Here is a 60,948-nt window from a genome sequence, read left to right on the forward strand (position 1 = left end):
TAGTATTGAGATTCACAAAGATATGTTCCAGTATCTGTTTTTGGCTGAATAATTTTTCTAATATTCAGATTTTTTTATCACCATAAGCTAAGTTAACAATACATATACAAACTGTTGGATAAATGTAGAGATTCTAAAATATTGTTCGGATAATATACTTTTTCTTTAAATAGTACGTGGTGCATGAAAGTAAAATAAAATGCGAAAGAATTGTTTGCTTTAAGTCAAATTAAATCTCTCTTGATTAAAGGTCTTGGGGAAAATTAGATAGCGATTGTGTTATATGGGGGGGGGGGGGGGGGGGGGGGGGGGTCACACAGCCGTATTTATGAGAATTGCCTTGATTAGGGACTTCATTATTTTCAAAAGAGGTTATTGTCGACCAAACTCTCCTTGAACTTAACATTTTCTCCTACATGTGATAAAAATCAACGTTGCAAAGATCTAGTTACAATAATCAAGTAAATGTATTTCCTGGTTCATTTCCACTGCTGGAAGCCCCACGTGGTTCAGAAAATGAATACACGCTTACTTAAGCCCCGGGTCAGAATAACTGGAAGTCAGCAACACTTCTTTGTCAATCCATATATAGGCCCGTTATATTATTAACAATAATTCAACATAAAGCTTCACTGAAGATTTATAATCTTTAGTTACTTATTATTCAATACAGGAAAATGGTGCTCAAAATAAAGTGTGAAAATTACATTTTGTAAAAATTATATTTAGGTACAGCTTCCTTAGATTTGAATTAAACAAAGTATTGTACATTTATCTAAAATAAAATGAATTAAACGAAACAATAGTATCATTTCTCTTTTCACATGCATGCATTACAAAATGAATCAGTTCTAGAAGCATCTTATGAATAACTTTCGTGACTTTTTTTGAAATTTGAGCAAATATTGATGTTATCAATCCATAAGCAGGAACATTGTGAATACAGTTTTGTTTAACGAAACCACTGTGAACGTTTTTTTTATGTTTTTGACTTTGTGCTACACATGTTTGGTGTCCAACCCCTTTCAATTTCAATGTCGACGAATTCATGTTTGAAATATGTATGAATAGATTTTGTTAGAAATTCCATGTTCTGAATTTTGACACTTATATTCTGAATTTTGACACCCAGATTCTTTCTAACAAAGATGGCAAATTACTAAAGGCAGCCTACCAGTACCTGCTAAAATCTTAAAATATTTCTTTCTGATATTCAAAGCAAACATTTACGCCATAGTATACCAAAAGTAGAACAATACAGCATATGGGCCACAATACGCATTAGACGTTACTTCAGAATTCCATTCCACATGCAATATCCCAAATATGTTACATGATATTTTTGATGATTTTTTTTTTGCTGTGCTTGATTTCCTTACAATAAAATAAAATGTTTTAAGATTTTTTAAGATTGCGACAGTTCGTATACAAAGAATTAATCCTGATATTGGCTTTCAGACTGATATGAGTTTCAGGCTGACACTGAGTTTCAGACAAACAACTTTTTAAAGTTTTTTCCTATATAAATCTATGTAATATTTGGGAAGCCCGGGGCGGGGCCTCCTCAGGGTCACAATTTGAACAATTTTCATACAGGACCATTAGGTAATTTTACATGCCAAATACTAAGGCTCTGTGCCTTTGGACAAGAAGAATTTTAAAGTTTTTCCTTTCGGATTGCCATTGCAACCAGAGGTCTGCGTGGAATTCAATTCTTTGAATAATTTTGAAAGGGGGCCATCCAGGGATCATTCCTGTGAAGTTTGGTAAAATTCTGCTCAACGGCTTTTAAGAAGATTCTTTTTAAGAAAATGTTGACGGACGACATACGACGGACATTGAGCGGTCACAAAAGCTCACTATGAGCCTTTGGCTCAGGGCTTTGATGATACGTCTTACCTGGTTGTGTAAAGGAAGTTTTACTTCAAATTGTTGGCGGGTGGTGGTCAGTAACCAAAAGTGAGCATACATAGAAAGTAAAAATAAAAATGATGACGTGACGTTATGAATTATTATAAACATCCCATAATTTAAGGTAGCATACAAGTGACATCGAGGTCTCACACTACTGCATGCGTTACATCTATGACACTTTTGCTCCACTGTACATTACGGACCTTGTTAAATAAATGTTTTTTTTATAATTTCATATGAACACATATCAAGATCAATGCCAAGAATATAATTCGTTTAATTTGAAAAATTAAAAATGCAATAGCATTGATACTGCTATCCAAATTCAAATCTCCGGATGCACAGTTTCATACAACTATAATAGTTCACGTCTCTGAACGTATTCTTTAAGAAATACCCTTGAATCAGAAACTAAACGGTATTTGAACAAAGTCAAACCCAGTGATCTTAAAGCGACTAACCCACACACACATCGTAGTGTCAGATTTTAAAACATCAAACGTTTGCTTTATTTACCTATATGCTGCATAATAGATGTTCTTACAATGTATTTTTCATCAAATTCTGTTGAAAATCGTTGTTTTCCTAATACATTTAAAATAAAAACATTCGTCTACAATTTCTGATAAGGGTTTCCCGGTTTATAAAAAATAACGGAATTCCCGGCAGCAAACATCACGTGATTTTCAAAAGAGCGCACACGTTTAGGTATCGCACACTGTTGTGACGTTTTGAAATAAAAAACATAAAATGAAGTTAGTATACTTAGTACGTTAGCAATGCAGTCAGTGATTTTTTTTCGTTGGCCTAGAGCGGTTACGGCATTCATATTATACTTGTTCGTCGTGAGTTCGATTCCTAGACCCGTTAAATTTTGCCTTTATTTTTTCTTCACTACAATTCAAAGAAGACACAACGAATTAGTAAATCTAGTTCTAACATGTTCACAAAATTATATGTTACAACGGACACGTAATTATGCCTAAATACACTCCATCTTTAATATGATCTAATGATTTTTAATCTTTCCTGTGATATTTTCAAACCTGTACGGGTTAGTTTTATAACAATCTTACACTTCACATTAATACAAGCATTGCCTGGCCATGATTTTAGGATTTATTTATTTATAGATACATCCAATTTTATACGAAAATAAGAAAAAAAAAAACACAATAAATTAGATACCAGAGAAAAACAAACTAACACAAGGTATGTAATGCAAACTGGAAAAAATTGGGGATCAAACTTCCGACGAAAAGGTATAACAGAAATACTGTAACCGCTCGACCAACGAGGAATCACTAACTAAATCGTAAACTTTGTGTTTTGACTTAATTTTATGATACTGTTTTGTTTTCACTTCTAAACGACATAATACTTGCGATACAGCTCGTTTAAATGGGTCAAGCGTGTTGTTGTACTTATAAAATAGACTGGCCCGGTTTATAGATTGGTCAGGGCTACGATATGTATTGAATTTTGTCATCGAAATGCTTCTATAAAATGCTTCTTCCCCTTCCATCGATCTGGATCCGTCCATGTTTATTCTTGCATAAAAACTACTTTTTTCACTGGATCCGCCCATGTATAAACGGGAGAAAAATCGTGTACAAACAAGGCAATTCACGTACTGTTAATACATGATTTTTATTTTTGAAATGCTTTGCCAGGGACGTATGTATGTATTTCTGCGCAGACTGATATTTGGCATCTGCATCTTGTTTCTTCCATAATAACCTCTTCTTGTAGCATTATAGATACAATGTAATCCATAGTATGTTTAGCTGTATCAGTTTCCAACCCCAAACGTACTGCCCCCATCAATGTACGCACTAGCTTCTCTTAGAGTTTACTCCCTTTACAAAGCGTCTGTTCAGTTATTGTAAATAACTGTGAATAAATAAGTATCGCGTGTTACTTGTGCTATTGCCCGTTTTTATACGCCCGTTTGAAAAACGGGACGTATTATGGGAACGCCCCTGGCGGGCGGGCGGGCGGGCGGCGTCCACAGACCTTGTCCGGAGCATATCTTCTACATGCATGGAGGGGTTTTGATGAAACTTGGCAAAGTTGTTCACCTTCATGAGACGGGGTGTCATACGCAAGAACCAGGTCCCTAGGTCTAAGGTCAAGGTCACACTTAGAGGTCAAAGGTCAAATTCAAGTATGACATTGTCCGGAGCATATCTTCTTCATGCATAGAGGGATTTTGATGAAATGTTGGCACAATTGTTTATCATCATGAGACGGAGTGTCATGCGCAAGAACCAGGTCCCTAGGTCTATGGTCAAGGTCACACTTAGAGGTCAAAGGATACAAGAATGAAAACTTTGTCCGGAGCATATCTTCTTCATGCATAGAGGGATTTTGATGAAAGTTGGCACAATTGTTCATCATCATGAGACGGAGTGTCGTGCGCAAGAACCAGGTCCCTATGTCTAGGGTCAAGGTCACACTTAGAGGTCAAAGGATACAAGAATGAAAACTTTGTCCGGAGCATTTCTTCTTCATGCATGGAGGGATTTTGATATAACTTGGCACAAATGTTCACCACCACAAGACGTAGTGTCATGCGCAAGAACCAGGTCCCTAGGTCTAAGGTCAAGGTCACACTTAGAGGCCAAAGGTCAGATACAAGAATGACTGTCCGAAGCATTTCTTCTTCATGCATAGAGGGATTTTGATGTAACTTGGCACAATTATACACCATCATGAGACGAAGTGTCATGCGCAGTTCCCTTCTTTAGAATTACTTCCCTTTGTTGTTACTATAAATAGCTTATATTGTAACTTTTCATTACTAGACGTAGGGAAAAATCGAGACCACTTTTCTGTAGTACAACATGCATGTTACATCCAATTTTGAGGTGATTTTTGACCAATCTCTACCTGGTAAGGATTTTTGTGTGGATTAAAAAAAAATGTTTTTTCTTTTTTTTTTCTTTTTAAAGATTAACTTCCCTTAGTTGTTACTATAAATAACTTATATTGTAACTTTTTTATAATTGACCGTAGGGAAAAACCAAGACCACTTTTCTGTGGTACAACATAGTTGTTACTTTCTAATTTTAGGTGTATTTTAAGGTATCTCTACCTGGTAAGGAGTTTTTTTTGTGGACTTAGAAAAACAATAGAATTACAATGATTACTAAACAACCACATAATTAAAATTACATCTGCAAATACAGGTGCTAGAGTAAATAAATTTGCTGTGACGGGCGTATATTGTGACATTCTGGCACTCTTGTTAGGTATTATATTAATGACTTTTGTTAGTATCAGTCGGTTTGTTTTTACCTGATTGCTCGCAGAATTCATAAAATAAACCTCGAAAGCTAGTCACTAGCTTCGTACTCATCCGTACTCTGTTTGTTCGTACTCAAAATAATTCGAATGTAAAGTTGTTATTCTTAAAATAATTGTGTTCCTGTTTATCAAATCTTTAAGTTATATGCAAAATTATGTGTAATGTAACGTTTGTAATAACTAAAAATAAAAATAACATGCTCAAAAACCTTCAAATCACGCTTTAAGTAGTGTTGTTGTTATGTGTGCCCCGGTTATGGATATTTAAAAAAATGTTTACCGTTTCCAAGAACGAATGGTAAATAAAAAATGTACCGGAATCGTCAAGTCATCACATATGAAAACAATGCATTTAGTCGTCGTGTAATGTTTTTTATGCAAGAATAGCGACACGTTTGGTTTGTGTATTAACGCCTGCAGAAGCCCTTGGGATATGTTTGTGACCGAGACCGAAGGTCGAGGTCACAAACAATCCCGCGGGCTTCTACAGACGTTAATACACAAAAAAAACGTGTATTATCCCTACATAAACACGTTCATTTATTTTATGGACTGTACCTATGGTTCGGTGTTGTGGCGAGCGATGTTTTACATGTACTTTTAATAATGGAACGGTCCGTTTTTTAGGTAGTGTTATTCGGTACGATTCAGTGGTTCTTAACTAAATAAGGCAAAGTAAATCATGCTGGCATCCCTAATCGGTAGACGAATATATAAATTGACCCATCAAACTACATGCGCTAATTTGAAATAAACAGAAATTTTTGATATCCTTCGAGCAACAAAATGAAAGCCAAATGATACTGATTTTTTTTCTGTGCATGCGTACGTGCGATATTTTGACGATGAAGTCTTTGGTGAGGTACGCAGACAAATTATTAATAAAAAGTGTGTGTGGCCTATAGGCAGATTCACTTATGGACGAATTTATTTCCTAACTTAAAAGCTAACGGCTCAGTGTGTAATTTATAAGCATTTATTGTGATAGAGATCTCAAGATTCATACATAAAACATGTGACGCGTTTATTAAATACAATACACATGAGGCGAACATCGCTTATCAAACATTAATCTGTGTTCTTTTTTCCTTTAAAGAGTAGTTTTATCTGAATGTTATAATGGAAACCAAAACTGACACTTTTAGCCAGTACTTTAGCAACTGGCTATAGCTCTAAATCAGCTACAATGTTTCAACTTCGCGTCGTTCGAGTGTTCCTTCTATTTCTATGTGACCGCATCATGCAAATATTCTTGACGCGTAAAAGGGTAGTCCCATATTTATTTTCATAACCTTGGTATTTTGTGAGTATGTGAGCAACTGAGGACTACTGTTTTAAACAACAATATCAAGCAGCAATGGATTCTAGAATAATTATGAACTTTGATTGCAAATTCGAAATATTCGAAGCACTAGGGATAAAGTTAGGGTAAGGGTTTAGCGTTAGGGTGAGGACTGAAATTGGTCCCATCCTGGTCAACCCTTGATGGACACAGAGTTGTATATGGAAAACCTTTAAAAATGCTCTAGTCTTGAACCACAATGCAGAGCTTAGATATCTGGCATGTAGCATTGTGTAGTGGTCATCTACCAACATTGTCCAACATTGTTCAAATCATGACCGGTGTATGCACAATGAAATGTTGATTGTTCAGGTGTATGAGTTGAAATACCACTCAATAAGCACTGTCTATCAGTCCTTTTAGAACTTTGATTAAAAGTAAAACTATTATGGTAATCAATACCGTGTTTTGCAATTCCCCCTAAAAATTGTCTTAAACTATGTCGTTGCTTCTTTAGAATCAATTGTTGTGATAAAGTAAAAATTAATACTGTTTTAGGAATGTCAGTCGAGTAATTGTGTTGTTAAAAGTCTTATAATGATAATGCATTGTGTTTCAATTTCTTTAGAAACAAAAGTCTTTTTTATTTTGCAGACATATCAACTGAAGATATAGTTTAACAAAACTTGAACATCATAGAACTTCTTGATTTTTTTAAATAGACTATTATTGGACGAGGTAAATGTTAATAACTATTTGAAATAGTCTATAGCTAGGCAGTTATTTGAGCAAATGTTTTGACAGCAGCTCTGAAGCAAATTAAATGTGAGCCAACTAAGACCAAAATGTTTACTAGAGCAAGTATGGTACAGACCATTTCTAAAATTAAGCCGATGGATTCCAGAAAGTGTCTGATAACGATAACTAATACGAATTTGTTTTAAAACAATGCAAGGTTTACATTTTATTTCACATGCCAGCTTTCGTTAGAGAGTTCGTTAGAATATAAACATTGAATAATTTTTAAAAAAATGGTTGAAGGAACATCTGTGTGATATTATGTAAAAACATGATCAATAGTTTCTAAATAAAAGATTATAAGCATGTATGCAATCTGAAAATGTTTTCTATGTCCACCTATAGAAGAGTGTGTGTATGTGTGTGTGTGTGTGTATTCGGGTTTAACGTCTTTCTCAACAATTTTTCAGTCATATGAACGACGATGTCTACTTGTAGCAGTGAGCACAATGCCCAACTTTATAGTGCTGCCTCACTGGAATATCACGCCGTAGACACATGACATGATACCCCACCCAGTCACATGATACTGACACCGGGCTGACCAATCCTAGTAATATCCTCTTAATGCTGAGCGCCAAACGAGGAAGCTACTAGTACCATTTTTACGTCTTTGGTATGACGCGGCCAGGGATCGAATCCACGACCTCTCGCACTCGAAGCGGACGCTCTACACCAGGCTACCGAGGCGGTACCTATAGAAGACACGAGATATATTTTGAACATACGGTTTGTTTATTGATATCGTTTGTTATTGATATATAATAGAATACAGTCCGTGTCTGATAACTTCGGAGTGACTATTTGGACGAGTCCAAGTCAGGAGGGTAATCGATAATTATCATAATCTAAGTACACACTTTTATATTATACTACTAACTAAAACGCTTACTTTGAAGTAGAAGATTAGTACCGGCCGTAGAGCGTTAGCCTTACAAGTACGGTTCTTTTTATTTCCATTGTCGCGTTGGTTCGAATCCCACCGTGATTTATACTTTTTTAAATCTTTGTTTCTTATTTATGTTTTAATTACATTTTTTCTTTTTTTTCTTTTTCTCTTTTCATTTATATATTTCTTTTTTTTTATATCATACAAATGTATCAAACAAATACAAAAATATCATAACAGTACATTTTAAGCACAAGAGGTTTATTCGCATTCGGACGCAGTGTGTGTCTCGGAATAATATTCACATTCTGATACAGTTTCGGTGCCTTCATCACTAGACGTAACTTCTATCAAAAGTCTCTCCATTTCTGTCTCAATTGCTATGTCAGTAGCCCAGTAGTTTTTCTCAACTTTCCTCAACATGCCCGCCAGTCTCTGCAGATACTGATGCAATGGCTTCCCTGGTAAGCTGCAACACATCTTGTTTGTTGAAGGACAGATTGCGGCGCGCTATGTATCCTTTGATCCTTGCCCAAATCAACTCTATAGCGTTCAAGGAAGTCTGAGACAATCATTTCCATGTTGCTGTAACCTCGTGTCCATTAAGAAGGTCGGAAGTGGTTTTTGTTGTTTGAATCGTGGCAATAACTCGGGCTTCAACATTGCTTCTGTGTAGTGAATTTTGTGCCTTTGCATCCATGCCTTTATTTCAGCCGTCCTTGTTGACTATGTGGGACACTTATCAGCTTGTATGTTGTGGTAAGGTGCATTATCCACGACGAGAACAGATCTTGCTGGCAGGTTTAGAATTAGCTTGTCGTCTAGCCACTTCATAAAATTATTGGAGTTCATCTCATCATGATAATCTCCACTGGACGATTTCGCCTGGTAAAGAAGTTCTGCACCGGGAACAAATCCAGTTTCTGATCCTGCGTGGACAATTATCAGACGGCTTCCCTTATTGAATGGAACCTTGAGCGAGACGTCCTTCGACTGCCATGTTTTCGGTACTTAGTGTGGGAAGAATGCACAAATGTTTCATCAATGTAAATAATCGGACGCCCCTTTTCCAGGTACTTTTTATGCGGCGTAGGAATTTCGCACGAGCAGCAACGATGTCCGTTCTCTCCATCAGTACGTCTCTGTTACTATGTGTTTTCTTCCATGTGAAGCCTAAATCTTTCAATGTTCGTCTCTAATGTCTTTCTCCTCCTTTGTAATGAATCTTTTCTTGAAGACTTTGGCGTATGTTCTTTACCGTTGGAATTCGCTTTTGGTAGACAAGTATTTCCTGCACAGTGCGTGTAACAACATCTCTGTCGAAACTATCAAGTGACACCCTATCTGAACGCCTCTTTCGCTGTACAACATTCTCAACCTTCTGCTCCTTCTGGTAATTGTAAAGTGTAGATTCGCTGGCACATGTGTAGTATGCGGCTCGTTCAACTGAAGAAGTGATGGGGACATGAAGCTTTCCGGCCTGCTTTTCTTCTTTACACACCTGAAATAAAAGAATTGAATTCATTCAATTTAATGGTTACAAAACAATTGATTGGTGATGCTTGAAATAACCTTCAGAACATTTTGTAGTATGCATTAAGCATCATTCTTATACTGAACAATGTTTCTCTTTGCAACAACAAACGTGGACGCCCCGGACATGTTGACTACACTAATACTGGCAATATACCAGAGAGGAATTTAACCTGCACGAAATTTCCGAGTGTTTTCGTGGCTATGCATTCATAATACGATGTGTTTGCACAGAGCTGATGGTTGATCACATTTAAACAGAAATTAATTTAATAATATTTCTATCTAAATAAATTAATATATTCCAGGAAAAATGAATGATTATGGTGGTTACCCTGAAAGAGAAACTCTAAAAAAAAAACGCACACAAAAAAAAAAAAAACAACACTTACCTGGATTTGAACCTACGACCCGCAAAATTCGACATTTCAAACATCAATGCTAACCACTGAGCTACCGGGACTGACAAACGTGTTTCAGTAGAATATACCCAATATTATTGTTTATGTAAGCTGCTTTACCTATTTTGTTAGTTTTATAAGTCCAGAAAACATAAACAAACGTGACGTCACTGTTAAGTTATCAGAATTGTTTTCGTACAAGCTCTGTATATCTTAGTAAAATTAATTTGAATGAGTAGCCACGTTCGTTTCTATAAGCACTGAAAACTGTCCTGTAATACCCGTATATATATAATGGGCCCCTATATAAATTCTATATAAAACTTTGACCCATCAATCAGTTATAATCAAAGAAACCCACTTATCGCTTCCTAGCACATTAGGCTAGCTGCATAGGGTAAACCTCCTCCCCCCCCCCCCCCCCCCCCCCCTCTCCTCCCCCACGCCGACCATTGTAGAAGTGGTAAAAAACAGTTAGGTGCCAAAAGACCCACTTTTCCACTTCGCGGCCAGACAGTCGACTTCGGACCCAACTGCTGACTTTCATATTAAATCAGACCCTATAATTAACCAGGTTTAAAACTATATATATTATATACACGTATATATTGTATGCATCAGGAAAAGTTTCCTTGAACATCTTTTCAATTATAAGATAAGGTGTTTAGAATATTTAAGTAAGCCTTGTTTTATTTTTATATAAGCTACGGTTATACGAGGCAATAAACAAAAACAGGCGGAAACAACAGGAACGACTCTAGGCTAATACGAACGTATATTATATTTATGTAATTGCACTCTGTAAGATAAACTAACTTGATTTGTAACACAGTTACGATAGCCTTTGTTCTTTTATGATGCGACACGATTATTCAAATCAATTTAACTTAAAATTTGTTGTATATTTTGGTAAAGCGAAAGTTATACATTCGCATTTCTATTTCATACCAAGAACAGCAAGTCATGTTTTGAGTACTTTCATTATCTGAACTGCGGCGAGTATACGACCCTTAAATAAAACACATTCTTGATTCATATTACCTTTCCATCATGCCACGTTTGCCTCGATTTGTACAGCAGATAACACGCGTCCTCAGAGCAGGTTGTGCCATTTACTTCTGAATAAACAAATAAACAAATTAATGACATTTTTCATGAGGTTTGCAATATTAAATGACCAAACGTGATTGAGTATAAAGTAATTAACTTTCAATATTACCATTATGACTGAAGAGTATAAAACCGTCTGCACATGCTTTGCACAAAAATAAACACTATATGAGCCGCGCTATGAGAAAACCAACAATAGTGGCTTTGCGACCAGGGTCAGGATCCATGTTGTTCGCTTTAAAAGCCTATAGCAATTAGAGAAACCGTTAGCGAACAGCATGGATCCTGACAAGACTGTGCGGATGCAGAGGCTGGTCTGGATCCATGCTGGTCGCAAAGCCACTATGTTGGTTTTCTCATGGCGTGGCTCATATCTATAATATCATGGAAAAGATATCTGGACTTTGTTTGGCCTTTTCTTTTAAAACGGAAAAAAATGTTTTCTGCGTTTCCTCAAACTTAAAAATCAAAATTAGAAACACATGTGTACAATTAAAGAATGCAATTTTGTTTTGATTTTGTGTTTACTTGTGAAATACCCTTTTGACAATTAGAGATATTACTGTGTTAATAATTAGCATCGAAAAGATTGTACAAAAAGTGCTGGGAAAAATAGTAAGTAAAACTGTATTGTATTTAAGTAAGTATAACAGTTTTGGCAGGCGCATATTTAAACTAGCCAAAAGACGTTACCCCCAGTCATTATTTTGGCTGAAAGAGTGAAGGACTGCGCATAACAATGTGCAATGTTAGGAATAGGTGGGTTACTTGTTCCGATTATTACATATTTTACAATGAGAAATTAGATCATATGTGGAAACCGATATATCATATAATTGCAAAGAATGTAGACTGTTGCTGTGTTGTTGTTGTACATCAGACGCTTGAATCCTTGTTTTAATACTTTCATATCACTTCTAAACATTCATATGTTTAGCGTTAGCAATTGCTTCTGTTGAAGTCACGTTAACCGTAAGCAGGAAAGTTAACATTATATTAAGATTAGTATCATTTCTGGTTATTGTATTCTTACTTGGTTCACACTTGATAGCTGTGGAACTCCAGATACCAGAACTTTGGCATATCACTATGCCAGTGCCTCCAGACACATCAGTGTATCCTTCTTGACATTCGTACTTGATTTTGTCACCAATTGAAAACATGTTTCCTTGAACGACTGTAAACGGTTTATTGTCCGGCGGACCACATCCTACAGAAATATCAAGTTGGATTATTCGGATTAAAAGACAATATTGTGTGACACAATTTGTTATACATTGTTTACATACAAAATGTCATGTGTCAAGCTTCTAAGTTGTAATATATCTTTCGCCTAAAATATGCAATGCGTTCTTATATTAACAGGGAACAGAAGCAATTGATTTTTTATTGTATTAAATACCTACTTATGGTGAAATATTAAAACATGTATTAAGTTATTCAACTGAACACTTTAACATTATACACAGTTCGCAGAAAAAACGCCATTTCTCAAGGGAAACACTGTGGAAAAACAACGACGAAGATGGTATTATAATATCATCAGAGTTATGCAGAACAACAATATATGTAAATGATATAACTCTGGCATGATCTATTTCGTGAGGACGATTGTGCTGTTCGGAGTTTTCTTGACGAACCTTCTCGAAAGAAGTAAATTAACCCGAGTGAAGCGAATCGTATAACGTATTGCCTATTTTCACTTTATTATGCCCCCACCCCCTAAGAAGAAGGTGGGGTATAATTTGTTTTGCAGACGTCGGTCGGTCGGTCCGTAGACCATTCAGTTCCGGATGATAACTCAAGAATACTTGGGCCTAGGTACATAAAAGTTGATATGGAGCTTGGTCATAACCAGCAGATGGCCCATATTGATTTTGAGGTCAGTAGGTCAAAGGTCAAGGACACAGTGACCCGATACAGTTTAACCGTTTCCGGACGATAACTTGAGAACGCTTGGGCTTAGGATCACGAAACTTGATAGTGAAGTTTATCATGACCAGCAAATGTCTCTTATTGATTTTGAGGTCAGTAGGTGAAAGATCAAGGTCACATTGACCTGAAACAATTAAATCGTTTCCGGACGATAACTTGAGAACCCTGGAGCCCAGGATCATGAAAGTTGATAGGAAGGTTGGTCATGACAAGCAGATGACTCCTATTGATTTTGAAGTCAGTAGGTCAAAGGTCAAGGTCACAGTGACCCATAACAATTAAATCGTTTCTGGATGATAACTTGAGAGCCCTTGTGCCTAGGGTCATAAAACTTCAGGTGGTTGATTATGACCAGCAGTTGACCCTTATCGATTTTGAGGCCATTAGGTCAGAGGTCAAGGTCACAGTGAGCAGATGACCCCTACTGATTTTGAGGTCAGTAGGTCAAAGGTCAAAGTCTCAGTGACCTGAACCATTTAAACCGTTTCTGCAAGATAACTTGTTTACCTGAGTTTTGACATGCCGTGTATTTGTTTTCAGGTTGTTCATCTCCTTCGCACGTACTATAAGTTTGACAGTTGAACTTGTCTGTAGGTGGTTTGTCTTGCTTGCATACACCGTACGGCTGACATTCGCTGCAGATGTTGTATGTTTTCTGAAATAGAATACTTTGTCTTAAGACCATATTGAAAGAACTCAAAACCACCAGGAACTAAAGTGTAAAGATTAAGTAGAGCCTAGATATTGAAAAAAGACCTTGTACACCCATTTCAAATGAATATGCTTTAACACTTCATTTTTATTTTGTTACAAATAACTTATGAAACAAATTTGAGTTGGCAACTTACCTACACATGATTTATTGAAACGAAATGGTAACATATCTTTTGGATACTTAAACTTTTGCCATTGTCAATAAACACCGTATCGAAAAATTATATGTCCGAAAGCACAGCTGTACAGGATTACGTTTTAGAATATCTAACAATACTAACTAGCCTCTCTGCAAAGTAATTTGTTCGCTTTTTGATGACACTAACTACTAAGTCAAGATATGTTCCAAAGTATCTAAAGTACACGATCTTTCTAAATGATTAGTCCACTGAGAAGTTTTCTATTTTAATTTAGAGAGTTCCGTTTTCCAATTACAAATAGAGTTAGGTTTGTTTATGTTACATTCTGTGGTCTCCCAAGTATTCAAAAAGAGACATACAGAGTTGCCGTGTTTCAGTCGGTATGTCTTTTCGTCCTTCATTCTTACTTTTCAGGACGATTTTTTAACCATTGAAGATCAAAAATGAGTTTAAAGTTTCAGAACATCAGGAAAGGGCTGGTAACGGAGAACGAACAACAATTTCATTCTCATCCATCAGAGAGTTCGGCAGGGCCCCGAGATAAACTATCAAAGAATTAAGGTAGACTTTTGGTGCGCGAAAATGACTAAACTCTGCCTTTATTAATGCCACTTGCTCTAGAAATAATAAAAAGCGATTTCTATGGAACGTAACTTTTAAAATGCGAAATTTGGTCAAATTATTAAAACATATTTCATTCTGCACTATATACACTTTATCAGTATATAGTTACATCCTAACTTAATAATATATGACCTACGAACATGCATATGTTGCAACTGTGACCATCTTTCGTAAAGTTATTAGCCTTTATTGTTGAGTAAATATCACGTGAAGAAATTTTATATTACGAATTCCGCTTTCTTAAAAACTGGAAACGTTTTCGAACTTACCTGTAAGTTATGAGTCATTCTTCCCCACTGTGGTGACTGTTAAGGTTATAACACACTAACTAGATATTGTTCTTTATTCTATATAAAATTGACCTATTTCCAATGGCCGCAGCACACATCAGGACCCATTTTAAATGTCTGTAACCTACAGTTTCTTGAAGAGTTTTGTCAATGCTAAATCAAAATCAAAAGAAAAGTGGGGGTCATGTTTGATGCAAGAAAAATAATTTCAGTCAAACACACAAACTGCAAAATCAGCTAAAAAATGAGACCCCAAATAACACTGGTGGTGTATGATCTAAGTTTCCATGAAAAATTTTGTCATGTTGTTATTTCATTATTAAGATGCTACCTACATGTCAAGCAGAGATCTGTCATGTGATTTTAGCAAAAACATTGCAAAGAAAATAAGGAAAATAGCTCTACAGAGCAAAAAAAAACTGAGAACTATTTGTATCCGCCATTATGCGACTACCATTTTTTTCGCGCCATTTTTCTATTTAGTGTCTGTATGCCTATATAGGTTATAACACACTAAATAGTTATTGTTCTTTATTCTATATAAAATTGACCTATTTCCAATGGCCGCAGCACACATCAGGACCCATTTTAAATGTCTGTAACCTACATTTTCTTGAAGAGTTTTGTCAATGCTAAATAAAAATCAAAAGAAAAGTGGGGGTCATATTTGATGCAAGAAAAATAATTTCAGTCAAACATACAAACTGCAAAATCAGCTAAAAAATGAGACCCCAAATAATACTGGTTGTGTATGATCTAAGTTTCCATGAAAAATTTTGTCATGTTGTTATTTCATAATGAAAATGCTACCTACATGTCAAGCATAGATCTGTCATGTGATTTTAGCAAAAAAAAAATGCAAAGAAAATAAGGAAAATAGCTCTGCAGAGCAAAAGAACTGAGAACTATTTGTATCCGCCATTATGCGACTACCTTTTTTTCGCGCCATTTTTCTATTTAGTGTCTGTATGCCTTAACTAAACTAGAGTTTGAAAATTACCAATACCATTGATTTATAACATATTTAACCTAATCCCGCCCTTCATATAACATCATATCTGAACTGCTTTGCAAAATTAGAATATGGACATTTAATTCGTTAAAGAATTAGAGCTAAGCGGCTTGCATACATGACTATTAATTAAATGCATTTAACAATTTTACAATAAATGAGCTATGAACTAATTGATGAAATATGAAATTTGCATATAAATAATAGTCCGAATATTGCAAAGTGACAATGAATGATGCATATTTTATACATACTTTCCACCAAAATACTCAAATGATAACGTTCTTCCGACATAAATGCCTGAAAGCAAATATTAGCATCGAATTGCGTAGGTACCTGAACAAAATCTTTCCTGCAACACATAATTTTAGAGATATCTGCCAACCTCTGGTTTAGTTTTAAATGATAATTAGACTCGGAAAATAATGATTCACAATCGTTTTGTTTAAAAAGTTAATATTTAACTACCAAGAGAATTTTATACTTTGAGTGAAAAAAAGCAGTTTTTATATCAAGCAGTTTTACAAAGTGCTTACGCTTCTGTACTTTTTTATTATGAAAACTATTTTTCAGTAAAACAAAAAAACTTATTTTTAATTTGAGACAGTTTATAATGGGGTACAAGCTACTCCCTGTCAAACTAATGACTTTGGTTAGGAAATGTATGTAAAATATTTTCCCATCATGAGATGTATATATAATATATATTCAACAGCAACTCTTGCAATACATTTGTAGATAAGTGTTAGGCCACTAGCATATTTAGTAGTAAGATTTCTGGATGACAAAAATTAATTGATGTCCATAAATCTTGTTTATTTTAAAATAATCTTGACTTGTAATGCATTATTAAAACATGATAATTGCTAAAGTCATTTCAAGATTTTATCTATATACCGACAATTGAAATACAAAAAAAAAATGTAGATGAGCGAATATTTGGTCCTCTAAAGAAGCACTATCTTTACATACAGTATCAACTGGTTAAAAGCTGTGTTATTTTTCTATACTCTCTTGTCTACTGACCATATTATCTTGTCAAATTCACATGATATTAAGTTTACATAGAGTATTAACTTGTTTAAAGCTGTGTTATTTTGTCTGTTTGTTGTACTGTTTGGTCTACTGATCAAATTGTCTTGTCAAACGGATATGCCATTATCATGTTCACTTACAGTATTGACTTGTTTAAAGTTGTGTTATTTTGTCTGCTTGCTTTACTGTCTTGTCTACTGACTATATTATCTTGTCAAACGGACATTTCCTTAAGTTTACATACAGTATTAACTTGTTTAAAGCTGTGTTATATTGTCTGTTTGTTGTACTGTTTTGTCTACTGACCACATTATCTTGTCAAACGTACATGCAATTATGTTAACATATAGAACTGACTTGTTTAAAGCTGTGTTATTTTGTCCGTTTGCTATTCTGACTTGTCTACTGACCATATTATCTTATCAAACGGGCATACCATTATGTTTACAGACAGTACTAACTTTTTATAAAAGTTGTGTTGTTTTGTCTGTTTTCTATTCTGTCTTGTCTACCTACCATATTAAATCATGTCAGTTTGACGAAATATTATGTTAACATACAGCATTAACTTGTTCAATATCATAGTCAATTGTTCAACACAATGTTGTTGTTGTTGACACAATACGGTATGTTGCAGCTATCGTCATCAGTCCGTCTCTGTGATGGGTAAGGATAGAGTGCTAAATGGACTCCACGTCTTCGAAATGGCTGTTATTACTTGAATTATGGCTTTAATATCAATGAAATTTGTAATTTCTTAAATAAATATGATAGATAAGAGTTAAACCCAAATGCTTGTTATTTTCAATAATATATTTATCCGATTTATTACGGAAATTTTACGATTTATTAAGACCGCATCCTACGAAATGGACATTTTCTTGCAAGAACTTCTAAGAAATGGACTTTTATTTTTTAACTGCGGCATTAATTTCAAACTTAAATATAAGATATATTTTAAAATAGATCAACCTACATGTTATCTAATTTATAACCGAAATGCTACGGTTTATAAGACAGCGTCCAACGAAATGGACATTTTTGCCCAACTTCTACGAATTGGACTTTTATTTTCTGAATTACTACTTTAATGTCAATGATATCGATATTTACTTAAATAGATATGATAGATATTGTGTTAATCCTACATGTTGGTCCCTTTTGATAACTCATTTATCTAATTTATAATAGGAATATCACAATTTATTGCAACAGCATCCCACGAAATGGGCCTTTCCTTGTCAAACTTGTAAGAAATGGACATTTTTTTCTTAATTGTGACTTTAATTTCAATGATATCGCTGTTTTCTTGGACAGATATGATATAGGTAAGATATACACCTATATGTTGATTATTTTTAATCATATATCTATCCAGTATATATCACAGATATAACGATTGTTGTGAAAGCGACCAACGAAATAGACATTTTATCGACAAAACCTCAGCGGAGTAGAATTTCAATATGTAAATTTTGGTTATAATTTCAATTATATCGATATATATATATATATCTAAATATGGTACATCCAAAATATCACAATTATTTATTGCCGTGCCATTATACTTGGACATATATAATACCAGATTTTTATAGCACCCTTTTCATGATAAACGCATTCAAAGGCGCTTTACATATAGCAAACGCAGCCATGCGGGGCGCTAAATTCATCATCAACTAGTACAGACACAGAGCGATCTGACCAGATGAGATAAAGCCACCAGAACAGATAGAAAGAAATCCCTTTTAGATACAGACCTGACCTGGCATTCATTTTAAAAACTCTTGTACGAAAGTAGTTTTATTATTGTTTCGGATTTTTTTTTCAGTATTACAGTGTTACCATATTTTATATTGAAAAAAAATTAAGACTAGAAATAGGTTGGTGTTACTATCAAAATGGTCAAATATATATCCAAGATATAACAATTTATTGAGACCACAACCTTAGAAATACAGATAACTTTGCAATTAAAGTCACAATTAAGAAAATAAAAGTCTACTTCGCAGATGAAAAGTCCATTTCGCGTAATGGTGTCCATTTCGCGCTCTATCCCTACTTACCGCAACGACTGTTATATTAGACATTATATAGCTGCACCATACCTTACTGTGTCAACAACAACAACATTGCGTTGAACAAGTTAATATGGTATAGAATAAGATAACGCTGTATGTTAACATAACGGTACGTCAAATTTACAAGATAATATGGTCTGTAGACAAGATAAAATAGCAAATGGACAAAAAAAAAAACAGAATAAAACAAGTGAATATCAAATGTTAACATAATGACATGTCGTTTGACAAGATAATACGGTCGGTAGACAAGACAGAATAGCAAATGGACAAAATAACACAGCTTTAAACAAGTAAATACTGTATGTAAACATAATGACATATCCGTTTGACAAGATAATATGATTAGTAGAGAAGACAGTAAAGAAAACGGACATAATAACACAGCTTTAAACAAATTAATACTGTAAGCTAAGGTAATGACTTGTCCGTTTGACAAGATAATATGGTCAGTAGACAAGACAGTATAGTAAAAAGACAAAATAACATATCTTTTAACAAAATACTATATGTAAACATAATGGCATGTCCGTTTGACAAGATAACATGGTCAGTAGACAAGACAGTATAGCAAACGGACAAAATAACACAGCTTTAAACAAGTTAATACTGCATGTAAACATAATGGCATGTCCGTTTGACAAGATAACATGGTCAGTAGACAAGACAGTATAGCAAACGGACAAAATAATACAGCTTTAAACTAGTTAATACTGTTTGTAAACACAATGGCATGTCTGTTTGACAAGATAATGTGATCAGTAGACAAGACAGTATAGCAAACAGACAAAATAACACAACTAGATAAGACAGTATAACAACCGGACAAAATAACACAGACTTAAACAAGTTAATACTGTATGTTAACATAATGACAATGTCCGTTTGACAAGATAATATGGTGTTTAGACAATACAGTGTAGCAAACTGACAAAAATTACAAAGCTTTAAACAAGTAAATACTTATTTAAACACAATGAAACTATAGCTGTTCACATCAGACAGTTCCGGCGTTCAATAGGGTAGCATGTTTTTGTGTTGTTGTTGAGAAATATGTTTAAAGAATGATAATTAGAAATAAGATTTTGAAGAATATTTCTTCATTCCTAAACACCAAAACATTACAAATAGACTAAGAGTCAATGTATGATTTTTATTCAAACAAGGACTATTAGCCGAGCATTGAACAATCTGCTTACATATTGAATAAGGCCGTATATATGACTATGACCTGAGTGAAATAAGTCATCATGAAATAATATATGAGCAGCCAGTCAGTGAAGAGACACAATGTTACTGTCAAAGACAGGTGGCTGTTCATAAGTCAGGTTAAGTTAGAACAAAATATCAATTCACGAATTTACCTGGCTGGCTGCTTAAGGCACATTGATACTTTATACAGGTGGCCTCTAAGGCAAGTTGAACTACAAGTCTGGTTAATATTCTTTTTTAACACCGAGTATTAAGCAACAAAGATCAATACAATTAATGATAATTTTACCGAATTCCAGTCCTGCTTCTTTCCGAGTAAATATCCCTTTTTCGTCTCTATTCTGTCATTAAGGCTGTAATCTAGAGATTCTGGAATACTGTTAACGCCGACAAGAAAGCAAGCATCGGACTCAACATTAAAGTTAATGTAGTCACACATTTTCTTTGCCTTGCAATTTTCTATGCAATGGTTAAGTCCTTTGCCTAGAAGTGTTTCAAAAATGTACACTTTCCAAGGATAATCGAAGTCGGTTTTTATCCATTTTGAGAAGTACGTCTTGTCCGCCAAACATCCATTTCTAACAAAGAAAAGGAAAACTATAATACTTTTATAAACATACATATTTATAAGTTGATTACACAGTAGGACTTCTCGCTTTCATCCCCTTTCTGAAATTTCAATGAACTATTTTCGGTCAGTCTTTATAAATTAGATAATGTTACTTAAACCAAATTTTTCTGTGTTTCAATTTCTCCTTCAAGATTCAGCTTAAGTGATTTTCCCTTTACGTACAAAGAAGAAGTGTATCGGATATATAGATTTTCAAAGAAGACAAATGTCAAAAGTAACGAGATAGTTCCCAAGTATTAAGAAATCATGTATTCACTATACACAGATGAGAGTCAAAATTTGAAATGAATATGGTGAGTGGTTATCTCGCATGAACTAAAATTCCATTATCGATAATGTGCAACAGTAAAAGCAAGTGCTGATAAATATTATTACTAAATAAGGCCAAACAAATTTACACAGATACAGCATCACAATTGTATCAGAAAGCAACGGTAGACTTCAATTGTAATGACCAAAACAGACATAAAACCTTCGCCATATGATAAAAAACTGAAGTGTTTTCGGTTTACTTTTGTCGACGTGGTGCTATTTTTGAAGTAACAGCATGATTTATAAAACAGGTGGTGGACTTCATGATAGGAAGTTCTTAAAGCCTATTTGGATACAGTGTTGCTTTGATTTTTGTCTTTTGTCCTGTTTCGTTGGCCCTTAACAACGTATCTCTGTCTTTTGCGAAGACACTGAGCACATGTCGATATGGTTCTTGTCTTTTCTTTATACAAGTATATTCGTGCTTAACGTACTATGTGTGTAAGGCATTCGCCTGCCTGAAACATCTTTGATTAACTCCGCCTTGTAGCTTGGGAGAAGAACAAGGGCTTATGCACAACTGACTGGTTCAAACTTCAAACTTGTATTTTTCCACTGACCGCTCTAAGGCGATATCCTACCGTGTTTGTATTATTGTTCGTTTCGTCTTCGTATGGTTTTCATTGTCTGCGTATGTTTTTCATGTACAAATCTATACACACACATCTTTGCAATTTTTGTTTAAGAAGGTTGCGTTCTCTGAACTAGACTTTTCCTGTTGCATGTTATCCCTGTGTTATTGTTTCTTGTACGTGTTTGTGTGTGTGTGTTTTTATCATAAATATATCCGTACAAATATTCCTGTAAGGTTACAGTTTAAGGGTAATGCGTTCTTTCCCTATTGAAAATTTACCGTTCCCTAACTCGCGATGTTTAGTAACAGTTACAAATATATTGTAATTGGCGACTTGTTTGAAATTATCGAGTAGTGATGCGTTAAATTATAAGCTAATAGCAAACTGTCGCTTGGGTCGTCACTTGGACCGAGGGAGTAACCGCTAAATACGGGAATGATTAGAAAGGTAATATGCGGCTTGTTTGAATATCCGCACGAAGAATTGAAATTGGAAATTGGAAATCCTTCGGAAGGTGCTGTTATTATAATACCGGTATATGGGTCAACATATATGGCCGAAATCGACAGTACAATAAAACGAAACTTTTCATTGGTTCCTGTATTTTTGCGCTATGCTACTGCTACAGTGATACAGTGGCCTTGAAAGTAACATGAAGACTTTACAAAATAAGAAACACTGAGCATCATCATCATCATTATCGTTTCTGTCCATTCTCTCTTCTCAGACTGCAATTCTACAAGGGCTGTTATAAATAACGTAGACTTTTGTTTTCAAATGTCGAATATTCTGTAAATAGTATTATTAAATACATCGTTGTAATCCGCAGTCTTTCTGTAATTTGGTCATACATTTATGTAACATTTTTACTGATATGCAAAGGGCACCGAACGTTTTCATTACAATAGCTACGCATAACCGGCGCAGTAGCTTTTCGATCTGTCGTGATTTGAATTCAATCGCTAATGTTCGCACTAATAGTATACTTGTTTGCCCAGAATACGTCAAAGTTGAGCAACACGTTAGGGCGGCATGGACCTAGAGGATGCCGTCATTCCGACGCGGGAGGCGGAAGAAAACAATGTTTAAACTAAGGGATTATTACTATTTAATATTTATAATGCATGTAATGTCGTCATCGACTCGCATAGATAATAAGACAGTTGCTAAGTCATGGAGAAATTTTGGCGAACAGCTACTGAAATTCATAAACTATTGAAGCAGACGCCACAACAGTGTCTTTATCTTCAAGTGGTACAAACGATTCTCAAATGGTCCAACATTGCTTAAAAACAGCGAAGATGGTGGATGAAAACGGGAACTCTGCACTGAAATGGACGTTAACCCCAATGTATGACGCCGTAGATAAAGACCAAGTACTCACGTTGAGATGCGTCAGAGATGTGTGACATAAGTGTTCATACAGGTTTAGTATTCTAACCTAACAACTTAATACGATTTAAGAATTGCTCATGAAAAACTATAAAATAAATTTACAAAAATGAATTAATACAAACTTAATGAAAGCATCACAATGAAGACACGGCGTCGTTTACGTCGTTGAAATATGCTCGCCGTGCGCCGGGTCCGTGTAAGTGACTTTTCAAGGAGGCATAACTCCTGATTGCTTGGTCACAATCACGTCAAATTTGCAGTGAAGTTAGTAGAAATATTGCAAATCATGATGGTATATTTCTTTTTTTGCTTCATTAAAGTATATAAAAGCTAGAGAAAAAAAGTTTATGTTATTTTTGAAGAGCCCTAGTATACCCACCAGTTATCGTAACTTGACTATATTGGCTGAAACAACGCCAAGTGGTTTTTACGAAAGACCCGTGGTGACATTTCAACTTCATTATTCCACGCCTTCTGCTTCATGATTTCACGATTTCCACTTCATGAATTCACGAATTCCCGATTTCTGCTTCCTGATTTTACGATTTCCACTTCACGAGTTCACGATTTCACGAATTCACGATTTCACGATTTTTTTTCACGATTTCTTGATTTCACGATTTCTTGATTTCACGATTTCCGCTTCATGAATTCACGATTTCACGATTTCTGCATCCTGATTTCACGATTTCCACTTCACGAATTCACGATTTCATGAATTCAAGATTTCACGAAAAAAATTCACGATTTCTTGATTTCACGATTTCATGATTTCTTGATTTCACGATTTCTTGATTTAACGATTTCCACTTCATGAATTCACGGTTTCACCATTAAACTTCACGATTTCATGATTTCTTGATTTAACTTGTTCCATTTGGCCAATCCATTCCGTTACTCTCTATTCAATGAAGTGTAAACGTAATGAATGGTCTGGGTTACAGAGGATGAGTTTATACTCCTGCATACGTCTGTGTGGAGGTTGGGGAGGGATATTTGTGCCTGTACCAACACAGTATTGGGTACTTTCAAGACTAAAACATGTATGAACAAAATAAGATGCCCAAGTAGCTTTACTGTTTTAGACAATTCCAAAATATATAAGTATGTTTATTATGCCCACGCCATTTATGGCGACGGAGCATTAAGCCTTGCAGTTGTCCGTCCGTCATTCCGTTATTTTGGAATCCGTCTTTCCGTCCATAGACACATTGGTTTCCGTTCATTTAAAAGAGAATGCTTGCATGGATTGAATTTATATTTTGTATGTATATTCTTTCCACGCCTGTAACGCAGTAAAACGTCTAAGCCGCTTTTTTACGTTTTAAACGGCCCTCGTGGTAAGGCCGTGCTCTTGATCAACTCAGTTTGCATACCATTTACACAGCAGGTGGCAATAACTTACATGTGAATAAGATGCATCGCTTTTGATTTCATAGCACAAAGATGGGGAGCTTACTAAAACCGAAAAAAGGGACTGGAACAATTTCACATTTTAAGCAATAATGCATTCTAAAAATATTGTTTGTAAGTCTATTTCCTCATCAGTTCAGGCATTTTCGGCCAGTTTTCACTTTCAGTACCAAAACCTGGTTGTACAATTATATAACACGCCATCTTACATGTAGCGAATATCACCCGCGGTTTTCTACGTCATACATTAGTCATGTGACTAATAAAATCGCGAAAAGTTGAAATTGTACTATAATTATGAAATCGTGAAATCGAGAAATCGTGAATTCTTGAAGTGGAAATCGTGAATTCGTGAAATCGTGAAATTTATTGGTGAAATCGTGAATTTTTGAAATCAAGAAATCGTGAAGTTTAATGGTGAAATCGTGAATTCATGAACAGGAAATTGTGAAATCGTGAATTCGTGAAGTGGAAATCGTGAAATCGCGAAACCGTGAAGTTTCATCGTGAAATCGTGAATTCGTGAATTCATGAAGTGGAAATCGTGAAATCATGAAGCAGAAATCGTGAATTCGTGAATTCATGAAGTGGAAATCGTGAAATCATGAAGCAGAAAGCGTGAAATAATGAAGTTGAAATGTCCCCACGGGTCTTTCGCAGGTTTTGTTCCAGTGGCTGCTACAACAGGAGGAGGTATGTGCCTAGTTGACAGACCCTTTTCATTCACCACATTTTAAATTCTTTCTGGGTTTTCTGTGAGATTTTATTTAGTTAGGATGTTGTATATTTCAGTGCAATATTTATCATCACTATCCTTTGATGTTGCTTTGACTCTCTATAGTTCCAAGCCCCTTGGGGCAAACACTTTCAGTTTCGGCCTGCGTGGATTCAAGTGGACAAACCATCCAATGGAAAGTGTTTGTCATTTCTATCTGTGCCGAAGACTGACATCACTATATTCAGAGGTCATGTTGATTGATAACCTCTCTTCTGGAAATAAGTAGAAAAATATGAATACAAAATTTAGACGGTTTCAAAGTAAATTAAATATAACAAGTTCCGTAAGTGATAATCAGATGCTAATATAACTGCTATAGCTATAACCAACTGAACTCTGCACTTCAGGAGCTCCAACAATATGGCCTCCTGCTTCGCACCGGCTGTGGACCTGACCGCACTGCTCCAGGATTTACTCTACCACTTACTGTACTTGATTTTTATACTATGTTGTACATTTTACCTGGGAATCTCTTACTCGCCACATTCTTGACACGGATGACAGAAGCGGTATATTTACAAACAATATCCAATACAATGACGGAATGGGGTTTTCTGTTGTTTTTACGAACGTACCTGATATACTTTGATTTATAAATCGAACACGATTTCACACTGGTAAATGTATATACTTAAAAGGTCTAGTTTCTTTCTACAGATTTTATGTGTAGTAAGCTACAAGCATGTATGGTTTCATGAGATTTGAGCTTACAATTTATATCTGGCTGCGAATCACTACTGATTACTCCAGTTTTCTGACGTGACTGAATTGGACGTAATATCTGAAAATGTGGGACTAAGTGATTCCTAGCAAAATATTGAAATATTTGCCTTTTCGTTATAAATCATCTCTGTGTTAATAACTAGAGTAACAGACTGTGGCTAGTGAACACCCTACATGTCCAAAACACCAGCTCAAAAAGATATTGACTTCATGGTCCCAAAAAGTCAGAAATGATAACAACACCGTGTCCAAACCCTGTGCAATATTGCACGGGCGGCACCGAGCACTTTTGTTGTAAAATAAATATGCGAGATACTTGGAAAGCATAGAACTAATTAAGTAACAGTAATAGCAGAATTAGTCTGATTCAGTCTGTTTATGCAGGGAAATGTGCACCACTTTACACGCCCCAAGCATTGGCTGAAGTGGAATGTTATTATACAATAAGTAGGCATAGGAAAAAGAGATCAATATAATTGCACCTTTACTAATCCTACCAGGTGTTCTGTATACAAAAGTGTTTCTATTGTGACACTTCGATACAAGCAAAACTGTATTATCTGCACTATGAAATACTTACTGGTATTTCATTTTATTACTGGCTTGTTAAAAGTTAATTTTTACCGTAAGTAAGTTGACAAAATCATAGGAACCAGTGGTTCAGGGGTAAATCAAACACATATTAATAAATCCTAAACGATTTTGTTGTGTAAAAATGTATAATATTGTGTCTTAAACCGTTTTCGTTTTCTACTCTATTGTGTAATTGCAAGGGAAGTAAACTAATAGATATCTCTGCTTTAAAGTACTAGCCCAAGGCAAGAGTTAACATTCTTTGCGTATCACAACTTTGAATTAAATCTTAAAATTTCTGTTATTGATATTAGCAAAATTATCATACATTGCACATTTGTGAAATCATTTTTGTTAATTTCAAGGACTTGGAAATCAATTTCTATACTTTATTTAACGTATTTCTATCAATGAAAATGTTAGGGTCTATCTCTACAATAAGCATTGAATGGAATGCACGTACAAAAACAATCATAACTAGAAATACATTCTGCATGCCCACGGGCAGAATGTTGAGCCCGCCAGCTCATCTAGCTTCTAAGTGTGACCTTGACCTTGGACCTAGGGACCTGATTCTTGCGCATGACACTCCGTCTCATAATGTTGAACATTCATGTCAATTTACATCAAAATCCCACCATGCATGAAGAAGAAATGCTCCAGATAACTTCAATTTGACCTTTGACCTCTAAGTGTGACCTTGACCTTAGACCTAGGGACCTGGTTCTTGCGCATGACACTCAGTCTTATAATGGTGATCATTTATGCCAAGTTACATCAAAATCCCACCATGCATGAACGGACAAACTTCAATTTGACCTTTGACTTCTAAGTGTGACCTTGATCTTAGACCTAGGGACCTGGTTCTTGCGCATGACACTCCGTCTCAAAATGGTGAGCATTCAAGTTACATCAAAATCCCACCGTGCACGAAGAAGAAATGCCCCGGACAAACTTCAATTTGACATTTGACCTCCAACTGTGACCTTGACCTTTGAGATAGGAACATGGGTTTGCGCATGACACTCCTTCTCATTGAGGTAAATATTTATGCCAAATATAAACAAGATTGGTCCATGCCTTTTAAAGTTATGGTCCGGACAAAATCGGACGGACGGACGGACGCACGCACGCACGCACATACGCCTACCTACCAAAAGTGACGACTATATCGGGCTCACCGCAAGCAGGCTCGATAAAAATTATACAAAGTACTAATCCCCAATGATAACGTGATTCCCGCCGAAACGCGAGGACGAGTCTAATTCATGATAACTGATGAAATAACCATTCATAATGCTTGCACATTACTTGACAAGCAAATATTAGTATTTCTTTCATTTCAAATATCCAGTAAAAGTATATGGCAACATAGCTCAGTGGGATAAAATGCAGACAATGATTGGGTGTAAGCGGATCGTTTTGTGGGTTCGAATCCTCACGAGGGTTTGTTTTGTTGTTTTTTTTTTCAGATTTTTGTTTTTGTTTTTCCTATTCGTTTTCATTTTTGCTTCCGTATTTTTGTTTCTTTCTTTGATGGTTTATCAAGCACGCTTGCGGTGAGCTCGATATAGTCGCCACTTTCTGTGTATGTGCGTGCGTGCGTCTGTCCGATTTTGTCCGGACCATAACTTTGACATGCATGGACCAATCTTGTTTAGAGTTCGCAATAATATGTAACTCAATGAGAAGGCGTGTCATGCGCAAACTCCATGTTCCTATCTCAAAGGTCAAATTGAAGTTTGTCCGGAGCATTTCTCCTTCAGGCATGGTAGGATTTTGATGTAACTTGGCATGAATGTTCACCATTATAAGACGGAGTGTCATGCGTAAGAAGCAGGTCCTTAGGTCAAAGGTCAAGGTCGCACTTAGAGGTCAAATGTGCTGGTGGGCTCGACATTCTGCCCGTGGGCATACTTGTATTTGTATATATGTCTTTATATAACACACTAGTATGTTCATTATTTGCATTGGCTACGTGCATGCATTTAATCAATATCATCTTTGTTGTGTAATAAACTCAAAAACTATTCTCATCTGCAATATCGCCTTTCGATACCTCTCTGTCGTGTTGTCACAGAGCTCATGAAGGAATCTTAATTTTTATGCAAAAGTGAAATAAAATTTAAAAAGAAATAAATGTTGATGCTGAGTTTCGAACCCACACGGCAAAAGATCTGTTCAATATGGACTGTATGCTTTACCACTGAGCTAATTCGTAACTGGTACAAAACCTGGAAATATTTAGATTGTAACATTTTAGATAAATGTTGAATTCCCTATGTTCCATTTTATTCTATTTATAGTCATGTTTGTAAATATCAAGTTATCGTTGGGGCATAGTACGGGGTGTCTTTTACTTTTTGTGATTGTGTGTATCAGCTGAATAAGTATGAACGTGCAAACTATCCAAACATATTGCATATACTTGTATATAATTATATTCCTTTGGTTTTGTATTATGTTTAGGATCAGAGTAAGCGAGCTATAGCCTATTATAACAGGGGAATTGAAGATTTTTTCTCCGTTTTGTTATTTTTGTAGCAGTTTTGACTTTTATTTATCATATGATAATTCTTGTATACTGTTCTAAATTAAGACTATTTAAATTACTTCCCTTGTTTTTATCCAAAACTGTATAATGCTCATTTTTTCTTTTTATTAGACTATAAAATGTTTCAGACTTTGTATTTTCATGTCTTTTTATAAGTTGTTTTATCAGATATAAACTGTGAACTTTTTGTTAAAATTTGCTAACCCATTTAGATTGTTGTTGCCGACTTATTCATAATTTCTTTATTCTGTTCTGTTCTAAGGGGCTAGTTCCCGTCCTTACAATTGTACGGTGTCAATTCACGGTCTTAAAGGCGTTTAACAGTTCTGGCAGCACTATTCTGTCCAGCGCATTGCATATGTGAAACTTTCACTTTTCTCTATATAGCTGATCGTATTTTATAACCTGATTAGCATTTACAAAGAGGCAAACAGACGGCCAAATCCCGATCTGTGCCACTAGGGAAGATTCCCGAAACTTTTGATAAGTGTTCTTTATTGATAATACTTATGTAGAATCGCTTATCTAAAGGTGTTTGATTATTACTTTTGTAGGTTCTGATTTCCTACGTATATGTTAATAATATAGGGTGACATTTTCTACTTATTTTTAAGGGAAATATTTTGATTGGTTATGTATTTTGTGTTTTAAGAGATAAGCTTTCAAGTAACCGCCCCTATATATCACAGTAAATCGTATTGCCAGGGTCAGGCAAAGTCTGAACCCCAGTGAGATAAGGTTCACATACCGAGCACAGGTTGAACTCGAGAGATAGAATCATTCTGCTGGATTGGCTGGTGCGAGGTCATATACCAATTCGGCCTTGAATGGTGTGTCCTACCGACCATACAAGCACTTGCTTGACCTTTGACAATTTAAAGAACTGCAAAACTTTTACACTTTGTGCTACAAGAAAAGAGTTTGATGGCTTAAGTAGGACGTAAACTAGGGCAAGCTGATTTTGGAATATATGGCCGAAATCGATCCCAATAAAATTCAATAAAGATATTTAAAAGAGGGAAAATAAGTTAATAGAAAATTAAAATACATTCTTAACTTTCTGTAAATGACAAAGTTTAGGCATTAAAACATTTATATGCCCATCTACCCAAAACAAATCTATTAAACCCAACCCTAATCCCACATTGTCCCAATTATTGCTACTTATGTTTTAAATAATTTGTTTTAAAGTGGTTTATTACCCTTTATGAAATTTTATTTGCTAAAGTTTTCATAGTTTTGTGTTCTTTTTATATTGTATTTCAAACGTATATAAACATTTTGAACACAGAATTCTATAAAGATTAAAAAACTCTCCTGCGTTCCCATGATGATAATAATGACATGTGATTTGAATGGGAAAATAACGAGTATCTAGTTACAAACTGACAGTGATATGTATTAGGCCGAGGCAATATGCTTAAAGTGAAGACGTTTAAATAAAGTAAATACACTTGGTGTATTTAAATACGTGTAGATCACATTTTGCTTCTACAGTGTAAACGTTATTTATCTAAGATCTTTAACTGTACTGAAAAAAAAATGATTTACAGAATACGTCTGCAGATGAAGTTGTGAAAACACATTAATTCAAGGTTCAATTTTGTATTTTACCTGTATTATCAGAGGGAATTTTACGAAGTTTATATGTGGGTAAAAGTAGGCAGGTCTTTAAATAGACAGAACAAAAGTGATCATAGATTTTGTTGTTTCATCTAAAATGAATACAATTTCTTTCTCATCATTGATTTCTGATCAAGGCCCACAATCAGGAGTGTCCCTCTGTACTAAAACGTTTGCTGCGTGTACATAGTATTCACTGTTCGACCGTTTGATGGAACAGTATTACAGTTCAAATTAAACTGTATGCAATGTATGTGCTGTGGCAGAAGGGGGCACGATAAAAAATGTAAGGTCGTAAAATTGGAAAGAAATCTAAAACGACTTCTTCAAGCCTTTGATATTGTACAAAAGCCAGTAAAACACGAAGTGGCCCTAAGCTGTAAGCATCGCTCTAAAATTGACGATATCCGGTAATTAAAAATGTGAGGGTCTTTCAATAAAGAATGCAAATGTCTAAAAATCTTTGAAACTAAATATAGTGCTTCATCCAAAAAACATGGAACAAGTATAGATAAGTATTTCACACGGACTTTCTTTCAGTAGTCACACATCCTCGATTATCTCACATCTAAACATCTAAAGAGAAATTAAGGATAACCATATTTCCATATTTTGAAAACTATCTGCAAGTGACATGCTAATTTCTGTATTTGTTTGATAACATTGTGACTGTCTACGCCTGCAATATATAGTCCAAAAGCTGCTTGTTGATATATACCCTACATGTATATCTTTTTGTAGTCAAAAGTTGCATGAACAGTTTTATATTATCTTTTTTCGCGAAAGTTTGATAAAAGACATTGTGTCTGAAATCATTCGCACTCCACCTCTGATTCATGTGAGAATGTTCGCAGTTACTTGCAGAGAACAGTTTACTTTATAAATAAGATACAAACTTTTAAAAGATTTAAGCGAAAAAAATATAATGTGTTTTATACCGTCTTAAATTTAAGTGAATAATTCTTTGTTTTCACAAGTTATTGCCCTAAAAATTGAATATTCATCTTTTTGTTTAAAAAAAACTAAGCCATGTCTGAAACCAATAGTGAAATTGTTTCAGATATATATTTTCGTGAGTATTTTCTTTTATTCTTTAGTTGCATAACTTGTCTTCTTTTCCTTGAGCCTCTGTGATTTTGTTTGGGATGGCACTGATCAACAATTCAATTCTGGAATGAAAACTTCCCTTTGTATTATATTTTGATAGCGAAGTTATGTCGTATAAAATTAACAATCATAATTCAATTCACTTTATTTCATAACACTGCCTTCATTTAATATTTATGACCATTGTCTAGACTGTATAAATACCTAGAGAATAACGAATATATTGGCAGAAAACTAACGGGAGCAGATTTAGCCACGGGTTTCGGAAAGTGAATGAACATGAAAAGTATTTTGCTGGAATCGGTGGCAAAATGTGTGTTTTTAGATGTATTTTGATTTTCATGTTCCTAATTTGGAACGGGTGTTTGGCGGATAAGACGCATTTCTCAAAATGGATAAAAACTGACTCTGATTATTCTGCGAAAACATTCATTTTTGAAACAATTCTAAGCCAGGGGATTGGTCACTGTGTAGAAAGTTGCAAGGCAAAGAAAATGTGTGAATACATCAACTTTAATGTTGATGCTGATGCATGCTTTCTTATTGGTGTAAGGAATAGTCAAGAATCTTCCGAGTCGAGTCCTGATGACAGAATAGAGAAGAAAAAAGGTTACATACTTGGAAAGAAGAAGGACTGGAATTTGGTATGAATTAATAGTTACGAATTTTGTTTTTACTCCTGCAGACAAGGCTTCAATTAAGAAATAATAAATCTGTTCCTTTATTTTATCAGTTAATAAAATATGGTCAGGAGTTAGGATGCGTAATAATTAGGCTAAATCACGAGTGCGCAGCACGAGTGATTTAATTATTCGCATCCGAACGACTGCCCATATCTTATTTAAAAAATAATATATCTCATCCAGTGATTTGTCGTTCAGATGCTAAGGAATTATATCATGAGGGCGCAGTACTACATTTTCAGCGTAATACGTCATTCGGGTCATATGCTGTTACAATTTACCCCCAAGGTTAGGAAGTGTTGCATAGCCAATGGAACGTATAGATATATGTTTCTTTTTTATCAGAATTTTGAGAAGTATTTATAAATTAGTAATTCAACAGCTCGCAGACTATTTATGAACAGAATCATCAAATTATGTTAGTTGACCCTGAGATACGAGTTACGAGCTTAACTTTTTATGACGTCACATCATTATGACGTCAAAGTTTATGTCATACATTTTTGACGTCACCGCCGAATTATAATTGAGCTAATTGAATTCGCTCGTAGAGATCAAAACGCGTTATAAGTCAGTATGACTTTTATTCAGAATTATATTTTTGAAATGTTGTTTTCAACCGTTTGGCCCTAAAATAATTTGTATGTAATAGAACAGAAGTAGAATATCTTATGTCACAATCGTAAGGGAGTGAAATGTACCAGCCAACCATATTTTATCGTAGATTCATGTATAGGCGATTTCGCTATATGTTTATATAGCAGTTGCTGCGGGTCGTGTTAGAATGATTATTATACGACGCATTTACTTCTCAAAAATATTACAAAATGAACTGAAACATTCGAGAAGTTATTATCAGTTTTAGCTATAAGATGAGAACAATATTGTACAATGTCATGTAGATCAATGTATAAATTGAACAGATGAAGCTCCCTACTCTTTATTGGATCCCTAAACTACACAAAACTCCATATAAAGTTCAATTCGTTGCAAATTCAACCTTCTGCACTAAAAAAATATTTCTCTACTTTTAACTTCTTGTCTGACTGCAATACAAGACCACATGCAGACGTATTGCTCCAAGGTATATGAGAACTCGAGGGTTAATCTCGTTTGGTCCATCAAGAAAGAGATGTTATCAAAAAGTTGATAAACAAACACTTCAAATATTCGAATATAAGTACGTTCGACTTTTCTTCTCTTCTCTTATTTATCGCATAATCTTATTTAAAACAAACTGGTAGCTTTAATTGAGAAAACATTTGCAAGAGAAAACTCAGATCTCAATCAAACCGAGTCTGGAATTTTCACTGTTTGCTTTGTTCTCTATGCTTCCGAGGGATCTACTTTTATTTGTTATATTTTTTATCCTTTGATTATCAAGGAGTTCTTTAACGGTATCAATTTTTAAGAATTCCGCTTGGACCGGGTCCTTTGGCATGTGTTGTGTTATACATTTGATTTTATCTCATAAAAGGAATTAATTTTGCTTTGTAGCGTTTGCAATGTTTCAAAATAAGATTCTTTTAGATTTTATTTGAAATTTCTTTTTTAGAGATGCATGCTGCTGATTGATCTCTCGAAAAAATATCTTTTGTATTCATTCGCTTAATATCAGTGAAAACAAGAAAATAGTTCGAGCAGTAAAAGAAACATCAAGAACAGAGTCTTTAGAAATAATTGCAATCTAAAAAAGCACGCAAAATATTTGAAGAAAGTAAAATATATAAAAAACGCAAATAAAACACAACACGCATTTTGGGAAAAACAAGCCTTTAAACAGCCAGTGGCCAAAGCATCACTTGGGAGTTTGAACCGGTTATCGGCGCAAATACCCAATCCATTCATCAAAATGTATGAAATAACTGTTTCACCAGCTTTCAAGTTACGATTTTCAAACTACAAGTTTAAAAATGAATTCAGTAGGTAAACACGTGGTTTGCTTTCTAGTTTAAAATTTAATCTCAACTTGGACAAATAATTTTCAGAAGGTGACTATTCTAATATATTCCATGATAATTTGAAGTTCTCAGTTTTACCGCGAAATAATTTTATACATATTTTCATACCAATGTCGTACACAATGCTGTTTCCCATAGGCAATAACATTTGACCAGGATTTTTCTGAATCCCGTAAGACAATGTCTGTCATTAACAATATTTATTCGTCTTAGTAGAGTGTGAAATTGTTACATATCACTGAAAGTATATTTGCGAAACAATTTTATTTTATTACTCAAAATAAAAACCAATTATCTCATACAACACTCTTTATTCATCAAGAATATGCATTGATACTTACAACGATAGTTAAACATAGGCATAATACATTTTGTAATAATTTAATTAAATTCAGTAAAAGTATATTGACAATATTGGGAGTTGATCGGCCGCTCATGACTCAACAAGGGTCTCACCGTGTAGAGTCGTTAAAAGCACAGCAAAATCCGTCGACCGAGAGGAGAACAGACGCACCAACCCAAGGCTTGCAAAAACAACGCAACTGCGCAATCCATCGAACTTCGAATTGTGAATCCAACCCAGCCCGGGTGTCACCGGATGCGGTCAAATGCACAACCCTAGCCAATGTAAAGCGAGGCAATATAACACAACGGACCACAAGCAAAGCAATGCAAGACACTTTGTACTTTGTAACGGGTATCACTCAAACAACGCAAATTAACGCAAGACACTTGTACTTTGTAACTAGGTGTCACTCAAAGGAAAAGCAACCAAGACACTTTGCACTTTATAACAGGTATCACTCAAATGCAAACACACAACAATTTCAATTGAACGTCGAGCTACCATTCCACCCATTTCGGGTTTCACCGAGAATGAGCGAAACCGCAACACGAGTCAATGAAAGGCAAGGCAAGGCAAGGCAAAGTGACACCACTGAGAGCAACGCAACATACGCAACATACGCAACACACACAACACTAGGAATTGCCAAGTACTAGGGCAAACCCTTTTACTATCCAGTTAACACAAACTGGTAAACATATGATACCTCAAAGTACGCAACTTGAATACAAACATACAGACACCGTATCCGCTCACCACACGGCCGACAGAACTTTACCGCCAACATATTATGAGCGACAATATCCATCAAGCCAGTATTATAAATAAACACCTTTTACATATAGTATTATGACAAGATGAAGAAAAACTAATATTAAGGTCTATCAAATGTCACAGTTAAAAAGCCAGTGTCCTACATAATAATTGTTACCACAAATAATAGCAGAATTTTCTTAGTGATATCCATCTGTGATCACAAAGTTTTTAAGTTCACATGAAATAATATTTACGACAGTCAATACTTCCTATAATTATTTTCCTGTCCTTGAATTTCATGTCAATACGACACATTTAACTTAAAAAGTGACACTTATTCTAATAATTTTATTACTTCACTATTGTCTTCTTGTACATTTAGTTTATATATTTTAATACTAGAAATACGTATATTAATATCAATCAACTATCCCGTGCCTTTTTAAAGAAGTATAAAATCTTTCAAATTATACTGGAGAGTCTTATACAAATATAGTCACGCCCATGCTGAACCGTTTTCTTAAATAACAAAATTTATATACACTGCATCAAAATGTCTCAGTTTTTTCTTCATAACACGGTATGAACATCTCACATTTGGAAGTCCTTGGTCACGTCACAAGATGACATCTAGCCCCGTCATACATTTTGATGGCTGGATGTGTTATCTCCTGCAGTGTTATTGCTCTCCGGTATATCACCCTCATCAATTTACTTTGGCACGGTTTAACCCTGCAATTGTAAGTAAAAAGACGGCAGTACCTAACAACTCAGTCGTCAAGACCGGTGGACAATAACAATTAACTGGAACAAGAACATCAACGTTAGCTATTGTTAAATAGATGGACTTTATGCAAATTTCCTTTACAACTTTGAACCAATTTCATAAAACATTCCACAGATGATGTAAGATCAACATAAATAGATCAGTAAAGTGTATATAAAATACTGACAAAGTATTCTAGCAAGTTGTTAAAACTACAATACTAGCCCGAAATTAAGATGCAAAACTCTATGTTTCGAAAGTTTCCTATAAATACAGGGTGTGCGGGCGGGTAGTTTTGACGTTACCGACGGTGTAGCTAGCAAATGTGAGGGAACTGCACGAGATATTGGTATTTATATTATATCGACTGGGTACCAGTATCAATGGGAACCAGTTCAGATCAGCCAAGTGTAACAATATCGATGACACGTTTATCTACGAAACAGACGACCATTTAATAAACTAGCAGACGGTAATTAACGAGCAACAATTGAGAAAAAATAAATTAAATTATTTTAATTCTAAAATAATTTCCATTATTTTATTACTCAAAATAAAAACCAATTATCTCATACAACACTCTTTATTCATCAAGAATATGCATTGATACTTACAACGATAGTTAAACATACGCATAATACATTTTGTAATAATTAATTAAATTCAGTAAAAGTATATTGACAATATTGGGAGTTGATCGGCCGCTCATGACTCAACAAGGGTCTCACCGTGTAGAGTCGTTAAAAGCACAGCAAAATCCGTCGACCGAGAGGAGAACAGACGCACCAACCCAAGGCTTGCAAAAACAACGCAACTGCGCAATCCATCGACTTCGAATTGTGAATCCAACCCAGCCCGGGTGTCACCGGGATGCGGTCAAATGCACAACCCTAGCCAATGTAAAGCGAGCAATATAACACAACGGACCACAAGGCAAAGCAATGCAAGACACTTTGTACTTTGTAACAGGTATCACTCAAACAACGCAAAGTAACGCAAGACACTTTGTACTTTGTAACAGGTGTCACTCAAAGGCAAAGCAACACAAGACACTTTGCACTTTATAACAGGTATCACTCAAATGCAAACACACAACAATTTCAATTGAACGTCGAGCTACCATTCCACCCATTTCGGGTTTCACCGAGAATGAGCGAAACCGCAACACGAGTCAATGAAAGGCAAGGCAAGGCAAGGTAAAGTGACACCACTGAGAGCGACGCAACATACGCAACATACGCAACACACACGCAACACTAGGAATTGCCAAGTACTAGGGCAAAACCTTTTACTATCCAGTTAACACAAACTGGTAAACATATGATTCCCCAAAGTACGCAACTTGAATGCAAACATACAGACACCGTATCCGCTCACCTCACGGCCGACAGAATTTTACCGCCACAATAAATTTATAATTTATCCGCCAAAATTCTACGGCCTTTCAAACTCTTCTTTAAAAAATCGCATCTTTTAAGTAATCACCAAAAACTGTAGTCCTACTTTTTTATACTGTATTCCATCTGACCGAAACAAAATGTGGCATAGCATCAATATCGAGCCTAATTATAATGAATTTGCCACCTGAATAAACTAACTTGCGGTAGGCCATATATTACTAAATCTAATCTTACAACTTCCAAAGCTATGACTTTGATATAACTTGCATCAACAATTAGACAGTACAAGCTCCCCTTTTAAAGATTTGGCTGAAACGGCAGAAAAAAGAAAAAACTGACATTTTACTCCAGATTAACGAGTAGAAGTCCTGAATTTACGATCATTTCTCTATTAATTGAGATAATTAATGCACATACAGAAGACATTTTGTCTGCGCCCATAGAAAAATTTTTGTGACCCGATTTCTACTCCTTAATTCTGAAATAACGGGTTTTGATAAATACATATTCATTGTTTTGAAATTTTATATACGCTATTTGTTCTCAACTACGGACAAGTCTGAAACTTGAACAATTTGATGTTAATCGTTTGCTCACGTAAACAAACCAAAGTATGATACAATAAACAAAGTCTAACATATTTTCAACTCGTATTCCTCGTATATCGTGCACGGGAAGCAGTCGCATTTGACCTTTATTAAAAACTTTGTCGATAGAGCCCGCTTGTCTCGGGGAGCACAATTATTTCGACAGCCGTCTAACAGTTTATTTATGACGAAACCCGTATGTAAATGAAAACCCGTGCAGTTTGTGAAATTAATTTAAAGCCCTGCTCCCGTCCTACATTTTAACCTTGAATCGTAACTGAAAAAGCAAGAAACTCCCGACTATGAACATTGACACCTGTCAAAATAGAGTCTATTTTATATATAATTCTATATGAAATACCATTAGTTTTGCGTGCAACAGTGTGGTACGTGCCTATTATAATCATAGTTGCATACACACAACAGAATTAATTGAATAGCAGCGGGGTAGGATTTTAAGCCTGTAATGTAAGTTAAATTCGTCTTTCACAAAACAACATACACTATATGAAAATAATGTGATGGGTTGATATCGGTCATTGTTAAGGTAAACGGTAAGTGATTTTTTTTTTTTTTTTTTTTTTTAATTTTTTTTTTTATATATATAATGATTTAATAGCTGTATTGTATGTAACCGAGGTATAAGTGCTACTTTTATTTAAGATTGTAACAATGTTCGAACTCTATGGATCTACATCAGGAGCTGCTTATCTGAATCTGAATAACTTAAACCAAAAATGTCATCGTGACGACCTGGTACATGTTCAGCGTATATAGGAAAGCAATAAAATCTGACAACTACAGGATAGTTTGTACAAGATACTTATAACTGCCCTATTGAGGCAAAAGAGCTTTTAGATTTATTACTTATTATTCAGCAGTTGTTTAATAAGTCTGATCCCCAAACCACAACCGCCGCTAAGATTGGAAACAATTCCGTCAATGTTATGTTTGCTGTAAATCCAAGTCTGTATCATAAATCAAGTCATCAGTGACGGTGAAAATAAATACCAAAATCGGAATATTCACCCGGGTACTATCAAAAGACAAAATTATAAATCTTAGTTTGTAACAGAAAAAACTGAAATCCAACTGATTTTTTTTTTTTTTTTTTTTTTTTTGTAAAAATCATAACATTGTTAAATATCCTAATTCTTGTATGATGATATAGTTTTGTCAGACCAAAAACGGCGAGTAAAGATTGACCGGTAAAAATTGTCATCGTGACGAACCGGTACAATCTTAGAAATGTGACAATTTATTAGTGTTCAACTTTGATTTAATAATATGCAGATTCTAAAATCTAGCAAACTATTCAAATGTTATGTACCTGGTTAAGTTACAAATGAAGGCGACTTTAATTGATATGTCAACGTCCTCGTGTATCTACAAATAAGTTTTAATTTGTGTTCGCCTGTGAATTTAATGTTTTGACATACTTCTATGCTACATAACGTAAACTATTTATAAATGGTTAAATTGAACCTGCTGCGCATGAATGACGTAAACTGAGATCCGAAGTGACCTAATTATTGAACCCATTTATATTAACCGTTAATAAGATCGTTCATTGTATGATAAATGGCGAGTTCCTGTATATTCACCTGAAATATTTTGTGAAATGAAACATTTTACTGAAATCTTGAAATTTAGCAGTGGGACCGGCTACTCGGTCAGTTTCAATATTATTTTAAATTTGCGTATTGATTATTCTGAATTCAGTGAAACGTATTTAACTATTACTCTGAAAGTGAACATAGCAATTCAATGAAATTAGAAGACAGTTTGTGTAAGAGATAAGATGTTCCAACTGTTATGTTTCCTAAACTGACAGAATCTGAGAAGTGATCCTTTATGAAAGGAAGCTCGAACAAAAAGACGAAGACTTTAGATTACTTGAAGACTTTATATGCGCGTTGAAATTTGTACACTTTACATCGTAAGCAAATTTGCGAATAAACCACGTACGATTACAGAAATTACAGTCATAATACATATACATAAAAACTGATGTTAACTAGTTTAACCAGCATGTAATGGCCCATAAATTATTGTTTGACTTAGGCCATGGAGCTGAAGTGCTTTGACGTAAAAGAAATTGATCGTCATAACTCGTGAATGAATAAGTTCTTCTAACGCAATGCGCGATCTCTGAAGTTATACATATAATGCAATATCTCATCAATTTTGTAAGAATACCTGGTATACTGAAATGTAAGTGATGAATTCATTAGTAGATTTCTCAAAAAAAAAACTTAATATTTTTCTGTACATTCAATGCGCTAATAACTATTCAGATTAACTACCAAACCCTTGCAAAATACGGACTTTTGACTGTGCATTTCCGTTGTAATACCTAATTATCTACTCGCCTTAACATTTAATTAAAGCTGACCCTGAATCGCTAAGTAAACATCTGTCGAGCGTAAAGTTTGTAAAGAAATGTCAAATACAGTTCTATTACAAGGTCATTCGTACCAGAAGTTTTCAAAACAAATATTTCTCTACATGCAAAATTCTTATAAATATCAAAATATGAAAATCGTAGCTAGGATACAAAAACTACATCTAATTTTACAAACATGATGTTTACAAAAACGAACTGTTGTTAGACACCTGCTCCAGTTCTACCTTATACCTTAAATTGACACTGAAAAAGCATGGAAATCATGACTATGAACAGAGACGCCTGTCAAAATAGCGACTATTATATCAAATTAAAAAATTTGTGTATACAAAACACCTTTGATTTTGCGAGCTAAGTGTAGTACATGTTGCCTTATGTCATCAAAAGTTATATACACAGTAAAATTTGAATAACCGTGGGAAACCCAGTTTACTGATATTGTATGCCAAAATAGAGTCAAAAGGATAGCCTGTAGACGCGTGCGTAGATATATATTTGCGTCGCCACACCCCATTCGTGAATATTATGAAAAAACCTAAGGCTCTATGTTTGAACAACAAACAATCTACTAAATCTGTGATATTATTTTTCGACATACCGGCAGAAGATTGGTAACACCGTCAACAACATTCTCTTCTAAAGCATCTGCACCTAGCATCCCTCTTGCCATTGTCCTGAGGAGCATACTACAGAATATTTCTGTTGCAAGGATTCCTCCGAAATATCAGTTCCCGCCTTTGACCACGAGGCATTGCAATGATAAATCAAAACATGTAAATAGTTTTGACGTTACCGACGGTGTAGCTAGCAAAATGTGAGGGAACTACACGAGATATTGGTATTAATATTATATCGACTGGGTACCAGTATCAATAGGAACCAGTTCAGATCAGCCAAGTGTAACAATATCGATGACACGTTTATCTACGAAAACAGACGACAATTTAATAAACTAGCAAACGGTAATTAACGAGCAACAATTTGAGAAAAATAAATTAAATTATTTTAATTCTAAAATAATTTCCATTATTTTGAAAAATGCTGATAGTGATGTTATTTTTTTTGGGGGGGGGGGGGATGGGAGGGGCGGGGGGGGATGGGGTGCTTAAAAGATGATTTACCATTTCTATAAATTCATTATGAGTTTGTTGATTTTGCAGAAATATTGATCATTATGTAAAAATGCGTCTTTCATACTTTCAAATTGCAATGTCGAGACTATTATTATACATGCTAATCGCAACTCGTGCATATCTTCTATAAAGTTCTTGTGTTACTATCAATTATGAATTGCATGTTCTTCCTCACAAAAACAGTTATTCAACAATCGAATTGATTTTGTTTAGAAGTATCCGATCCGTTCATTTGAAATTCAAATGTGCATTATATATTATATTGTTTTATAACTGCTGCGAAACATGAGATGCAAGTGCAGACTGAAGTTAAAACAAATGAATAAATAAAGGATATTACACGAGTGTCTTTTCATATTGAATTTATTAAATAATAAAATGCGAGGCTCTGCCAATCATAATATCAATTTTATTCAACGTGTTTCAATGCGGAAAGACTCAAATGTGATATCCTTTTTATCACATGTACGGATTTCCTGCTTAAACAACAAAATTAAAGGCCTTTAATGAAAATATGGGAAAAGAAAAACTCACAAATAATTGAATTTTGCTGAAAGCATTATACAATTACAATTACTAAAAATACAGAAAAGTGTCATGGTGCAAAATGCATTTTTGTTTGTTTTAAAATTTAATGGAAATTGCAAATTTCTGGAATCGACCAATGATAATGTCAATGTCTTTATTAAGAAAGCGAAGTTTTGCATGACCACCCTTAAATTCTCATTATACAGGAAAACCGTTTAAGTATTTCTCTAGACGACCAGCATCATAGAAGATACACACATTTCTTTTCAAAACACACAAACTTCAGTCTTAAACAAATTCAAGATGGCTTCCTAATTCCAAAATGGCCAATTATGCATACAGACACTGAATAGGAAAATGACGCTAAAAATGGTTTGACTGAAAATATTTTTCTTGTATCAAGCATGACCCCCTACTTTTCGTCTGATTTTTATTCAGCACTGATAATAGTCTTCAAGAAAATGTAACTTACAGATATTTAAAGTAGTTCATGATGTGTGCTGCAGCCATTGTAAATATAACAGTTTTATATAGAGTAAAGAAGAACAGGTATTAAGTGTGCTGTAACCTATAAGGGAACATTGGTTGAAATCTGGCCAGATGAGGATGGGAAAGGTCTACATTGATTAGAATTTGATAGAAAATGAAAAATTCATTGTAATTTTGCATTAAGTACAGACATACCACATTTTCAATGTTTAGTGTGTACAGTATTTTTTTCTCAAAAAATTGATAGCCTAAAGATTTCTAATTTCTAGTAGTTAGGGGTACAATTGAGCATATTTAACAGTTTTAATGTATAATTTGTATGCAGATAAGAGTAAAAACGACGAAACAGGGCAAATATAGGCTACAGTTATAATAAAAATATATAGTAACAGCTATTTTTGCCGAAATTTGTCATACGTTACTGAAATTGCCATAATACCTTAGAAACTAAAAACCTTGTACTTTTTCATGCATTTAGGTTGTTTATACATTTCAAATGAAACTGGCACAGTCTTAGAGAAAAAAGTTTTTCTTATAGGCAAACAGACATTAAATAAGAAAATGGCGCGAAAAAATAAATGGTAGTCGCATCATGGCGGATTCACATAGTCCTCAGTTGTTTGCTCCGTAGAGCTATTTTCCTTATTTTCTTTTCAGTTTTTGCTGATTCTATGCTTCACATGTAGATACCACTTTAATAATAAAATGATTACACTACAAAATTTGTCATGTATACTTAGATCATACGCCACCAGTACAATTTGGGGTCACATTGTTTAGCTAATTTTGCAGTTTGTGTGTTTGACTGATTTTTTTTTCTGCATCATACCTACATGACCTCTGCTTTTCTTTGGATTTTTATCTGTGAATTTTATAAAGAATAAACAGGAACAGCTATTAAGTGTATTAAAACCTTTAATAAGAACATTAATTGAATGCATTTAACTAAAATATGATTCGCAAGTGCGTGGAAATCTATATCATAACAACAATACCACATAGCATACGTATATCAATTTTATGTATGTCAGGATACGAGTTAAATGACCTAGGAAAGTGCCTCTTACACAATGTAATGGGTCAAATCGCAGTGCGCTGGCCCTAAAGCTCGAAACCTACTTACAATATTGCAACTCTTCTTTAGTCTCAAACGTCTTCTTTTATATATATTTATCTGCCCTGACAGTGTAGCTGCAACAGTTCATTTATCACGGTACTGGGATAAATTATAAGTTGAATCCTTGATGTGTTTACTTCAGTCACTGGATACAGAATGACTCATTGTCATCCATCTATGTCCTAGCAAAGGTGTCCTTTGATTGGTGCTATTTATGGAACTTGTTTCTTATTGGTCCAAATTCGAACATTTTTTTTTTGCAACGAGTACACGAGTACTTGCTCTAATAAACAGTTGGTTCCCTTTTACTATTGTATTCAACATAATGTGTGATGCTGAGATCCAGCTATCACTGTTATTAACACAAGCCGTCCATAAAGTTACAACACACTAAATAGCTGTTTCTTTATTCTATATAAAATTGAAATATTTCCAGTGGCCGCAGCACACATCAGGACCTACATTTTCTTGAAGAATATTGTCAGTGCTGAATAAAACTCAAAAGAAAAGAGGGGGTAATGTTTGATAGAAGAAAAATATTTTCAGTCAAACACACAAACTGCAAAATCAGCTAAAAATGAGACCGCAAATTGTAGTAGTGGTGTATGAACTAAGTTTCCATGACAAATTCTGTCATGTTATATTTCATTGTGAAAACGCTGTCATGTCATTTCAGCAAAATAATTGCAAAGAAAATAAGGAAAATAACTCTACAGAGCAAAAAGAACTGAGGACTATGTGAATCCGCCGTTATGCGACTACCATTTTTACGCACCATTTTCCTATTTAAATAGTGAAAAAGAAAAAAGTTCTGAAAAAAATCTTTTTATGTAATTTTGCCTCAAAACCGTGATTATCAGATGAGAAATGATCTTACTAAGAAAAAAAGTACCCATACTCATATGTTTTTTTAATAAATAAGGGAGTTATCGCTGCTTTACGACAATTTCTACTGCTGAATGACTCAGCAATTTTGCCTGTATACTTCACTATTGCCCTATTGACATTCTTGTCTGACAAACTACTTGACAACAATAGCAAAGTTTTTATGTTTCGATCATCTTTTGCTACTTTCAGCTTAACTCACACCAAGGGTAACTACGTATGGGGAAAATAAGAAACATAAAACAATATTAAATAAGATATGGGCAAACTTTATTTGCCAAAATTGTAAAGGTATGCAATGTAAGAAACTTTAGATATAAGTTTTAGGGATTTTTTTAATTAACTGGGGCTTTCACTGTTACACGTTTTGAATGACCAGTTCCAGTATATGACCTTACTGTCTCAGAGTAAGTGTTTTCACTGTACAGTATAATATATATGTAAATTCAAGTGAAAACTAGTATCAACGGCCTGATATTATCGTGTAAATGTTAGTATTTAAATTTACTTCAGGAAACGTACAAGGTCTGTAGTGAGTGTGAACCTCACGGCGTGTGCAGAAAAAACGACCAGCCAGCAGATAAATACAGTATTTGCAAGAGCTCAGGTAAATAGAATTTGATGATACGTTCTAAACACACCAAAATAAACAAAGTGCAGGTAAATAAGAGACAATGGATTTTACATGTCAAAACTCGTGGAGGTAAGACGCTCTAAGATGAACTTTGATCACGTTGATTTGCTTCTTACGACAAACTTAAGAAAACTACGAACATATATTGTCCTCATTATTACAAAGGCGTCCATGCAAACAATGTTGTTAATCTGAATAATTATAATGATGTTATAACATTCATTATGCCCCCTACGAAGGAGGGGTATATTGTTTTGCAGATGTCGGCCGGTCGGTGTGTAGACCCCCCCACTTATTTTGAGATCAGTAGGTCAAAGGTGAACGTCACAGTGACCCGGAACAGTTAAACAGATAACTGGAGAACACTTAGACCTAGGATCACGAAACTTCTTAGGAAGGTTTGTCATGACAAGCAAATGATTCTATTGATTTTTGAGGTCAGTAGATCAGATTTCAAAGGTCACAGTGACCTGGAACAGTTAAACCGTTACCGGACGATAACTTGAGAACGCTTAGGCCTGAGATCAGGAAACTGAATATAGGGAGGTTGATCATGACCAGCAGATGACACCTGAGAGTTTTGAGGCTAGTAGATCAAAGGTCAAGGTCACAGTGACCCGGAAGAGTTAAACCATACCGGGACAATAACTTGAGAACGCTTGGGCCTAAGATCTCTAAACCTAATAGGGAAGTTGATCATGACCTGCAGATGACCCCTGTTGATTTTGAGGTCAGTAGGTCAAAGGTCATCAATGGGACATTTCGTGTTCTACGAGCTCTTGTTTGGTCTTAGGGTTACGGTATGTTGATGTATGGACTTTAGGCTATATGTCATGTTTGTGATGGATATGTAAGTGCTACGCCCTTCAGAATTCAATCGTTGTAGTGTCGTTAGACATATAATGCAGTACAGAAATACATTTAAGAATATTTAATGTTAAGACTTTGTAATTGATCAGTATCGATGAAAGAAATACTGCTGCTTTTCATGACATAAACAACCCGACACATGTCATAATGACGCATGCACATGCTTAATCTGTCTGTTTTAACATATTAGCAAATCAGAAAACAGCACTTTCCTTATTTTTGGCATGATATAACATTTACAAAATAAATAGTCAAAACAAATTGTACAACAAAAACCTATTGCTAATTCGAATGACTTTAAAATTTATTTACCTTAGGATGTGGTCCACCGGAAAATAAACAGTTTACATTGGTTCGTGGAAATATGTTTTCTATTGGTAACAAAATCAAGTACTATTGTCTAGACGGGTACACTGATGTGTCTGGTGGCACTGGTATAGCGGAATGCCAAGAGACTGGTGCTTGGAGTTCCACAGACATTAAATGTGTACCAGGTAATGTATATGTCCTTGTCAGCACAAAAATGTGATATATAAGAATCTTGTTATATAATGCTTTCATATTTGTACCTAATAAAGCCTGAAGAATGCGTTTTCCATACAATATATATTCAAATATTTAAAAAGATATTTTAACGTACGTCTGCCCTTACTATATATCAATAATGTTTTGTACATATTCAGACAAAATACAGTTTTAACAATTTTTCCAGCAATATTTATAAAATCAGTTTATATGATATAAACTCAGTCCGAGACAGCGCGAGGGCATAAGTTCAGTGATATAGCATTTCTTGTGTGACATTACAACCTAAAAATGAACCAACAATGTATTCAGTTAGTGAACACGTGTTTCTCAGTTTGATATAAGGCTATATTTCCTTTACCATTTTAGGGAATCGGCTTATAAAAAATTTATGCCCCACAAGCCCCTCGGAGATGCGGGGGTATAAAGCTTTGCACCTGTCGGTCACGTTGGTCGGCCGGTCCGTAGGGTGAAAGGTTTCCGTCCAATAGCTTGACAACCATTTGACCCATTACATGCATGATTAGGATTATAAAGTAAATGACCCCTATTATTGTTTTTTTTTGTCAATAAGTTAAAGGTCAAGGTCACAAGGAACCTAATACCTCGAGAACCACTTGATCCAGGACCTTCAGACTTGGTAATTTGATTACGCTTATGCAGTAGGTAGATGTATCAATCCTCTTTTAGGGTCACTAGTTCAAAGGTCAAGGTCACAGGTACCCGAACATTGAAAACGATTTCCAACTTATAACTAGAGAACCACTTGATCCTGGAACTTTAAATTCTGTTGTTTGATAGGACTTATGCAATGTATGAAGTCCATATTATTTGCAGTCAGTATGTCAAAGGTCAAAATCAACGATCTGAACCTTGAAAACGGTTTCTGCCAAATAACTTTAGAACAATTTGATCCAGAACCTACAAACTTAGTAGCATGATCGAACTTATTAATCCTATAACTGTTTTGAGTCAGTAGGTCTAAGGTCAAGGTCAAAGGGGCCTTAAACATGAAAAAGGCCTCCACCCAATAACTTGAGAACAACTTGACCAGAACTTTCAAACTTAGAAGCATGGCATGGCTGGTACTTCCGAGGGATCTACTTTTCAGATTTTGTCAAGCAGAAGATCCTTATTGTTTTCAGGGGTCAATAGGACAAGCAAAGTTCACATGGGCCTGAAACTTGAAAACGGTTTCCGCCCAATAACTTGAAAACCACTTGACTCAGAACCTTCGAACGTAGCATGATTTGGCTTATAAAGTAGATGACCTCTATTGTTTTGGGGTCAGTTAGTCAAACGTCACGGTCAGAGGGACCTGAAACTGAGAAAAACAGTTTCCGTTCAATACTTAAGAATCACTTGACCTGCATTCTTCAAACTTGGTAGCATTATTGAGCATATAAAGTAGATGACCCATATTGTGTTGGTTATTTAAGAATAATAAGTTCCCAAACGTGGTTTAACGTAGAATAATCTGAGTTTTGAGTTCTTATGCGTAAGAATATATCACGAAGGCCGTAGGCCTGAGTGATATATTGTTTTGCATAAGAACGAAAAACTTGGGTTATTCTACGATAAATCACACTTGGGAACTTATTATTTCGATTCTTACACGTCATACTAGTATCAACAGTGTTAAAAAAACTGGTAACTACTTTTTACGCACCTGGATCGGATGACGTCATTGCACGCGAGTGGTTTATTGCAGAATAACCCGAGATAGATTTTTCTCTACAAGTATGTAGGTTATTTGCTGGTCGTGTTAGAATATGGTGAATGCCACATGGACCATCTTAAACAGTTCCCCTCAATAACTTCAGAACCCCTTGACCTAGAATCTTCAAACATAATAGTATGATTTGGCTTATAGAGTAAATTATCCCGTTGTGTTTGGGTCAGTAGGTCAAAGGTCAAGGTGAAAGGGATCTGAACATTGAAAGCTATTTCAGCACGGTAACTTGAGAATCACTTCACCAAGAACCGTCAAGTTTGATAGCATAATTGGGCTTAATGATGTAAAGCGCCCTATTGTTTAGGGGTCAGTAAGCTAAAGGTCAATGTCACGGGCCTGAATTTGAAAACAGTTTCCATTCCATTACTGGAGAGCCACTTCATGCTTATAAAGTTGATAATGGGCTTGGAGGTCAAAGGTCAAGCCATCATGAGGGCGTACGTTGTTTACAAACAGCTCTTGTTTCACTGGTTGTGGGTGCAGATATAAATATCCAGCTCCAGGGTAAATGTGTAGGCGGTAATGAGTCGCGTCCAAATTACCGCCAACACATTTATCCGATAAACGGATGATCCCATCTGCACAAACGACAGTAATAGAATCTTCTGCTTGTAGCCATAAAACAAATAGCAGTAATATAGTATTTTCTTGTCTGTTTTATCATCTGCCGGGATTTTTGAATCGAAAAATATATTGCAGTTATCAAGGTATTTGATTTCTATATCCGGTTTTACATAAGAAAATATCACTGCACGAATCTGCTATGTAGATGTAATTCGTTATACGTCATTTACAGCATGAGAGTCATGTTACACTCCGACATTACCTAGCACTGGTGAAATCACTGAAAACCCCTACAATTCGATATACAGGAAGTACACTCTGGGTGTAATTTGTCTCTTTTGCTGTCAATGCCAAATAACGGATTGCATCTATGTAATAATAGATCCGTACATTTATTATTTTTACGTAAGACTGGATTAAAATCAAATACCTTGATGGTTCCTCTTTGTTCCTCATAATATATTTCTCGATTCATTTAGAGCTATCTGATGAGAAAAACATAACCTTTCACAGTAGATGATAAAACAGAATAGAAAATATTACGTTTCTTTTTTCTTTGTACTGCCTTGGGGTATTTCCTAGTTAATGGCGTGCAAGCAAACTATTCTGTCACTAGCTCCAGATGCAGATGGGAACATCCGACTCTTGGGAAACTGTTTACGCGGAGACTCGTTTCCGTCTAAACAGTTACTCTCGAGCCGGATATTCCCATCTGCACTTGCAACCAGTGAAAGAATATTATATTCATCGAATTCCAGTCGATGAAAAAATGTTAAACAAATATTTTGCAGAACAAGAGAATATATTATAATAGTATACAAGTTTCGGATAATCTAGCTCATTTTGTTTGTTTAGACGGAGCGGCTACAACATGCAATGGAAATTCATGCTATTTACAGGACGAAACTCTACGAAAATGGCAAGATGGGAAGGTAATAAATTAATCAATTATTTTAATGTAATGATTCTGATGTGTATATATGTATGAAAAGGTCAGATTTGAGAATATTAAAAATATCCCGGCCTTAAATATGGTGGCATATTTCTGCCACGAGATAGCTAGAAAGCTATCGCGATACTTCAAAAAATTATCTTGATAAAGCGAAGTTTTCTGAAAAGATTATCTCAGTAGCGGAAGGTTTCCTGGAAATATTATTGCGATAATTTACATTATTTTGTGTAAGTGCCCACAACTGCCATTTATTAGCTAGATTAGCTGTCTCGATACTTTCAGAAATTATCGTGATATTTTGAACATTTTTTACAATATTTTTTGCAGTAGCCTTAAGTTTCCTGCAAATAAAAAGCAGTTCGAGAAAAAATAATTTATTGCGATAATGTTTTCAGTAAAATGCACAACTTTGCTTGAAATTTTTAAATATTATCGTGACAGTTACCGAGCATCTCGTGGCTACGTGGCAGTTCCAAGCATTAACGCGAAATTTTGCCCTAAAACGTTTTCAGGAAATAAATAAAAATATCTATGAAATATTATTTATTGCTGAAATGTTTTCAGACACATGCACACATTTCCTGGAAAGTTTACAAATTATCGAGATATCTCGTGGCAGAAATAAGCTACCATACTTAAATCATTCACTCCTTCTCGAAGATAAAGAGATTGAAAATTAAATTCTGTGCTATAGCAAATCAGGCAAAGTGTGCTCGGATGTTTACTGCACTTGCGAGGAATTCGAAAGTGGACGGTTTTCGACGTGATGCAAGATAATAAGAACAAACTTATGTCACTGTTTATTTTCTAACATATTTTCTACAGATTATTATAAAAACTGCCAATAAGGCGGTTATTTTACCATTCGTAATTGCTGAACAATATTCAGTATTAAATTCTAAGTTTTTAAAAATTATATAAACGAAATAGAAGGAAGCGAATAGCGACCAACAGTAGCTTTTTAATTATTTAATTTCGGTTTCAAACGCACGAACTGACATAAAATCGAAAGTCACGAGCAGTATCAGTATGATAATGGGCGTAAATAATAAATATGATTTTTGAATTCCCATTTTAAAAATACAGTTGTATCCAGGCATCGACCTGAAATTGAAAACAGATCTCAAAATTCAAATTTCACTGGGCTAACGATTGATTAGCAATTGTTTGAAACAGCTACGTCTACCAGCGCAATCAAATGAAAACTGACAAAACAAAACAAACTAACTAACCGACATAATGTGTAACCCCAGATGACCTAACGGGATGTCTTAAGCAAGACGTGGGATGAAGCTATTTGCACTATGACATAGTGCCAGTGTGTAACAAGGCGCACTTCTATGTTGAAGTTGGCAGCTTAGGGGCTACCAAATGTTCGATTCACCTGTCATTAATCCCTTTGGATCTTCAACTGTTGGCATCTAACAACACTAAAAGACAGACGAACTCCTCTAAATTCAACATATCTTTGTAAAGTTATAAATCCACGTTCACGTTTTTTTTACTTTGGGAACATCCATCATCGTTAAAACAGACCGTAAATATTTTGTCATAGACGCTTTTATCTATTTATTGTAATAGCGGGGAAAATACTCCAGATTATGTAACTTTATATCACTATCATTGCGGTTCCTCAATAGCTCTGTGCTCTATACTATTTTCACTCTGTCCGTTTTTATTGTATTCCAAACAAAACGTTTTCGTTTGACCCTTTTTTATATTTTGATAAGATATCACTCTTAGTAATCTCGATCTAATTTTAACAAATCACTGAATGGTATGTCTTTACTGTTTCAATTTATGGCAACATGTATACTCGGTACAATCGGTTCATATTGGAATCACTGTTTCTGCTGTTCATGCACGTGCAAACCCTGTCAAATAACGCACACAATAGGGTCTTTTTAAGCTTAATGTGTGTGCTGTTAGGCAGGGTTTATTAATGAAGGAACCTTATAATTCCTAATAAACCTTTTCGTCGAAACCATGACCATTGGATATGAAATGATCTAACTAAAAAAATAAGTGCTCAGACATATGCTTCGTTCAGAACTAGGACAGATATTGCCGTTTTACGAATTGTACTGTCTATCAAGTCATATAATGCAAACTTGAAATACTGTACAAAATGACAAACCAGGGCGTTACCAAATTTGAACGTCCAGATTATTTATATAAATAAGTATAAAAGTCAATAATTGGTTGGAAACGGTATTAAATTGATTATTTGGGGAAACGAAGAAAGCCTCTGCAAGAAAGTTCAAGAGCGTCACCTTTCGTTGTCTGTTTTTTCTTGCTGTTTTCCGAGCAAAATTATAAATACGAGAAAATTAAAAATATCATACATTTTTTTACAGTGTCAATTTCGCTGTGTCTGGGCAACACAAATAAAAAAACGTGGAAACCAAATAAAAATTCTTCGGTTCATTAACGTTATAACTTGCTTATCAATTTATATATATAGATTTACTGTGAAAATCTTGGAGGACATCTGGCTTACATAAAAACAGAACCTGAACATGATTTCGTCAAAAAAAATATGTCTTCTACAGACAGTAAGTATAACTGAGGTTGGTATAACGGGCCAGTCAATATTCTCGGCAATACTCTGCAATTCTGTAATTATTCATAATATCATAGGTGTAAATATAGCACAGACCTCTAGAGTTATGCAAGAAAAGATGTTAAGGTGCATATCCGGAACGCAATTATGAAATGATGTTTTTGATGAATCGTTTATTGAACGATTTCATTGGCTGAAATTTCATATTTGCACGTAGTAAAACCTTTTTCATTTAATAAGATTCCGACAGTGGACATCTGACAAACAACGGGGTCCTTCTCGGAATAATATGTTTCTTAAAGCACTTAAACTTTACTCTTTCTGCGGAAGATCCGAGAAATGTCGATAGTCTTTAAGTGAAGTGCATATTAAGTATATCTATATATTTTTTATGATATTACTATTCATTATACAGTAACTGTTTTATTACATATGTTCCTACATTTATATGCAGGTAGCAAAGAATGCATGCATTTGTAATAACTAGGATCTTAACTATACTTAATAAACATGTAATACATCTATTTATAGCAGTCAGCACGTGGCTTGGAGCAAATGATGGAGACAAAGACGGAACTTACATCTGGACAGATGGGACACCTGTTGATAAGCCCTCTTTTTGGGGAAATGGAGAGCCAAATTTTATTAAAAATGAAAACTGCTTGGTATACCACAACCTTGAGTTGCACAATGCGCAGTGCTCTAAGAAGTTTACTATCCTCTGTGAATTTAAAATTCACAGAGGATAGTATAGTTCTTAGAGCACTGATATATATACTGATACGAATTCCTACTGTTACAAAATTTAGGAAACACTCTGATAATTATACTTGTCCTGAAGTTTAAACATGAGTGTGTCTTAAAGCCAGTATTATACTTCTTTGTTCTGCTTCCGTTATACTATATATATAAATGTTTGCTGTGAATATTTGACAGAAGACTTAATGAAGTTTAACATTTTAACATATTCTGAAAAAGCGCCGAGTATATCAAAGTTTCTTACCGACTTAGTACATAAACATTTACAACACCTCTCGTCAAATCCTATTTTTCGGTTCTTACAATCTGCCAGACATTCACAACATACTCCTATTGTTTATCTGCACATATGTACGTGCACGCGTTAAGACGTTCAGGTGATGACCTACAGAAAGAATGAGCTTCAACCAAATTATTCCACCTATGAGTCATTTCTCATGAAATAGTTATAAAAGCAACTCGTTCAGCTTGAAAATACTGTGTAAATACTGAAATTATTTTTTCATTCATTTAGAAAATAAATCTGAATATCGGCTGACGTAAAAGGTATTGTTGTTGTTGTCGCTACTTCTAAATATAAGCAAATGTCGTTTTGCAGCAAATTCAGTATATAATGATGACTTTAGACACACGTTTAAATTTTGGCTCACCAAGTGTCTGGCATTATGGTGTCCGGAGGCATTAAAATAAAGTGCAGATCTGTTACTATACGAGTAGCATGTAACTTTTATAATAAACACACATTATTGAATTTCAAAATATGAAGTTTAACGCTTTAATTTATATGTTAACACTTTTATGTCATTGCATTGTTGCTGCAATAAATTTTCTTAGATCTTAACTTTTTTTCACATCATTATCCTTGTTTTAACAAATAAAAAATTTCATGATTATTCCAGTACGTGTGTTTCCAATAGCCCTACCACAGTTCTTACCCGTACTTTCTATCTACGTTATGCCGTAGCCGAAATAAAGTACATTATTCAAACTTGTATTTTTAAAAACTACAACGGATTCTGGTAATAATACAAGATTTTAGAGTTTTCACCCAGACGACTTAAGACTCGTGCGGTAATGTGAATATTCAGACAAATAAAACACCATTAAATCAATATAAACTGAACCCCATTGGAAACGCAACACTTTTCGATGTTTTGCAACAACGTATTGAGAATATTTGAAAACTTGAATGTGTCTATAGGACACAGAGTGTGCCCCCACTGGTACATTTGTCACAAACAAGGGCAATAATTCATATGTTCGCTGTCTTAAGGGGTATAGCCTCAACAAACATTTTTATAAAGGATTCTTTATTCTAGGCCATATACTATTTGTCCATATACATATACAAATCGTTCAATATTTTAGCTATTTCAAGGGCTGTAACTCTGTAAGTAGCGCTAAAATCTCAAGAAGAATGCCAAGTGTGCAAGTTCATATCATGATAAAGACTCATGCAAGGTTTCATCAATTTATATGAAAACCTTTTTGAGCTAGACGCGTCACAAGGTGAAAATGTGCATTCTTATGACTATTTCTGGGGCCGTATCTCTGGAATAGGGGGCGGAGCTAGACGAAAAATAGGAGGTGCTCAAGTTCATATCATGATTAAGACTCATGCAAGGTTTCGTCAATTTATATCAAACACGTTTTGAGCTAGGCGCATCACAAAGTGAAGATGTGCATTTTTCACTATTTCAGGGCCCTTAACTCCTGGAAATAGGGGAAGGAGCCAAACGAAAAACAGGAGGTGCGCAAGTTCATATCATGATAAATACTCAAGCAAAGTTTCATCAATTTATATCAAAGACTTTTTGAGCTAGGCGCGTCAAAAACTTTTTTCGGACGGACGGAAGCACGAGCAAGACAAACTCTATTATGCCCCCACACTAATAGTGGGGGCACAAAAATTTTCATCATAAAATTTCACTGGCAGTAGGTGAAGATGATAATATCTGTTTCAAGGGTAACTCTTTAGATGGCAAAGAGGTTCGGCTCTGTCGTGTTACCGCGAAAAAGTTATCCGGTAGCCGGATTTTCCGATCCGCACCTTCAGTATGTGACAGAAACTTCTTCTTACAAACTATTGATAGTTTAATAAATCAAATAAAAATGAATTACTTTCTTTATCGTAACAAGTAGTTTAATAAATCAAATAAAATGAATGACTTTCTTTATCGTGCTATTTTATTCTATTTTTTTTTACTTCATTCTAGTGACATATTTAAAAAAGCAAAATGTGATGACATTATGATGTTTCCATTACACAACAACACAGAGTTCCAGTTAAGTTTATTACTTGTAAGCTAAAGTTATATAGCATTTTTTCGGCGTAGCTGTCTAATAACATCTGTAAAAAGATCCTTTGGAAGCATAGAATGCAACCAAGCAGAATAAAAGCAGACTCGCTTTGTTGAGTCTGTTTATGAGAGGTAAGAAAATGTGCAACACCTCTCACGCCCCTAGTACCGGCTAAAGCGGAACTTTATTTCACATCCATTGAATGGACTCCATGATCCCAAAGGACCAGAAAATATAACAACACTAAATCAAAGTACGGGAAGACATTTTACAGCCGCCACTCGGATAGTTAATACAATATGTAAAAAGATCCTTTGCAACTAAGCAGAATAATAGCAGACTCGGTTTGACTGAGTCTGTTCATGAGAGGTAATGAAATGTGCAACACCTCTTACACAAATACTAACACCCCCTCCCCCCCCCCCTCTCCTCCCCGCACACACTCACCCCTCCTCAACACCGGCTTCAGCGGAACTCCAATAAACATCCATCAAATGAACGGACTAGAAAATATAACAATACAGCCGCTACACGGCGCTTAGAGAGTGCTGTTGTGATAGTTTAGCTAAAAATTGTAAACTGACAATTCTTCAACCAATTAAAACAACGGGAATGGACAGGAATGAATACATACATACTTTTAATTGGCTGAAATTCATATACTGTTTCACAAAATGTTTTGTTACTTTTCGACGGAGTATTACATAGATACAGTAAATATTGTTGCTAATGACGTTTATGGTGGAAGCACAAAACGTTATTGTAGAAAGTGGTGTTTACACGTAATATTGGAGTTTTACCTGAATGAAAATTGGTTTTTAGTACACGAATCTTGGAAACCAAATGTGTGTAGCTATTTATGTATAGTGTAGTTGACAGTCTTGTGAACTCGGCAATCTCCGTAAACTCGGTAATGTTCTTGCGAATTGAGTTCCACCCCTTAATTAAACTTATAGTAATAAATGCATTTTTTATATGACTTGGAATCACAAAATGTCGTCTATTTGCTGGTATATCTACTGAAAATTGTCAGAAATGCAGAATTAATTGGAGAAGACTGGGCTCTTCGGACTCTTCTGTAAAGCGTCATTATTTTGTCAAGAAGTAATGCATTTCTTATATAAACAACGCACGGGCTATACGGCAATCTAATAGTTTCAATATATTAAATTCCCACCAACGCTGAATATCTTTTTTTAAAGATATTTCTTGTATAAAATAACTTTTTAAATCAAGAACTATACTATAAGGAACAAAGAGCAACTACCAAGTTGAACGTAAAGAACAAGTAAATATGACTTGTAGAGTGTATACAAAAGATTTCAATTACTGAACCTACTGACCGAGTTGAGTTGACCATGTTCAATGTAACTCGGATACAATGTGGAATTTACAGAGTTTACTATTTTCTTTTTATAATTTGACAAGAAACTTGGATTTTGACTCCAGACAAAATGGTTTAAAATTTGACCTAGATTATGCAAAGAGACAATCTTTTGGTTCTATGTACATCGAGTAAAAACGTAACACATACTTAACTCGACTTAGACTTTATGAAGAAACACATTTTGACCAGATTTCAATTGGAACAAATAAACATTGGGCCTCTAAACAAAGTTTTCTGAGATTGACCTAGTGACCTAGATTTTAAGCCGAAATGACCAGTTTCAAACTAGACACAGACTTCATAATATAAAGTATTCTTACTAGGAGTAATAACAATCAGTTAGAATGTGTGACCTTTACAGTTGGTGACTTTATTTTCTACCCAAATTAAACCAGCTTTTATATCTCCTGCATTTATACAGACAGACAATAAAGGTCAGCTAGATTATGTAGCATCTTTACAATTAACAAAGCACCCCCTCGTGGTCGCGCGGTTAAGGCCGCTTACTTCAATTAACTTGCCTCTTTCCAATGTGGGTTCGAAACATCGCATGGGATATAGAACTACTTTAATTAAGGCGGTGGCCTTACCCAGAGACCTACACATGCTTAAAATAATACCCGTGGTTTGACCTAGTGACCCCCAAGTAACTTAACATTCAACTTTTTTCGACATTTTATTGAACCTACCATGTTGGCCAAGTGTCATAAAGCCAGGGACTGAATTTAGACGTATAGTAATTAACGACGGGCGACAGGCGAAAGATGATAGACCATTCACCTTTATTTAATAAAACGTTCAGATGAGCTAAAATGCACTTTGGTACAATTGAGAGAAAAGTAATAGAAATCAATAATCCATCAGTTTTTATTATGAAGAATTCATTTCACAGTACAACATCTTAAGCCTGGCAAGTCATTCATTTTTTAGTTCGAAACAAGTGATATTACGTCTTCAGACCACTAGATGTAAAGGCAAAAATTTTCTAAATTTTTATGGTAAGTAGAGTTTCAGCCACCTTTTCAGTAATTGATGTAAGTAATTGTGCCATATCCGTCTCTATAATATGCCAGGGAATTGGATTCAATTACTAGATATTGATACTTTGAAGTTATTCGTTTACATGAATCTTGACAAATAAAGTGTTTATAAATAACAGCATTTCTTATAGACTAACACTCTTATCTACGCTGACTTAAAAGAATGAGAGAGCTTTCAATAACATAAGTGCAGTTGATAGGACATTGTGATGTTGGCCATTTCCTGAGCATGAAATGACTCAAAACTGGCAGGTCACAATCAGGAAATGGATGTCGCATGCACATCTTACGTCCAGATACCACTATACAAAATATATAATGTAACATAATGATCAATGCCGAAACTTCATTCCAGCTGAGAATGAATGATGAGTAAATAGTTGATTGGGGAAGTAACTTAATAGAGACACTAGACTTTAAAACTATTTTACAAGCACAGGTTAAAATTGAAAGATGGATACCTTAAAACGATTGATGTAAAGAACATAAATATCAAGCTACTTTCGACTTCAGAATCTTGGTAAAAATAAAAGCTACAGCCTAAAATATTTCATATTAAGGATATTGAAATGACAGCAAAAATCTATATAACCGACTACATTTATTTAACCCTATAGAAATATTTCAAGTACAGTGTTTATCCTTAATTATAAAAAAGTCATGCTTTATATTGAACTACACTGAATAGAAACAGAAACTTATACCACCATACGTACTTGAATGGCCTAGAATTTTACGAAAAATATCATTTTACCCTGAACAGAAACTGAAACTAGCCTGGAAAATTTTGGCCAACTTTATGAGTTTGTTGCACAGTGAACGTAAAGAAAAGAATACAGTAATGTTGGTAGATGGGGACGCTTTTGTAATAAACTGTTTGATTTGTTATTTAAGAAATAATTTATAGCAAAAGAGTGCTTTAACACTATTTATGCACGAATGGCGGTTATACGTCGGGAGTAATAATTTATTTGTACGACGTATTACCGCCCGAGTGTATGATTAGTGTTAAAACACGGTTTTGCTATAAATTATTTCGATTCTAATAGGCCCTTAATCTAAAACAGTAGATAAAATATCATAGCGCTCTTTCTTGGTCGCAACAAAAACAGTGACGTCACCACACGTTAACGTGACGTCATTCTAGCGTAAGAGTGTTTTAACAGAGAAAAGTATATTAGAATACGTGATATATGCTAGTACTCGCGTGTATGCTGTCAAAGATAAAAAGTATAAAAGAGTCCTTTATTTTGCCGTTTGTGTCTGTTTCCACCAAACTTTGCATTGCACCGTAAAGCTAATATGCTTAACGCCATTAAAGCTCAAGTTTGATATGAAATTGTGGTTTCGCGCTTTTTTTATTTATTTATTTTTTTTTTTTTTGTCACATTCAAAAGAAATCAGTCCTAAAATAGTTTGTGATCATATTTCAGTAAATTAGTAGGTGTTTTAAATCAGTTACATTTCGGAAAAGAAAAACTGTCAGAATTTACATTGGTCATTTTAAGGTCAATTTGCAATTGAATGGGTCCGCCTCTAGGTTTTGAAACAGCTTGGCAAAGACCTTTCTACTCGGGAATGAAATAAAGAGTGATATTCCATGAAGTGAAAACATGGATTTGTGTATACATGTTCTATATTCCATACATACCTATTCAGTCGGCGCCAGTCGCTGAATCTTTTACAGTCTAAATAATGTAGAAGTGACAGTTCATTCGCTGACTGAACAACATGCCATATTATTTTGTCCTCTATATAGTTATGCCCGATGGGAGATATATCAGATGCTAACAGCAAAACATTCTCTTCTATAAACAATAATGCTTGCTAGGCGGCGACGCTGTTGACATGTCAGCCGCTAACAGAAAGGGATTCTATATATTCTAAATAATTCAAGAAGTCCATGTTTATCAATTTTTAAAGTATGAAACTTAGACTTTAAAGCAGAAAATGTTGAATTTATCATCAGGCTGTTTGAAGCATATTGTTGACTGAGAAATGTGTAACATTCAGACAAAGTTACAGTCATTTAGTCCTATATCAATGACAGAACGAAAAAAATAAAATCTAAAGCCAGGGATTTGGAATGTTGTTAGTGTTAATGGCTCTAATCTATAGCAATTCATACAAGCAAAAGTGATTTACGACTGTCAATGCTTAATTTATTTGTCATTTCTTTTTCTACCTGACTTTGTCTCTAAGACTGAATTAATTGCATAATCATGTTAAATTAGAATATGAATTGAATTTTCACCCTAACCTTTTAATTCTTTTGTAAGGTAACTGAGCTTTCGCCGGGTGAGAAAGCAAGATGGCCTACAACTAATACTAAATTACATTCTGCTAAGATAATTAGAATCTTATTTCCTGTTTACAATTTCAATATTTTGGTGTCATAATAGGGGTTTCCTTAATTTCACTTTAAATATAAACGATGAAGTATTGTCATAGTTTTCATAGCAAATCAGCCAAAAATCTACATATTTGCAATCTTTACTTATTGATGGATTATTAGAAAATTTCATGTTATCTTAGTTACCATAACAGCAACATTTCCATATAAAATGCAACATTTCTCATGCCATGGTCTGGAATTT

General features: G+C 34.8%; 1 protein-coding gene across 1 annotated transcript; it reads left to right on the forward strand.

The window, feature by feature from the left end:
• Positions 1-32,213: 32,213 nt before the first annotated feature.
• Positions 32,214-54,422, forward strand: LOC123525093 (versican core protein-like). The gene is made up of 6 exons (XM_045303835.2): positions 32,214-32,607; positions 45,535-45,628; positions 46,843-47,019; positions 50,205-50,281; positions 52,766-52,856; positions 53,396-54,422. The coding sequence occupies exons 1-6, from the start codon at positions 32,275-32,277 to the stop codon at positions 53,611-53,613; spliced, it is 990 nt and encodes a 329-aa protein (XP_045159770.2). The 5' UTR covers positions 32,214-32,274; the 3' UTR covers positions 53,614-54,422.
• The last annotated feature ends 6,526 nt before the right edge of the window (positions 54,423-60,948 follow it).

This window comes from Mercenaria mercenaria, chromosome 3 (genome assembly GCF_021730395.1).
Source record: "Mercenaria mercenaria strain notata chromosome 3, MADL_Memer_1, whole genome shotgun sequence".
In the NCBI taxonomy this organism is placed as follows: domain Eukaryota; kingdom Metazoa; phylum Mollusca; class Bivalvia; order Venerida; family Veneridae; genus Mercenaria; species Mercenaria mercenaria.

What these genes read in the sequence shown, in the direction of transcription:
- LOC123525093 (XM_045303835.2), top strand. Translation starts at nt 32,275, where the DNA reads ATGTGTGTTTTTAGATGTATTTTGATTTTCATGTTCCTAATTTGGAAC. An exon ending in AGACATTAAATGTGTACCAG is followed by an intron (nt 47,020 to 50,204) that starts GTAATGTATATG and finishes TTGTTTGTTTAG; the next exon opens with ACGGAGCGGCTACAACATGC. An exon ending in GAAAATGGCAAGATGGGAAG is followed by an intron (nt 50,282 to 52,765) that starts GTAATAAATTAA and finishes TTATATATATAG; the next exon opens with ATTTACTGTGAAAATCTTGG.